Source organism: Strongylocentrotus purpuratus, unplaced genomic scaffold, assembly GCF_000002235.5.
Source record: "Strongylocentrotus purpuratus isolate Spur 01 unplaced genomic scaffold, Spur_5.0 spur5_scaffold_8, whole genome shotgun sequence".
Taxonomy (NCBI): domain Eukaryota; kingdom Metazoa; phylum Echinodermata; class Echinoidea; order Camarodonta; family Strongylocentrotidae; genus Strongylocentrotus; species Strongylocentrotus purpuratus.
The window spans coordinates 2764896-2836984 of NW_022145614.1; the positions used below are offsets into that span (position 1 = coordinate 2764896).

The window sequence follows — 72089 nt, forward strand, 5'->3', positions numbered from 1 at the left end:
ATAATGATGATATTCACATTTGTATAGTGCCTCATACACATGTACTACCAGGCACCATTTTACAAGTGCATACATGTCAATCCAACCACAGTAACGTTTTCATCCTCCTGCAGGGGTACCCAATAAGGCCTGGGTGGAGAGTGGCAAATGTAGACGAAAGCCTTGCTAAAAGACTTGAAAGGTGATCCACAGTCTGGTGACGTATCCACTGGATCACGGCACCTTATGATCAAAGCACTGGAATATTCATATATACATTAAAGCCACACTACACTACTTATAGCTACTTGCGCCCTCTTTTTCTTATGTTTATTGAGAGCTGATTTGATGATAACCACCTGCCAGTGACCTTGCAGGGAGGTCTAATCCCTCCATGCCAAACTAGTGCAGAGGGGCTTTAAATAACAATATGCAACTAATGACGTATTGATGTCTTCCCATCAAACTTTGCTAAAGTTTCGGCCCAGAAAGCGTAAGTGGTGTGCATCTGTAAAAAGCCTATGTTCCTAGTGGACAAGTCCGATTTGGCATCCTGATTCTTTTCAAAATAGACTCGAAAAAAATGTGATTAAGACACTTCCAAAAAGTCCTTGTTTGCTCATTTGGGACTGGTGTGGGCATACAGTTCTTTCATCTAAAAAACGCACAAAAACAGTGATTGAAGAAAAGAACAAACATCTTGTGACAGATGGCAAAACTACTATTATTCATGGTCTCATTGGCTGAAAATCAGACTCCAATAAATAAACATACACGAAATAGTAATATGCAGTTGTTATTCACAATAGGTTTAATTTTGTACAATATTAGATATATCATTTACACATGTAATAATAAATCATTGCTTTTTGTCATTTTTGCCTTCAATATATGTAATGATGTCTAAATAGGTTGATTCAATGCAATACATAAATATTCCTTGTTTTACATCTTATCTGTCTTTCTATGACAATTCAAAAGAAGCCCTGAACTGATGATTTTACATACTTTTACATGTTAGTGCTCTTCAGCAACAAATTTTCAAACAATATAATTCCTTTTTGCAAAAGCATTGGGAAGCTGATCTACTATAAATATTCCATCACAAAATGATTAATAGAAGTCATATAATGACTGATGACAGGAATCAAATCTGAGTTATTGACTTCTTCACAAGTCACTTTCATCTCATTGATTTTAGCCTATTCAAGATTAATTTAACCCATGTATTTTTGAAATTATAATTAAATTCAGTTTGATTTCATAAATTTTTGTTTCCTGGGTGCTGCTCAAAAGAAAAATGTACAAGACCTTTTCTCATGCCTATACTACAATAAACCTGTATAAAAAGTTGATAAATGCAAGAACTTTGAAATGTAACTTGGTTAATCACATTCTTTCCTCTGATTTCAATATATAATGAAAATGACCTACCGGTAAGCTGCTGAATGCATAATATTTTGACAACGTGGCTATGAAATAGGCTGCCACAGGCATCAACGATACAAAGAAAAAACAAGAGTAAACTTTTATTTTGTGTATACTATAATAAGTATATATCTACATGTATGATTCTGTGCAAGTCAATAAAATCATCAGTTCAGTGCTTCAACAATTGATATACATGTACAATACAAGTTCAAATACAAGCGCGCAAATATAACAGTGTATAAATTCAGGAACATTTAATAATACAAACTCATGATTACTTCAATATATATTTCTTTGTTTGCTATGCTACAAGCACAATGTGTACTGAAATACTTGGTCACAAGCCCAGGTACTGTGTACTGAAAGAAACCAGTTTATTCTTCCATTCCAAATAACAGAACATTACCTTAATACCTAAATTCACCAATAAAATGAATTAAAGACCTTTCTGCTCCAAAGCTAATAGAACCATACAAGTCCAGTCCACAATAGTGACAATACATCTTCCATACAAAAATGTCATCCCATCATTGCTCTTTAAATTAAACTCATTTCAAAAGAATGTATATCTGGCGCACAGCATGACTTAACTTTAAAAAGTGTAAATATATAAACCATCTATATATCCAAATGTTGCTTATGCTGTTAATATTTGCTTGCACAAAGCTTTCAAGTATGGTATACGTTTTCAAAATGTTATCCAAACATTACAACAAATTGATTTGCTCCTTTAAATCATACAATGAGCTAACAAAGTCTACATGTCTTCCAAAATTCTTTCAAAATTGTCTGAGCTTTGTAGCATTATGTTGCGACTGATTACAGACACCATCCAAAATCATCACTCCTAACGGCAGCACATCATGATACTCCTAATAATAGGTACCGGTAAATAGAACTTGATCCTGATTTGGGCTTGACAGGTAAGCTTTGAAGTGCAACTAAACATTCAGAGCGACACTGGTGTGCTTGGGAAAACAAACCATGAACTATTTTGATACTTTCAATGTCATGCATTACAGTCAGAACAAGACAAACATAAACATAGAATTCTTGTTAAGGTAGGACACAATGAGTGATTTCAAGTTGGGTGTTAATGTTAGTGTTGGTGTTTAGAGCAGTCAAGAGCTCTTAAATCGAGCGAAAAATTTGCTGATGAAATCGAGAGCCCGATACCGATATCAAAATTGATAGCTTAACAACAGCTGTGACGTCACCACATACTTGATTTCATGACGATGATTAAAAAATAGTACATCAAAACTAAAGATATCATGAAAAGTACAGAATAAATTTACACCTATTTCTCTGGTCTAAGAATATATGAATTACCTGTTTTACATATTTCTATTCGATCGTTAGACAATAAATTGGCGTCGTTCGTGCGTTGACTGTGTGCGGGTATAACACTAACACCGAACTGGAAATCAACATTTGCTTAATCCCTAGGGGCTAGTGTTAGTGAATGGGACATTGTACGTAAAATATTAACACCAGCCACAAAGGTCGGTTCAGCAGACGACAATTTTGCAAAATCGATAACACTAGCTACCGGAAGTTGACGATATTCAGAGGTCAAAGCCTTATCACCAGCTGATTTCCATTTCAGTGTTTACGCTGATGTTAGTGTTTCTTAAACACTAACACCAGCCTTAAACACTCAACTTGAAATCACTCATTGAATGGCAGACTGAAGCTTAGGTACCCTTTGATTTAGACGTAGAACTGATTGGCAGTATGTTAATCACTATTACAGCTTCAGAATCATAACTGAGAGCTGAAAGAATTTAGAAAAAAACATATTGCAAGTACATCAATTCGAAAATACAGTTATCATCACCAAACAAATTTTTAAATTAAATGTTTTGGTGTGTGGTTAAAACTTGCCATACGATTGACTACAGTGAGTGACATACATCTCTTGAAATCTCACTGACGTTGTATTACATAGACATTTGGAACACATGTGCGGAAAATCATGAACCAAAAATCCCTATGTATCATCAAAAACACTGAAACATGATAAGAAACGAAGCTTGTTCACAATAAAAACAACATAATTGAATTAATATGAGAACTTAATGATAGTCATAATTGGCATAAATCAGTTCACCAAACTGGTAAGGCAAATAAGATACACCACTATACATTGCTACATACACGTTTGACCTAGCATTTACTGTCCAATCTGAGGGTAACATGTATGTATGTTCATTTAGTGAACAATGGATTTCAAAATTGCCATGACTCACAAGAATAAACTTCAGAAGCTTCATAAATATAAGCTTTTACCTAATATTTCAGCTCAAAAGAAGGATGGATTGATTTTTTTAGCTTTGATTTTTCAAGACTGATTTCACTTGAAATATCATTTTCCGACAAAATAAACTACTGTATAACTAGTAAATTTCTCCCGTATTGTAAATGACAGCCAATATCGCAGCACAATACTGTCATGAATTGCACAATATCAGTGTTGTTTCAAATACGATTCACTTAATTTACGGCAGCCATCTTTGCTAATTAAACTGATCCAATCACAAAATTTTAGAACATGTTATGCCTGTGAAAGATTTTAGTTTCACAAAATTAGAAGTTCAATCCATTATCATATCTGAAATGAGACTGAAGATGGCATTCAATACATGATGTCTGTATCTTCTAAATGCACCTACAGGTATCTTAAGAAATTCGGCTGGATATGACATTTCGTGCCTCAGTAGGTAAACACTGTTGTATCGAAAGCTCAAAAAGAAACATAATTTTATGCCCAAAGGATGATTTTACAATAAAAGCAAAGAAATCAAAGAGGATTGGTAATTAAGCACTCATTGTTCGAAGACACATGAGCGGTATGGCTAATGAAGGGTGTCTCTGTAGAAGGTACATTAAACAGTGAACAATAATGGACAGGAGGATCTCCTATGGCCAACCAAATTCATTGCCAATACTGAAAAGAGACCATGAAATGTCCGTCTGTGAGTATAGGCTACCCGACGCATGCATGTATATCTGACTCTACAATCTGCATACATGAGACACTTGTATTCAGTATATCGAATCGTTAAAATTGATACGACAGGTTATGAGATTTGTAATATATGAAACAGATTTGCCTCTTGTCCACAAGCTTTAAAAGAAACCTTATACCGTAATAATAATAATTTTGTAAAACCAGGGAAGCCTCATCAGCATCAATGCTATTCTTCTTGAGGGCAATGCCATTAGAATCACCCTCATAATTACCAGATACCCAATTTACACCTGGGTGGAGAGCGGCATATGTGGACTAATACCTTACCTTACCTTAATAATGTTGACAAAATAAACAATTACATTTTTCTTGGCTGATGAAGACTGAACATTTTCTCAGAGACTATGACATGACTTGTTGTTACTATCATGGCGGTAAGCATGGAGAGAGTTTCTGTGGCAGGATGAGGCTCTTTGTCTTAGCCAGGTCTGATTGGGATAGCAGATGCCCTGATAATAATAATAATAATGATAATTATAATAATAGACATTTCTATAGTGCCGTCTATCTAGAATTTCTATTCCAAGGTGCATTTATTATTACCCCCGCTTTAGCCTAGCTGCCATTACAGCGCTCCTGCATTTCAAGGAATTAATTCCTGCCAGGTACCCATTTACATCACCTGGGTTGAGTGTGGCAAATGTAGATCAATGTCTTGCCAAAGGACATTAGTGCCGCGGCGAGACTTGATGCTGATGGGATGACCGCGGACCTTGTGATCGACAGTTCGGCGACGTATCCACTCGACCACCACATCTGATGAGCTTAGCTTGGTGGTGGTGATGTGACAGTGAGTAAACACGGTGAGAGTTTCTGTTGCAGGATGAGGGGCTTTGTCTTAACAAGATCTAACGGGATAGCAGATACCCTGATGAGCTTAGCTGGGTGATGTGACAGTGAGTAAACATGGTGAGAGTTTCTGTTGCAGGATGAGGGGCTTTGTCTCAGCCAGGTCTAACGGACAGCAGAAACCCTGATGAGCTTAGCTTGGTGGTGGTGACGTGACAGTGAGTAAACACGGTGAGAGTTTCTGTTGCAGGATGAGGGGCTTTGTCTTAGCAAGGTCTAACGGGATAGCAGATACCCTGATGAGCTTAGCTGGGTGACGTGACAGTGAGTAAACACGGTGAGAGTTTCTGTTGCAGGATGAGGGGTTTTGTCTTGGCGAGGACAGACGTGATCGCAGATACCCTGATACTACTGAGATCATAAACCCCAGGCTGACTGCAGCAGGAGAGTAGACCTAGCTTACATTCCTGCCTGGAGTCCAGGGTGAGATGACGACTGGCTTGACTCACCCAGCTGAAACCACTGCTGGTTGGAGGTGACGTGACTCGTGATCCAGTCTGGTCTGACGTACTGTGGATTCAAATAAATATGGAATTTTTACCATAACTGCAAGTTCACGTACAACACTTGTGCTTGTTACATTAATGACAGCATTATTTTTAGAGCTTGATAATTACATTATGATACAAATTTCATTCATTCATTTTGGTATATTGGGACAAAATTCCTTGATAAAACTGTCCGGAGACTGATATAAACAAAGATTACAAAGTTGAAATGAATATGATAATAATAATAATTTTTTAAAGTCCACTCCAAATATAAGTTGAACCGAAAATAGAAATTCTTTTTGCCCAATTGATCGTGAGCCCGGCAGCCATGGAGCAGCGCCAGATTGACGTTGCTTTTTCCTTCATTGTTGAAAATTCAGCATTATAAATGTACAATTAATAAAAATTGCAAATCAAAATGGATCCTAATGGAATACGAGAACACTTGCTTCTGTGCAATATATTATCAATAAATTGATACTAATAAAATGACATAAAATGGTTTAATCTTCATACATTTCGATGCATTGCTCTAGTGATGATAATAATCTATTCTTACCTATCGTTCTCAATGGCTGATGAGGTCTCTATCAAGACATCCAATGAAGAATCGGTGCAGTTACATAGCAACAGTTTGATTGACAGTGAACATATCCTGCATAAACAGAAGGGGAAAAAAAAAAATATCCGTCTATACAAAGTGGAAATTGGAAAAAAAACTTAATATTGCTAAATATGAATGATTTGGATGACAGCCCATAATGTTCTCTTCACTCGGTTAGCCTCTGGGTAGAATTTAAAATCTAAAATTGAACATGGCTCCTACATATGTTAGATGTGTATAAAATACATACCCACCCGGTACTGTTCATTTCTGTCAAGAATGAAATTTACTAAAAAGTAACTAAAATAAAAACTTGAATATATATATATATATAGCTATTAACCTACTGATATAAACCATCAATTTGAGATAAATACTAGTACAAAGAACATTGCATGAGGTTCATAAGGTTCATGCACAGATCCTTTAAAGTCATTACCCATACAGTACCACATATAGAGAATGAGAGTAGTATCTTCACCTATTCTTGTTGAAGTCATTCTGCACAGCTTCTGTGTATTGTAAGCTGTATTTGAGGAGTGAAGCCATGACTTCTTGACTTGGAAGGAGTGGTTCAAGACTGACCGGTTCTTTGATGAACTTCACCTGCTTCTGCTCAATAGGAAGCTGTATGTATCAGAAAGACAGGAATATCAAATCATGAAATTTTACTTTTAGTTCTCCAATATGGTCAAAATGACTCAACCAAAAGTTTTGAACCATATTTCCTTTTAAAATTTAATTACAGTCTAAAATTTCAATTAAATTAGCAAAGAAGATGAACCAGGGACCCCAGTCAGTTTTACTCACTGGGCCTGAAAAGAAGCCAGAACCTGTTAAAGCCCTGTATGTGCTGTACAATATAAAGCCTGAAAAAGCCCGGAATGGGAAGTTGTCAGGGCCTGAAATCAGGCAAAAGCCATAAGACTGGCATCTCTGATGAACACTTTAACTTCAATAAATGTTTAAATATGTTCAAATAACTTTTCTTTTCTTGGGACATATACTGTTTTGTTCCCCCTGATTTATTTTAATTTTTTCCTACAAATTTGTAATATAATATAACAAAGACTGTGAAAGATTGACAATCAAAGTACAAAGCTGCTTTAATAGCAAATAACAACAAAGTCCTGAAATTCAAATGAGTTCAAAGTGCTTCAATACACATTTGATTAGACACTGATTTAGTGACATTAACATAGAATCTACATACAATTAATGAGGGCCTGCAAAGTCCAATGCACGGCACTCCATAAATTCAAATTGGCATATATCTCAAACTCATCTTAACATAGCTTTAAATCAAATACTATATACAGTACTTTTAGTAGCACTGCAGAGATGCCAACCTCTTGACACACAAAAAAACTGACAGTATATCCTTCTTTTTTAATTTTATTTGAAAGATGAAAAATCTTATTTCAGGAGGTGATATTGTATTATTGTATTTCACTCTTATTATCAAACTAAGTACGATAAAATCGTACTGGTTGGCATCTCTGGCACTGCATATTAATAGTTCATGCAAATGATGCATCAAATTACATTATTGAACTACAAAGCAAATCAAATTCCATGTTGAAGTATAAAGGTAAACATGTTTGACATACCTTTCTGACAGGATGTGAGAGTGTGTCTGTGTTGAGTTGATCAATAGTGAGATGACTCTGGCCATACAATACATGATCATCACCATCTTCATCTACTACGAAGGCCTGGAACAATAAGAAACAACACATCAGAAAAATAATGCTTGATTAAGGGTGGTTCTTCATACACAAGTTATTCAAGTCTACAATAAAAATGTGTACGGACTGAATGAAATTAGACCCCTCTTTTTATCTTCAAGACTTTCATCTTTCCAAAAGCACCCTAATTTCTTCATTTATGTAGAAAATTACACATTAAGCAATATGAACTTTAAAATTGGGTAATATGAAATTTCCATTAAAAAAAAGTTAAATGCAGAAATTGTTATCGTTTATGTTTTTATGGGGGGGGGGGGGGGTCATCATTTCGTTTACCCTACCTTCTCTACTCTAGAGAATTTATGTTGATTTTAAATTTCACTATATACATGTACATGATTACAATATATGTCTATAGGTATTGAATGCAAGTCTGATCTGAAAACCCTGATAATCATGGAGTTCCAAAAGACTTTTCCATATAAAGTACTCCCCCCGCCCCTCCAAAAAAAAAAACATAAAGCAAAAAAAAAGAAAAAAAAAAAGAGAAGATTAATCACTACACTGCCTATGTTCCTACCTTCCATAGCACCAGTAATGCCATATCAGCCATATTGCACTCCAGCAACATATTCTCTCTTGGTGCTGGCCCCCTGGAAAACATCCAACTCTCTGTGCTACCGCTACCTATACTCCCTGGTGTGGTTGCCGGTGAGAAGGGATTATCTCCTATCAAACCAGTCTTGATTTGCCTACCCTTCAGCTTAGATCTAAGATAGAAATCTGCACTTGGCATCGAGTTACTGGGTGCCTGGATAACAGAAGAACAATGGAAACAGTAGCAATGAATATAATTGTACTTATTAATCAAATAAACATATATAGACATTGCAAGGGAAGCAATGCCCACGATTGAACCAAAGACAATCAAAACTTCAACAAATGTTTTCTTGGAAGAAATGATTTTCAGTTGAGATTCAATTATTTGCAGTATGAACTCTTTGTAAATCTTAACAACTAAAAAATTACTAAATATTTGTTTTATGTTAATGGTACACATACAACTGAGTTGAGATTCAATTATTTGCAGTATGAACTCTTTGTAAATCTTAACAACTAAAAAATTACTAAATATTTGTTTTATGTTAATGGTACACATACAACTGGCTAATATCAATCATGTGTAGTTTTGCTATGAATCATTTAGTATGTATTGTCATTTGTTGTTTACATGTCAATAAAGGATATCAAAACAAAACAAATGATCAAGACTATGATTCTACACAATACCCAACAGACACTTGTGACAAAAAGACATTGATATAATCTGGATACATTATCATCTTCTTCTTCTTTACGTGCCATGTCCTGAGACGTTGGCGACCATGGAATGCCACAAATCTCTGTCCCATATTCTATGAAGTAATTCATTCTCCCCAAGATCAATTTCACTTTCAGAAATCCCACTCCTTCAGCTACTCATCCACAGTACATTATTACTGTTGGTGACATTCCATACTTGTCTTGTCTTACCTTGTCTTTCCCAAACAGCACACTGGAGAAAGTAAAGGCTGATCTATTTGGATCATCTACAAAGCAACAAACAATCAATTTGTGTTAATTTCATATGCACACCAACATGAAACAGGTGCATATTTTAAAGCACTTTCCTTCCTCGATTCTTTTTCTTGACTCTGCATATCCAAAAGTGACTTTCAAGAAATATCATATTCATGACATCAAATTGAAGAGTATACCCTCATATCTTACACAGGTAGGTTGGGCAAAATGTCTCACAACCTCACTAACATCACATGAAAAGAATATGATCATTACAAATGATATTTTATATACATATTCCAGAATAATGAAATGAAGTGTTGGTAAAGCTTTAGACATACCTAACTGTTTGCCCTTGAAGCACAGCTTTTGAGACTCTCCACTCCCGATCCTTTGCTCTGTAATCATAATTACAAAACCATTCTTTAACAAAAAAAAACATTCATAGATAATGAACCATTACTCTATCCTATGAAACAATCTAACAAAGGAACAATAAATAAGCCTACTTATTTTGAATCTTAGAATTTCAACTTTTTTTTTTCAATATCAAACTCTTACTGGTATCCACTTATTTCAATATAAGCTTCCTGAAATTCTTAAGATCCTTAGTCTATTTTCATATCAAAGGCTATTTCATAGGTGACATTTTACTATATTTCACAAATCTATTAACTGTAGCATATAACTAGGTAATGAGAAATAACTAATTCACCTTATTTAAATCAATTAGAGCCCCCCCCCCCCTTCCTTTGATTCATGATTAAATCAAACAACAATCCTCTAAACTATTTTAACATGTGGTCCTCAGGGATGCCAGTTAAAATTGATAAGAGGGCCTGAATATCACCTAGAATGAGCTATTTTGTACACAAAAAAGCCTACACTATGGTCTGAAAATAACTTGCCAGGGCCTGAACTCGGGCTACTGCCTGAAAACTGGCATCACTGGGTCTTTCAATCCAAGACAGCCTTTATAAGTGATGATTGATTATATGCTTCATCAACTGATGTGAACTGACCTGCATCTGGTGTTACTAGAGGAGAGAGACACCATCTGTGGCTGACCCCTGTCACATGTTGCAAGCTGATCTCGGTAATGCTGGAATCATGCACCTGTACAACCAACAAGACAACTCAACTTAAAGCCCCACTGCACTACTTATAGCTACTAGTGCCCTCTATATAGCAAATAATGCCTAATCGGTGCCTGTTGGTCCCCATGACCCTCTTTTTCTTATGTTAATTGAGAGCTGATTTGATGAGATAACCACATGTCAGTGACCTGCAGTGAGGTCTAATCCCCTCTGGCCAAACTAGTGCAGACAGGCTTTAAAGCTAATCTTGAGCTCTGGTATGGGAACAGTATTTTGAAAGAAAATTGCTATGATTTATTCTGGATTGTTTATTCTGCAGTAGATCGGTTGCTTGAACCAGTGAAATAAAAATAAACTCACAAAAATGTAATTGGCATCATCTTCGATAAAAAACACAACTCCCATTTGCACATAGTGACCTTTGTTAAGCACATGGAAAACCATTTAAAACCAATTGGTCATCAGTCATTTTAACAGGATTTCCCTCTCCGCATATTCCTCTCATATCTAAAATAAACAACAGTAATCCCAAAAGTGTAATTACTTGTATCTTTTTAGCATAAATCTTGATAATTTGCGATTTCTTACTTGGTTGAGGTTCTCTACTGTGAGTGAGACGATGAGGTTGACACTGTTATCATCCTGCATGTTCACTTTCCTGCTATCAACAGCTTGAGCTCTATCTGCTCTAGCTGATATAGATACTGAGTTACTGGTAAGTATGGTGGCTGTGTGCTGTAATGATCTATGCCTAAAGAGAGCAAAAAAAGAAAAAGAAAGACACTCAGAGAGGGAGTATTTGATTAAACAAAATCAATATTGTGGTACTGTAAACGACAAGTCTTGATTGCTTTACTAGGTAGCAAAGCAAAATCTAGTGGTATATAAACCCATTGCTTTATTTTAAAAAAATGCTTTCACCTTCCTTTTTCCTGTATCTTGGACCTTTCTATGTGGGCATGCATGCACCCCTGATTAAAACTCTGTTGCATGCCTGCCTTAGTTAAATAGACCCCAGTCAAGTGAAAGTCAAATGCTAACAGGCAAGATACGATCACTGGTGGGTGTATGTGCTTGTGTGTAGTTCATTTCATGAATGAATACACATGAATATATGTCGCACTGCACACATGGCAATGATACGCCAAACCTATTCTCACCTAATCTTCATGTTTTCCTCTGTGGTTTCATAGTAGAAGAGCATCCTGATATTATGAAGACCACTATCACATGGACCTCTGATCCACAATGGCACTGACAACGAGGCTCCTGGAACAAGCCTCCCCTCTGGCAAGACAATCTCAGTCACATTATTCACATTGCACTGGCCCGCCTCAATCTCATGAATCACACACTCCCCTGAATCCAACAATGGAACAGTCCTGCCTCCCGATTGGCTGAGGCTACTAGAGTCACTACTGCTGCTGGTCAGTGATTGGCTGGAAGAAGAGTTTGAAGGGAACCCATGAAAGTGGCCTCCGAAAGAGAAGATCTCGGGTCTGTCTGAGATGGTGTGTAGTTTGTGTAGCGGGCATGTTCCTTTATTAGTGATCTCTACACTGATTTGACTGATCTCTCCACATAATATATTTGTTGGCATTGAAGAGAAAGTGACCTTGAAAAACAAATAGAAAAGACAAGAATCAAATCCTACTTTCAAATAAATGGGATTTAGAATATAATTCCATCTTCTGTTCTGAACTAGCTAGTTGGTATAAAAAAAAAATCCCCTTCAGGTAAATGAATGATAGGTTCTCCCATAATCATTTTTATGACCTTTTATGACCTCTTGCTTCATGCCCAATAAGCGAGTTCGTAAATAGCTCTGGAACGCATGACCCCAAAATATCCACAGATCTTTTACACGATGGATACGTCCCACATGTGCATTTTAGAATAATCACTGTCAAAGGGATGGAGATGCCTCATGAATAGCTTTTGTTTGCCTCTTGAGAAGAATACTTCCACCTGTGTATCAGATAAATGTACTTTTGGTGCATAAATGAATACTGATTACATAACTTTCATGAGCACGATCCGAGTATTCCTCTCAATGGTTTAACAATTTGGGTACGAATGACCTTTATCTGCCCATGGGCAAATCCTAATTACGAACTTGCTTATTATAATCCTTATGAAAGTAACACCAAACACCAACTTCGGAAACACTTTATAACTTCATCCATGACATTATCAACACCAATTCATGCCTTCATACATTGTAAATGGGAACCAGGTGCTTCCTATATCATTATGAAAGCAAATTAGCTTTAATACAGGAATAAGATTTTGTGTGAGTACCTACCTCTAGTAGTGGCATAGGAGGTGCTATGATGGGATCTAGTCTTCTATCAGGACCATACAACACTCCGCATCTCTCATCTTTGGTGATATTCATCCTAGGACCCTGGATATCTAGATCCTGCATGCCTTGAACCTGAGCAGCGCTTGACCCTAACGAGACGGGCCTCTTGACCCCTGACCTGCCATCGAGTACCTCCTGATTGGTGGAGGGTTCTGTGCTCTGATTGGTGGAGGGCTGGGCTGATAGGCTGTAGGCTAGGCCTGTTATGTGAAGTTCTCCTGTCTGAAGTGGTGTCAGGCCTAAGTAAAGCTGGAGTAATGAGAAAGGATACATTAAACCCCTCTAAAGTTTTGGGAGCCCCACAAATTTTGATGGCAAGATATTGCTTAAATTATATCATAATGTGAAAGAGGATGTCATTTAAGACGCATTTCTGCAAGGATTTTCAAAAAAATGTATTTGAAGTCAAATATTGATGACAGAATACAAAATTTAGGTTTTCTGCGTACAACAGAAAACCCAAATTATGTATTCTTTTAGCAATATTCGTCTTCAAACACATTTGTTTTTAAAATCCTTGCAGGAATGCGTCTTAAATGACATTCTCTTTCACATTATGATGCAATTAAAATGAAATTTTTGGTGAATTTGGGGCTCCCAACACTTTAGAGGGGCTTTAAGTATGACATGATGTACTTATGATCTGCAAGTCTACCTAAAACCTGTTCTCCACTTTTGTTGGTAAAAGGTCCTTTTATTTACATTCAGCTAAGATGTAAGAGAAAATGCCATGAGTGAACTAAAAAGAATCATGTCTGCTCAAGTCATATTTGTTTCTTCACCAAACCAACTCATATAATAATCATAACTTTAGTTCAGACTTGATATTACACTACAAGGAGGCCATTTGAAATCCTACAACAACTCTGACAAACATTGAGGACAGTATATAGAGCAAAACAAAAATAGATATATTTTCAAGACTTACCAGCTTGTAGTCATTTGCTGCCAAGATAACTTCTGGAATGCATTCAACCTTTACTACATTTTCCACAATTCCGATCTTTACAATGACAAGGAGAAGGAAAAAGATTACAGAGAATTCATTACTTACAATGTCTATAATCAAATCATATCAGCTGTATGTAAGGAAGAAAACAAGTATACAAGGCATTTCTACAGATGATGTAGTTTCATTAAAAAAATGAATTTCTCCTGTAAAGATTTCAAATAATCAACATGTTCGCAAAATTTTGATGACAATTATCTCAGTGATCGGTGAAAACTATTAAATAATCATGCAAACAACACTTTGATAAAACAGTAGAAGATTGATCAATATCTTTTGATCTTTCAAACCTTTGCAACATTTTAAATCTCATCTGTACTAGTTTGGCCAGGGGGGGATTAGACCTCCCTGCAAGGTCACTGACATGTGGTTATCTCATCAAATCAGCTCTCAATTTACATAAGAAAAAGATGATCATGGGGGACCAACATGCACTGATTAGGCATTGTTTGCTATATAGAGGGCGCAAGTAGCTATAAGTAGTGCAGTGGTGCTTAAGGAAAATAAACTCACCCCGTTTTCTCTGACATCAGCTTCATTGGAAAGGATTGTTGGTTGCTGTTCAGGATTCTCTTGATTACCGCCCTCATAGTTCACCGGTAGAAACTTCCACAGGAGCGTAATGTTGGTGAGGATGATGGGTACTTTGAGAGGGTTCTCCAAGACTAGTTCAATTGTGATTGGTTCTAAGGAATAAACAGATGGAATAAAGTAAAAGGATCGTAACCAAATCTATCCCATTCAAATGTCCGGAGCAGTCACATTTTCCAATGCACAAGATTTAAGAAAGTAGATCGCACAACCTAAGATAATGACTATCATATTCTGTCAATCAAATTTTCACTGTCATCAGTGATATCATCATAGAAAAGTCTTTTGTAGTAGAAAACTTGGTCTTTGTCTTTTATGAATAAGATGCTTACTGTAAAAACAGGTCGGTATGATAATGAAAGGTCTAGAGAAGTCCAGAATATCAGAGTTATGGATAACATTCTGTAGAATTGTCATTGCAACTTTAATAAATACCTATTCTTTCCAAGGTTTTTAGTGCATTTCAAAAATACCAATCACTTTTTGGTTTTATTCATTATTTTCAGTTTCATATGGATTAAAGATCCGTAAGAAAATTAATTTACGCAAATAGTCTACATCATATCCATGCCAGTCATTCAGATTTATTAGATGGTAATAATTTCAGATAATCCTTCATTTATGTTAGAACCCCACATTACTTTATGGTCAAATATCACTCAGCCTAAGGTTGGCGCTTACCTCCTTCTACACCGAGAGGGCTTGTTGAGTTGTCTGTTCCACTGTGAAGCAGCTGAGGATGGTAATGAAACCATGAGGGTAGTGACTTCTGTTTGTTTGCTACCATGGCAACTGCCTCCTCCATATTGCACCACACCCCCATCTCAGCTCGGTCACAGATATGACCAAAGGTCACCGATGTAGCTGATATCCTTGCATCTTGTTGTTCTATAAAAGAAGAAATTAAATTTATTCATCTTTTTTGAAGTAAATGATATTTAAAAATTATCGTGTTTATCCAAAACAAGATATAATGCTTTCTAATATCAATATCATATTAAATGTTATACAGGATAGTGATAACCCAAACAAGCCAAATAATACTGAAATGGAATTGAAGAATAGTGGTTTGAGAGAATCAGCATGAGACTGCACAAACCAAAGGTAGCTTTGTTGAGTCATGTACTTGCAATGAAATAACGTTGCCAAAATGTTGAACTTCTCTGTCAGACATTAATAAATAATAATAATATTTAATTTTTATATAGCGCTTAATACAAATGTCTCTAAGCGCTTTACAAATATACTATTACCCCGGTCATTGGATTCAGTGCTTGCCCGCACCCACTCACAAAGCATCAGAGAGAGAGTGAATACACAAGCATCAGAAAATGATAAAGAAACATAAATACACCCCAAAAAAAGTATTTTCTGAGATGTGAATCTGTTTCATCTGGGGTAAATGTCATCAAAAGATATGCAGAAAATATTAACTACCACTGAAGTTACAAAAAAAATGGTCCAAAATAAGTAGGATACATGATTTTTCAAATCTTGGGGGAAATTCAATTTTAGGCCTTGCATCTACATGTATATTACCTATACCTGTAGAATGTATTGCGTGCCTACCTGTGTCCTGTTCTCTTTTAGGAGAGGCAAGAAGGATCCTAGTGGCTGATTTCTTGATGAATGGAAGAGGAAGCTGAGGTAATGTCGCCAAGCTCTGACCGTCCTGGGATTGCGTTGTTAGCAGTTGCTGTTTAATAGGAGGGGAAATATGTTCATAATATTACCATATCATCAAACAAAAATCTTCCTCTTTATACAAGGGAAAGGAGGGATGGAGGGTGGAATCAAAATTCTTTTTGCTCCATCAATTTTGCACAAAAAATATTGGCAGAGATGAACAACATCATAAAATTGCCCCAAAACAGCACAAATGTGTCAAAAATAACAAAAATTGCTTCTTTTACAGACTTTTAAGTAATCATAAGAACCACTCATCCATCGTTCTTGTTTTTATTAAGACCATGCTTAACAAAAGCAGCTGTAAAGTTTGTCTCTGCAAGAGAAAAGGGATTGTGGTTTCAGGCAAACAGGAGCAAATTTTCTATACCCAAAGAGCATCTGTCATTTTTTCTAAAGACTGTGCTTTGAAGAAAAAAGCTTGGATATTTACCTACTCAATATGACATGTCTTCTTCATAAAACATGTCTCTGAGAGTCTTACAGCCTTTTCAAACACAGCTAAAATTCATTGTATCTAGAGATGATTAGTATAAACATGTTTAACTCAACAGTTTTAAACACCTTTAAAGAAAATTTTCAGTGTGAACATCGTTTATACGATGTTCGGATAGATACAAAGTCGCGATTCATACGCCCCTCAAAGCAGGCTGCAGATACATAGTTCGTATCTAGAGAGCTTGACATTTTGTGTGTGAACGGTTTAAATGTGTTTAAACTGGATGGAGCGTGTGCTTTGTTTGATATGACCTGACCTTCAATGCGCAATGGCACTACTGCGCATTTTAAAAGCAGAAGTTAATCACGAAACGATTAACGATCGCACCGGCATTTCTGTGTGTGAATGATGTCGTATGTACAGCTGATTAGTTTAAAGCCCTTTAAACTAATAATGTTTATAGAATTTTAGCTGTGTGTGAAAAGGCTGATAATTTAACAAACTGTTATAATGGTATCCAAAGGAGATATCTAATAAAGTCGGATAAACAAGTTATCCAATAAAGTCTACTACTACTGCTGCTGAAGCCTTGTTTAGAATCTTACCTTATAGATGCAGAGGTATTCTTTGAGGAAAGCAACCTGCTGAACGGCTGGTTGTCTGCTATCTTTGGTCAACAGGTGTTTGAATGCTGCTGTAGCGTTCTCTAGCTGCTTCAGGTTGAAGGATTGACGTCCCACTGTCAAGTTGATATGGTCCTGTCAATCAGTAAGAATTAACATTATATCAAATTAATTTAAAAACAAGTATAGGTCTACACTGGTAAAATAATATTTATCAATCATCAAATTAATTATCATTCAAATGTCCCAATTTACTGCACCAAACACAGAAGATTACAATGTATGCCTATCTGGTATTATAATTCAATGTGATTCATATACACCGCTTTATACACAATATAGATTGCATAAAATTCAATTAAAATCATTAAAATATTTCCTACAATTCTCCTCCACTCTTTGCTTGTGGCGACTTTGTATCAAGAAGCGACGGCTAGCATATATTCAAAAGCAGCCATGTAATGGAGAGAGGTAATGATGCAGCAGCATTCAATATTCAATGCAAAACCACAGCCACAAGACACTGCCATCATACTGTCTGGCATTCAAATCATTCAAGGAGCTGGTGTGTGTACGTATAACAAAAAAATACTGGTACTACAGTCTACTTGGCCATTTTACTTCAATAAGGGAATTTTCTTGAATACGAATTCTAGTTTTGTGGATTGTGCATACTTGGCTGTCTCTTGGTTATGTGTGTGTGTGTGTGTGTAATTGGGTTTTTACAGACGTGTATCAATCAGATATGATTATTTACGTCTGGGACCGACCTTTAACGTCACCATCCGAAAGACGTACATGATAAATCAACTTTTTTTGTCTATCTGACCCTGCTTCCAGAATTATGAGTGATAGTATTGCACTTACCTCAGCTAAAGCCCAGCCCTTGCCTTTGTAGACCTGCAGTGCTTGGCAATATGCCCTCAGAGCATGCTTCCTCTGCAGACAAGATAACACACAAAATAACTAATTTCATAGGTGCAACAAACTGTACAATATAACAAGTCTTCTCTTTTTTCTTTTAAAGTTGACATTACAATATAACAACAGAATCAGTAAAAACAACAATCATTAAGAATTTTAATTATGTCTCACTGGTTATGTAACAAAGTGAAACTGGACTCTATCAAATCTTAGATCCTTGGATCTTTATTCCTATGGATTTTTGAAATTTTAGATTGCACAGACAATGAATGATATATATTTCATATAAAGACAATTTTCAAGTCTTAATTCAACACAAAATAACTCATATGTAATCTGTATATCTGTAGCATACAGGAAATCTCAGAATAATAAGGAACATTTCCTAAAACTTTAAAAGAAAATTGAATCAAAAAATGTGGCTAAAGATCTCCCTTCAGCAGTACATAAATAGTCTACAACATTTATTCGGTTGATATAGATGAAACTGAATTATAAAAATACCTTTTAATAAATAAAATTTAAAATCTAATTGAGGATATTCTGAAGCATATAATGGTTGATGGTTACCCACCTGGCCTGCTTTGCTGAATCTATGTCCAGCTAGAATCATATGGAATGCATACTTGCGCACCATAGGACGAGGTGAGTTGATGAAGCAATGAGCAGCCTGCTCTAGGAAAAGAGCACTCCTTAAATCAGAATCCTGACATGAAACAGAGAGGGAACATAACATTATTAGAGATTGGATGCACTCAATAAAATGGTTTCATTCTAGCTCATACATTAATCTGGCTGTTCAGGAGAATATTATATGATTTCAGCCATAGTTCAATAATACAATAATAAGCAATGTTTATAAAATCATTCTTCAGTGGTGTTGTCCGGTATGACCCGATACCTTCGATGAATGAGTTGAATTATATAACCTTGAAAAATACTACATGTATTTGAACTTGTGAAAACGTATGGGGAAAATGAAAACATTTTGTTTCTTCTTTTTTCAATTGGATATTATCAGATGAAGGTTCCTTACCTCTCCTGTGAGTCTGATGAACTCAAGAGCTGCTTCAGAAAACATCCGTCTTGCTTTTTGGATCTCAGTTCCTATCAAAACAGCTCTTGTTGCTAGCTGTGGTTGTCTACATAACAGATCAAGAATCGGGTGAAGCTTGCATATATTAAAGTACGTCTTAGCACATCCGTTTCACGCAGGCAACAGGTTAACTTTCTCACAAATTCAATGGGGTAAATATACTTTGAGAAAGGGTTAGAGAATAATGAATATTGCATTTTTTGCTGCCAAACTTGTGATTGATGATTAAAATAGAACACCCACTTCTTCAAAACAAGTAAAATTTGAAAGATCACGCCAAGTGAGGAGTACTCAATACATGATCGAACTTTAGAAAAAAAGATCAAGCAGTATTCATTGCAAAAACGTCTTGTTTACATTAATCATGCAACTGGATTAGTCTGATCAAGTGCAATATATTCCAGACTGTACCCACCTCTTGAGTTACTTGCGCGTAATCTGTCATTTCTAACTAGTAATTCATTTGCATGGCACCAAGAGTGAATGCGCGAGAGAGAAGCCAACGGCCCGGAGGTGCTACGTATAACATAGTAGTACACAATATATTTAAAGAACTCACAAAAGTAGACTTACTTGCATGAATTGAGATATGTAGTGACTGCATTCTCCATGTAATGACTAGGGTAGGACTTCTGTATGTGGCCCAGCATGTACGCTGATATTGCTGCAAATTCCTATTTAATAAAAACAACAGCATTAGCTCAAGTACAGAACACTTCGGCTACACAAATCATATGAAACCATCTAGGCCCTGTTTCATAAAACTCGATATCAATAGCAAGTTACAAGCCACTGTTATAAGCTACTGAAACCATGGCATCTGATTGGCTGAGAGCAGATTTGTCATAGAAATTTAGCATTTGTTATTGGTAACAAGTTTTATGAAACGGGCCCCAGGTTTACGCATCCTTGTAAATATATCTAAAACAGCGGTTCAGAGACCGACATGAGAAAAGGCTCTAAAGTTGTAAACCAACACCAACGATGTGGTTTTGTGCAAGGATGCTTGCTCATCCAATGTAAAACTAGATGAGGAATAGCACAACATTATTATCGGCTTGTAGTATCAAGGAGACAACAGTTCACATGATGACTGCTTGATTTATGAAAGTAGAAAAGGCTTAAACGCGGACCAACAAAAACAACTCCTAGTATCACATGAGATTTTAATATTACTGGCACTACAAGGAGGCTATCACTCGGTCCTGTCAAAAAGATACAAAAGCAGATAACATTTAATTGTAAACAGGCATAGTTGAAGTACCTATAAGCTTTGCCATTTTGGTAAGGCGATTGTAACATGAGAAGAGCATCTCAGTAAAAGCATGTAGGCCTTCTAATTAACTTGATGCATAGGTATTATCTACTTTTAAAAATAAATTTCAGCAAATGAACATGGAAATTGCTTTTAATGTCATTGGCTAAATCAGGGAAATGCAAAACAATACTTGTACCACCCTGCCTAAACAATGTGAAGGTATCAGACAGACAGGTGAATGTATCTTACCAATGAGCCTGCATAGTGCATCCATGCCTGGTCGTTACCAAAGTCCCCCTTAGCTGTATGATAAGAGGTATAAGCCATCTCATACATCTGTACCATGAACGCTAGGTCTGCTCTACGTCTCATCTGGATCTCTGGTGATTCCCGCAGATACCTAATAAATATCAAAGGGTGATAATTTCATGTGTAAAACAAGAGGGAACATAAGACTAAGAAGGCATAAAATGTTGATTCAAATCATCTTTATTTTCTATTATCAAGGAGATTTTATGTTCTTGATGTGGAATTTATAAAAAGTCTAGAATATTAAATTTTCACTCTGGAATATATTTTATTTTAAGGCTACAAATGGCTCTCCATATTTTTCAAGTCCAACTTAGAGTTAAGTTCGACTTAGAATCTTTGTGAAACATCCCCTGGACATCTACTTTAAATAGATTCCATTTAGTTTCTTACCAATACCACCAAAAACAATCTACTGTATATTAACTACAATACAGTGAAATCAATAGACAAGATGACAGTATGAATCTAGCAAGGAAGGGTCACAGAAGACGAGATGATTGCTTACTTTGGTGATAAGTCTGTAACAGGTGCTGATAAGACCTTCTCATTCTGCTTGTTACCCATGAATAACTTCTTGGTTACGTTGAACAAAGACCGCTGGATCCCTTTTCTTGAAGCAAGCTGTAAAAAAGAAATAAGGAGATAAATACAAGTATAAGTCTTCAGCTATTGCTCAGAGTGCAAAAGACATCCATAACAGTAAATTTGTACTTGGTCTTACATGTATGTGTTACAATAGAGTGGTGAAGTGTAAGTCATCAAAAATCTATTTTTAGAATTTCTCAATTTTTTCTTCATTTTCCGAAAGAGCATCAAAAACAATTTCCAAATGTCGAAAATCATTTGAATATATTAAGTATTGGCTGGGATATGACCATCTGAATAAATAAATGTCACAGCTTCAGTTTTCTATACATAATTGCAATAGAATGCTTTGCCAGATGATATTACATAGGGCTTAGCAAGCAACATTAGAATACTAATAAATATGAGGAAAGTTTATGACTGCACTAAGAAACAAAAGACGGACTGATGGATAGTAAGTAAGTGGTAAAAAACCTTTAATTAGTTATTCACTGCAATTGCTATAGTCATGATCAATTCAAGATTATTAATCATTAGACCAAGTTTGAGAGGAGATCTTACCTGTTCTGTTAGTGTGCGGATCATGCGTTCTATGTAAGGCAGCAACCCCTCACCACAAACTCATGCATGAATATCCTCAACCTATCATGATCACTCAACGTTAGATACGCCCCATGGGTGGTGGATCCCCCTCCCGTACCCTTCCCCGCACTGGACATCTGACCGGTAGACTTGGACGGGATCGAGTTACTCCCGTTAGCATTATTGGTGATGAGAGGATCCGTCATGATGTCTGTGAGGGGGTCTGACTGGGTTGGTGTCAGGGGGTCTGTCTGGGTGGCGCTTAGGGGATCTGATGGGGTCTTGACCTCTGTAAGGGGATGGGAGTTGACCTCATTGGAGGGCGAGGTTTCCACTTGGACCATTACAATATCCTCAGGTGAAGGGTCATTAGGACCATCTAGGAGGGAAAAAGAACTCATCAAACATCACAGCTCAATGCACGACTCCTTACAAGGCCAATTTTGAATGGCAAATCTTTTTTTTTTAATGAATTGTTGACTTAGATGATCCTCTTATCATCTTTACTTTCTGAAATATCTGAAATACATTGTTACTGTTTGACATACATAATATACTTAAAGATATGTTATATAAAACCTTGCTAAAATGTGAGATAGAAACAAAACAACCAAATTGCTCCTATATTCATTTCAGAATTTCAGCTTACATCAAGGAGTATGCGATACTTTTAAGAAATATTTTTAAACTCCTAAGTATGTATCTCTTGGATTTTATAAAACTTTGAATAATCCCGTTCAAAGGGTTTGAATCCTACTTGGGGAAGAATACTTTCTTCTTTGTAATTTCACCTGCATGTAGACACTAACCTTCTGAACTGTTAGGTGTGAGTACCATATTAAGATTGTTACTAGCAGTACCCTCAGAGACCTGATCAGGAAACATAGCTGGGTCATTGGCTGGTACTACATCCACTTCAACAGGCTCCTGAAAGATAAGATAAGCAGAGTAATGCTTATTCAATACCAACTTATCCTCCAAAATAGGAAGCAACTATTTCATGTAGAGGCTATTCTTGCATTAATTGCCAATTGAAAGTACATAAGTAGTTTAACTGTCTCCTTGCGATTTAAAAGGATTAACAACAAAAATAGTGCCTTTAATAAGTGCCTACTAATATCATGCTCAATATATACCAGGTACGTTACACATTATTAGAACTCAACAATGTAGCTCAAACATAAATTGATAATCCAATAAAGCAATTTGACACAGAAAGTGAGGTTTCCCACTGGCTCATTTCATTTTAAAGTTGTTTAAACTGTTTTTGGAAAAATAATTCATACGATGTGACTATTTTCTGTGATGGAATTCATATTTCATATTGTAAAAGAAACCAAAGGCCTTACTAGGAGAAAGTTTATCTGTATTAGGAACTTTCTACTTCTATAACTGGAAGATATATAAGTAATGAGCCTCAAACCATAATGCAAGCCTTGACTCACCTGTTGGTTGACTTTATTAAGATACTGACTCCATGGATCAGGCATTGAATTCTGTTCTGCTGTCACTGATGCTGTGTCTACAGTAGTCATTGCTCTAGAATTGATCCTTAGAAGATGACATGCATGACTGCCATACGTAGACTTCATGCTTTGGTATATTGCATCAGCTCTGGACCAAAATTAAAAATGGGAAAATGAGGAAATAAACATATCAATCCCTAGCAGGACAAACGCATTTTATCATGTCAATCTGTTAGGAAGCATACTCATCAGACTTCTTTTCCCAATACTTTCTACCAAAGTTGATAAATAATATAAGAGCATTTAAAAAGTTGCTATTTAATACCCCAGTCACATCACCAACTGACTCCAAACTATCTGTCTCTAGACCATTCAAGAAACACTCGAGTGTTTCAGGACCCTCAAATGGGGGTTCGAAAAAGATGATTCTCCCGCGTTTTCTTCAGGTGTATTTATAGATTTATGTTTGAGAAATGCAACAAGGAATTTTGTGTTACACTTTTGCACCCAACATTTCAAACAGTGCAAGCGGCTTACGAGACACCTAAGTCGAGTCTGCACCCGGCACCGCGGTCTAATGACCGAAGAAATAAACATACTCATCAACAACCGATCCAAGATATGCTGCGCCATCACTAAAAAAAAAAAGCAGTGTTCAAGAGATGCTAAGAGGATTTTTGTTTTACACTTTTGCACCTAACATTTCAAACAGTGCAAGCGTCTTCTTTTCTCCGGATCTCAAAAGCAGCAATATTAGATAGTGCCTAGTTGTAGTGTTATCTCTATTACCTCACTTTATACCTTCTGACTAGTTTTCGTATATTATTTTTTTATTAGTATTGTGCCATGATGCTGGATTGTTAATGGTAATGTAAATGTTAATGTTAATGTATTGACTGGATGTTTCTATGCTTATGTATTTTGAACTACGATAATGTGGGTGATAAGTATATAATAATTATAGTTTCTATGATATGATATTGATAACTATTATCTGAGAATCGCCATTTTTTGTTAAGCACTTAGAAACATATTGTAAAGCGCTCTAGAAATACATTCTATCAGTAGTTTTATTATCATCAATGCGCTTGGAATTTGTTGCAAGAATTATGTACGGACATTGTCGGTTTAATTTTTATTAATCGCAAAAAGAAAAACCAGGAAGGCGTGGCGGTAAAGGAAAGAAGGTTAGAGACTTTTTCAGCATCAATTCCTCAACCTCTACTCAATCTTATCTTAAGTTGTGCACTGCGAATGTTCGCTCAGTCGGCATCTGTGCATGATTTCGTCTGTGAAAGTAAGGCTGACTTATATGCTATGACCAAGTCTTGGTTGACGGACAATGCCTCTGCCATTCAGGACATTGTTTTGTTTATCGCCCTCGCACTGCTCATCTAGTGGCGGAACAGTTCTTCTCTTCAAGGACACATTACTTGTGTTCATCAGGTCATAGGTCATTTGAGTTTGCTTGTTACCGCATATCTTTCAGATCTTTTCAACTTAAATTAATCAATATAATCAGACCACCATATTCTGATGCTAATCCTGTATCGATGTCCGTTTTCTTTTCTGAGTTTAACGTGTTTATCCAGGAACACTTTTATGTAATATACCTGTAATAATATCTGGTGACTTCAATATTCATGTTGATATTGATAATCAAGAGTCAAAGTCTTTTATGGGTCTAGTTGAGTACTTTCTTGTACTCAGCAAAAGGACCCCTCTGGGTAACCATAACAACTTTAACACACCAGACCAAGCTTATTCCAACAATATCACAACAGACTTGAAACCATCACAGCCCAATGGCGGAGAAAGAAGTCTTGATTAGGACATGGAAATGAAGAGACTACAATGGCTGGCAAATAGGAAATACATTCCTTCAGTCCATGTCCACAAAGAACTGTAATCAGACACACAGCAGAGAGAGATTGACATTGATTCAGTAATAGCAGGTAAAAACTGCTCCAAGAACAAGGTAAAATTTGTATACATGTGTGCATCGAGAACAGGGAAACAGTTTCCATGTGTGCACCAAGACAAGGAAAAAGTTCACAAGTTCACTAAGAATAGGGAAATGGTATCAAATGGTTTATTGGTGCACCATTAGAAACTGTTTCCCGTTCATGGTGCACCAATAACAGGGAAAAGGTTTCCATGTGTGCACCAAGAACGAGGAAAAAATTACATATGTCACCATGAACGGGGAAATGGTTACTATGGGTGCACCAAGAACGAGGAAAACATTTTTATGGGTTAACCGAGAACGAGGAAACGGTCTCCATGTGTGCACCAAGAACGGAAAAATCGTTTCCTCGGGTGCACCATGAACAGGGAAATGCTTTCCATGGGTGCACCATGAACAACGAAATTGTTCCCATGAGCGAGGAAAATGTTTCCATGGTTGCACAGAGAACGGGGTAAAGGTTTCCATGGGTGCACAACGTCTAAACATTGTCTAACCGGGACTTCTGTTAGTTGTTTGTCATGCCGCAAAATAACTAACAGAAATTCAAATGGAAGGTCATCATGGTCGTTGATAAACTGTTGCCATTCACACTAAGTTAGAGAGTAAACATAACTATAAAAAGAATAAACTAATCATTGGGCGTTTTCAAAAATTAAAAAATATTTTTCTATTGTCAGTCTAGTGTGTCAATATCGCCAGAGTGACCATTAGCTTCAATCTTACCTACAATCTTTTGATACAATATTTGATTAAGTAAGAACAACACTACTTTTAACTCACTTCTCTTCTTCTCCTTCTGAGTTATCATGGAGCAGTACATAGTATTTAAAGATGTTAGGACAGAGCCACTTTGGATGGGTAGCAGAGGATGTGTGCTGAAGATGATGCTGCTGTTGAGATAACTTGGCAAACTGATCCATAGGGTCTGCATGACCTGTCGATACTACAAGCATACCTATGATCACTTGGTTAAGGAAATGTCAAAAATCATCATTTCTCTTGAAAGATAATAACAGTGAGAAAAGCTATATTTATATTCCTCACATACAATGTACATCAATCCCAGGGCTGGTCAAGTAGTATCATCATCTCAGCTTAGCCCTGCTGCTGAAAGTACTCAAAGAATAACTTTCTTTAAATACCAAACCTGGGTGGAGACTGGAGAGTGTTAACATGTAGATGTGGTACTTTGGGTTCAATGTGAATATTTAGTAAAATTTGCAAGCTTTCCTTTGATTCAAACATAATTGCACATACTTGTAGTAAAACTATATCTGTGCATAGTGCCTCATATCAAAGCATTAAAATAAAAGTGAAAGCTATAGTCCCTATTTATTAGGAAAACATCTCATGGCATTTTCCATAAATCAGAATAGAGAGGTTCCACTTTAGCTGGAATTCAGATGCAGAATTGGCTCTTTACCAAAATTTCTGTACAAACATCACATGAGACCTAATATGGATATCCTGCCACATTAATCACAGTATCTATGTGCCATAATCATACTGACGATAATTAAAGGATACAAGCCACAAAATGTCTGATGAATTCATGGTCACTAGTTGCCATGTTCTGCAAAAAACTCTCCCTGTAGGCTTCATACCATGGAGTAGAGGCTGTGGAAGAAAGGTATTACAGAATATTTTGAGAGTGAGTTTAATGATTTCACATTTCACATGCAGAAATAATACAGAAAACAAAATATACATAAAAGACATATTGTTTCATAATGTTAAAAAAATAATTATATTAATTGACAAGGTAATCATCACATTTGTTTGATAACTAATATCATTTAAAGGAAACCCAGACAAACGTACAAACTGTGAAATGTTATTATTATTATATTATTTTACATTTGCACAGAAAGGGATACTCTGACCTCAAAGCTTAAAACTCCTGTGGTATTTTAGTTAATATTTCTTACGTCTTGTCCAAATTCATATTGATTGCTTTTAATAGTCTACAATTCACATGATGTAGTCGCACCACTTACCAAATCTTCACCATAAAATTTGAACAAGTTAATGATCTACTGCAAATTATGCAAACTACTATCTTTCTCATGACTCTTGACTATTTTCAACCTTTAGCTGTAAAGGTGTTTAGCATCAAGTACATCTAGACATTCACTTGCAGAATAAAGAAATATTTGGCAAATTTTACAGGGACGATAAAACTTACCACTAATTTGCAGATCATAGGAACCTACAGTCAACACGTTTGCTCTGCCTTCTGTTGTTTGGACCTGTGAATTCTGGACAGCATCGTGGGATAGCTTACGATGAATACCAGCTGATGGAGGTTGTGTATTCATCTCATTCACAATCAGCCTTAGATTATGAATAGAGTGAGCTTGGCCTGCTGGGTCTCTAATATGAGCTGTAAGAGCAAAGAAAGAAAGACAAGCAGTCATAACAGAGGTCAAAGATTTTGCAATGATAATCACTCTTCATCAAATTTTCGCACCGATATTGCATTTTTGGCAGCAGAAATGAATTAAAGGGACTTGGTAACATTGTTCAGATGAGAGAAAGTGGTGCTCAGGTAGAGACTTCAATGCTAGATGTACAATTAAAGATAATATGAAAAATTGTGTGAAAACGGACCATTAATAAATGATACAAATTGGGGAAAACTAATCTGATCAATTCCTTAATTCTCCCAACTATATTATTACAATTTAATTACATTTTAGGTGAATGTAAATCTTCACAAAGCAATAAATTGGCTCTAAGTACCGTTCTAGACATTTAAGTGTTGAAAGATTTTTAATAGCCCGTTTTATGTCTTTCTTTCATGGAAAAATGGTTAGGAGAATTTACGTTTGATCACTGTTAGAGGGTTTTGCACAAGGGCGCCTTCAAAGAAAACCATAGATATCTTTGTGGTTTGAGAATTTTTTTCAGGATTTTTTGCATGTCAGAGGGTAAGTACTGTAGAAGGAATATAATAAGTAACATTTTATACAAAAATTACACAATTTTTTTCATCAACCTTCAACAATGTTACCGTCTTATCGAGTCACTTTAAGGCTGTTAGGATGATTTTGGTGACTTTTCCGCGAGTTCTGTTTGTGTAAAGGGTTGATTTGCATATGTCTTGGCTGTGTAATTTTGAATAGGTCTATAATATGTTAATTTGTGTACGAATCATGGAGGTGTAGGATTGGGGGGGGGGGGGGGGGGTGTACAGGCCACTGTCGAGTGTATTCTCGTACTGATGTAGGTGATGTGCAGGTGTATATACAATACATGTGCAGTGTCTCAAGAAAAGGTCTATAAGGAACTACATGTATGTGCAGCTAAACAGATATCAGACACAAAACAAAAGTAAAGCTGTCATGTTGATATTAGATTGTCTGAAAAAATAAGCATAGAATTGCACTAAACATCATAGAGGTTTTTCTTTACCTTTAAAATATTGTTCAACAAAAGATTGCAAATATGCACTTTAGCAGTAGGGGCGTTGGTCCGAGAATGAGCATAAACAAGGATATCCTTGTAAATGCAGACAAAATGCGTCCTAAAACATAAGGATCGTCCGCGAACATTTTTCGCCGACAGTTTTTTTTTCTTGCGCTCTGCGGGTTTCGGGTTCCCGAACTGCGCGCTGGCGATGCGAATAGCGGATTCCACGTAATAAAATACACCCCAAAATGCAGACAATCCTTATTTTTGCGGACACATTTGTCTGCATTTACGAAGACGACCCTTGTTTGTGCGGACGATCCTTATTCTCGGACCAGCGCCCCTACTCTACCGATATCATTAGGAAGATACGAGTGCTAGTGATCTGGACACGAGCACCAACTACAGTTTATTGAAAGAAAACATGATCCACAGAATATGAAATAACTCAAATTACAGTCATTAAGACATTAGTTTAGACTCTACTGCATCATTCAGATTAGGTTCATAATTTTTAAACAAAGTTTTATTCATTTCTAGTTTTAACATTTATTTTGTTTAGGCCTAACCAGGCAAATTAAGAGTTTACATCAATACCTTCTGAAGTAAGTCGGCAAAATGGCCTGACCATTTCCACAAAAGACAAGTTATTCTTTTGAGCAAGAACTTCTGCATCATGACTGCATGCAACTGCCACAGTTGGTCCAAAAGTGTTCTGAATAAACTCCCTGGCACTCTGCGAGCACTGAGCCATTCTCATTAGTTGGTTCTCGACCAAGATCCAGAGACAAATATTATTAATAACACTGCTTCTCGTCTAGTATTATCGTTATTTAAATATACAAGTTAAACAAGCAATATGTGCTCTTCTACTAAACGCAACATGTCATCACAAATCCCATCTAGTTTTCTCCAATAACAGTCTAATCCAGTCCTTCCCGGCTAATAATTTTTTATTTCTCCACAGGATCGTATGATGAGGCAGTCGCCATTATTTTGCACTAGCATACGCCACACTTCGCTACGTCAATGGGTGAGGATAGGACTTACTACACAGATGAATGTAAAATAGGGTACAAGCGAAATGTGTAACTGTGTAAGGTAAAAACACTAGACGGCGCCCGTGCTAAAATGTAAGTGGGTGTGTACTATGTTATGTAAGTAGACCCTAGATCACAAGTCAATTATCAAATGTAAGTTCAACGAAACGACGAATAGGCCTATTTTTCTCTGTAAAATCACCACGCAAAGTGTTGGAAAAAGTTAAAGGGGTAAAAATAGATTTATTTATAAATTCCTTCCGCCGGTTGAAAAATACCCAATAGCCGTTTAGAGAGGGTTGGAGTCTAGCCCCCCTGTCCCCCCCCCCCCCTCATCGGTCCTCCCTTTGAAGAAAAGAAATTGAGAAAAGAAAAAACTCTTCAGGCCCCCTAAAATATTTCTTGAAAACCAGTAAATTTAAGCGAGTCATGATGAGACTATGCCCACACACACCCAAACACTGAAAGACCGTCAATACTACTGGGCCAGAAGGGGTTAGACCACACAGCGAGGTCACTGACAGGTGGCTATCTAATTAACTCAGCTCTCAACTAACATAAGAAAAAGAGGATCATGGGGGACCAACAGGCACCGATTGGGGAAGTTTTCTATATAGGGAGCAACTTAGCTACAAGTAGGACAGTGGAGCTTTAAAGGTAATGCAAATTTTGGGGAAATTTTGAAAATTGAATGGATAGTAATTCTTTAAAATGATTATATATATTTGGATGCCCCTGTCGATGTATCATAAGCACTAGAAACTTTAGTTCCTAAAACACTTCTGCTAGAAATTTGAATAATACAAATTACCGGTGCTCCCGCCGGTAAATTTCAAATATTTCAAATAGCGAATAAGGCCATTTCATGGTAGCTGCGATCATGAAAATGTCAGATTATGCAGTTTTGAAATATAATTTTCAAACGGGAAGAGCAAATCGGTCGCTAGTAGTCAGGAAACATTTTTTTAAAGCTAAAGTAATATCAGTGTTGAGAGGGAGCTAGAAAGAGTTTAATACTTAGACTCGATTCCAACCGCAACAACGATCATTGAATACTCGCATATGCCTCCAATATGTTCATTTGAACCAAATTCATGACCCCATACCAAAACTTTATATTACCTTTAAAGGAATAGGGAAATGTGAGGATTAGATCGCACCCCTATACCGGTTGGAGCCCTAAATTCAATTCTAAACAGTATAAATCATGAAACTTTCGGCATGTAACATAAATGAGAATAAAGAACAACTGTTCAGCTTTAATATGGTGCGGGTTGTTATTCAGTTAAGAATGTCATATAAGCGATTGTTTTAAACTGCTTCAAAGAAATAATTTGAGATTAGCAAACTGGTCGAGAAAACAGTACAAACTTTATTTGCGATTTTTTTTTTTTTTTTTAAATGTGAAAATATAATTTTGATTATGTGAATATTTTTTATCTGTAAATTTGTAACTTTAGTTGTAACCTTGTATGTAAATGTAAAAGTTAACTTGCAAATCTATTTAGACCTATGGGAAAATTATTTTGTTAGTTTGTATACAATGTTAATTATTTACAATTTTCTTTATGAGAGAAATGAATACAAACCGGATTAGAGCTCCGCTATAGATCAGTTGAGCTTGAGACCCAGACAAAAAAAAAAATGGGCCTCTCTTAATAATTATAAATGAGAAACAAAGAGCAACCCCGCACGTGGGGGGGGGGGGGGTACGTACTACGATTTGGTTTTGACGGGGGGTGCCTCTGAAGCCTCGAAACCCCTACCATTTTTAAAGATCATTTTGGCGGATTCTCGAAGTAAAGCCCATTTTTCGGGGTATTTTTTTTTTTTTATCAAAATGGGACCCGATGTTTAGGGATATTTGTGAAAACTGTACCCATTAGTCTAAGAGTGGCACACAGGTCGGCACACCCCCACATGTGAGTATCCCCCCCCCCCCCACCCGGAGAGCATTCAAATATACGCTCTTACTCACAGGCACGTACGCAGCGGGGGGGGGGGGGGGGGGGGTTGATAACGTGTGTGATTTTTGAAGACCCCCCCCCCCCCTCATTTTTAAAATTGAAACAAAAATTTAAAAAATGTGCTCTTACTCCCCCCCCCTCTCCCCCCCCCCCCCCCCCCCCCCCCCTCCCCCCCTCCCCCACCTCCCGCTTATTCAGCGGCTGGCTGAGGCGTTGAGAAATTTTCGCCATTACCGTCACACCAGACGTGCAAAATGTTCTTTTTCCTTTTGGATTGGACTTTGGACCTGCGTTATTGGTTGATTGTTTTCTCCCTATTGGTCGCTAGACAGATAGTGTATACAACGCGTTTAATATAGTGAGGGGCTGGGGGGCATAGATTTAAAAGATTAGGGTGTCTAAAGATAGTGATAAAACTCATGACTTAGTGTTCATCTTTATTGAATTTGGAAGAGAATTTCATTTAGTACATTATGACATAAGTAGTATCTGTGTACAAGTGTACAAGGTATATAGAAAGAGAGAAATTACTTCATAAGACTTAGTAGAGACAAACAAATACGACCATGTAATTGATATCTAATTATAGGTGTATGTATTGTGTACCAATGTTTATATTTTTTCCTGGAAGAAATTTATTCCTTGTAATGCTAGAGCGCCGTATGGCAGCCGCGCTAAAGCCAGGGTAATAATCAGGAGCGCCAGGAGGGTCAAATCTGACTGACATGAGCGCTATACAAGAACCCACTATTATTATTATTATTGTTGTTCGTGTCTGATGATAATCCGCCCTTGGGGATTATTTGTATCAATATATTAAGACTTGAAACTTTAAACCTCAATATAGTGTCAAATCAGGACTGCGCGGGACACGCCCCCTGGCCCCCACCAATTATAGCAGTGTACCAACTCAGGCTATAGCTATTTCAGTAGGTCTACTCAAGATTCTATATTTTTTCTTATTCTCACAGATTTTCTAATGTATGATCCCCCCCCCCCCCCCCCCTGAGAGCCAAAGAATTATAGATCCGCAACTCGATAGTTCATGACCGCGATAAAATAAGATAGAAGAAAGGAGATATGACCGGGATTGGAGTTGGGGTTGGGGTTGGGGGGGGGGGGGTTGTATACATAAGGAATAGGAATGTCATCTCTCTCTCTCTCTATCTCTCTCTCTCTCTCTCTCTCTCTCTCTCCCCCCTCTCTCTCTCCCTCTCTCTCTGTCTCTCTCTTCCTCTCTCTCTCTCTCTCTCTCTCTCTCTCTCTCTCCCCTCTCTCTCTCTCTCTCCCCCCTTTCTCTCTCTCTCCATCTCTCCGTATATGTCTTCTAATTATTTCTTGTTCTTGTTCTCCTTATTATTATTATCATTATTATTATCATCATTATTATTACCATCAGCATCATCATCATCACCATCATCATCATCATCATTACTATCATCATCATCATCATTACCATCATCATCATTATTATTACCATCAGCATCATCATCATCATCATCATCACTAGTATCATCATCATCATCATCATCATCAAATTGTTTTCGTCTCATTATTATTACTAGTAGTAGTAGCACCTGTTCCACCTTGGAGTGCAAATGATAGCTTGTAATTCCATGACCACAGGTGGCGCTCTAGGAATTGTGGGGGCCACAATGCCTCCCACTTTTTAAAGAACGCTCAAAATGCCTCTTTTTACATTGGAAAAGGCTCCATTTGACTTCAGATAAATGCCCCTTTTTCTTTCTAGTAGGTGATCTTCCATTTTCTTAAAAGTGCGCCCTACCATCTCTGATTAGTGCCCTCTTTACCTCTGGTTATTGCCCCTATTCAAATCTGAAGGACGCCCATTTTACTTTGTCATGTGCCTTTTTTCCTTTCCTTTGTAATTGAGAATTGTTCCCTCCCTGTTGATAAGTGCCCTTTTTATTTGTGCACGTGCCTCCTGTTACTTTCTAATGCGTGCCCCCTTTCCTTCTGATAAGTACCACTTTTAATTTTTAATGAGAGCCCCTTCCCCTTCTCATAAATGCTCCTTTGTACTTTTAACATAATTATACCCCTATTAAAATCTGATAGGTGCTTCTTTTCCTTTAACAAATGCCCCTTTTCATTTCTTGTGAGTGCCCCTTCTAAGGTGCGAGAAGTGCCCCTTTTCACCTCTGATAATTGCCCTTTCTTTTACTTTTACTCACGCCCCTTTACCTTTCTTATAATTGTCTTTTACCCCTCTAATAAGTGCCACCTTTTTCTTTCTCCATAACATGTTCCCCTAATTTAAAGCGACTAGGAGCAATTTTTATTTAATTCCTCCCAAAGCTTGCTCACTACACTTGCTCGCATCTAGCCTATATTTGAAACAAGTTTGTAACTTATTAAATTATTTTCAGTTTTGTTATGATAATTTCTGACAAGTTTCCATTTACCTTCTGACAAGTTCACCCTTTTCCTTTGTTAAGAGCCTGTTCTCTTTTTCGTAAATGCCCCTCTTCGCCTCTAATAAATGGCCCCATTAAAATCTTATAGGCGCCCCTTTTATTTTGACAAATACCCCTTTTTCATTCTCTATGTGCCTCTTTTTTCATCTCTGGGGTGAGAGCCCCTTTCAGGTGCAACAAGTACCCAATTTTTACTTCTGATTATTGCCCTTTTTACTATGACATTATGCTCCTTTCTTTTCTAATAATTTTTCTTTCCCCTTTTAAAAAGTACCTCGTTTTCCTGTTCTCCATAACATGTGCCCCTAATGTAAAGCGACCAAGAGCAACTCTTTACAACTTCTCCAAAAGCTCGTTCGCATTTATAGATGATATAATTAATCATTCTTCCATGATGATTTGTGCTTAAAAATCCACTAAGATTAAGATTTTCTCTCTATAAGATGTATTTTTTTTTTGCAATGCGACCTCACTGTTAAAATTGCTCGCTCACAATCTGAAACAATAAGACTCAGACAACAACTTTTGGCATGTGATATATATGCCTATGTATACTAACAAGCAAGTTTTCAGCTTTAAAATGGTGTAAGTCATCATTATTTTAGTTGATATGTCACACTTAAAAACAATATGTTGTCCATTTCCTATACTATATATGCTGGTTTGAGCCTCAGCTTCAATAGGAAACAGTAAGAATTAGACAGAACGTTCGGTACGTGACACATACGAGAGTATAAAGAACAACTTTCAGCTTTAATACGATTAAAAAAAAACGGAATGTGTTATATTTGAGAATGAAGAGCAACTATCGACTTTTTAAATAATGTAGGTCATTATCTAGTAATGATGTGATACCCTCCTATTCAGGCGCGAATCTATGATTTTCCAATGGGGGGGGGGGGGGGGGGGGGGCGGAAATTTGAGAAAATCGCGCAGACCATTATTTCAACTCAACGTACCGATACAGAATTTTCAACTTCGGGAGCTGCTTCGAGGGCGATCGTATGCAATTTTGTTTTTGCTCAACACCCCCCCCCCCCCCTTGAGCATAACAAAGATAAAATTGTGGTCAACGTATTTTTTAACACGTTTTTTTTTCGAGGGGTGGGGGCCCGGGCACCCCCCGAAGCATTCAGATTTTCGTGACAATCACCATGATCACAGTGCAGTGTGTGTGTTTGAGTGAGGGTCGTGGAAGGACAACAACAGAGAGAGATAGATAGAATCTAGACCTATGCGAATTTTTCATTGGGAAGGAGGAGTAGAGGAGGAAGGAGGATACTTTGGATGGACAGTCTGCAGAAATTGTTAGAAGAGAGAGGAGTGAAAAAACTGGGAGTGGTGCTAATAGAGAAGGCTACATGATGTAGGAGGAGGCGAGGGTTGTGGAACAGCATGATCACCAATGGTCCAAAGTCAATCGATATGGGCTTTATGGCACTTAGTCTTAGAGAGAGTGCCTAGTGGACTCCTCTACAAAGCACTTTTTTTTTTTTTTTTTTTAATTAATTTGTTACTGGAGTGAAATTGCTTTGCTTACCTTTCACATAGTCCTAATGCCAATGAGCTAACATATAATTTATATTACGAAAATACTAACCTCTGACAAGACTAGTAGTAGGGAGGCCAATGCCCGGGCGTAAGGCTTCTACACCTACGATTTGTGCGCTCGTCGCCCACTTCAAAAAATTAGCAAAGGGAAAAAAATGATGTAAAAATAAAAATTGAAGAAAATATGAAAAGAAAATACAATTATACATTTCACAACATACCTATAATCACGGATCTGTAACAGTCTTTCACCATTTGTTGACAATCTTGCAGATTTTGACGTTTTTTAATCCAATAATTGTGGTTGCAGACGACCTTGACGCACTCGCACCACCGACTAAGAAAATCCTAGAGGGCGTAGAGGTTTGCTCACTAAAAACCTTCTCATTGGCAGAAGGTAGACCCTAAAAATATGGGATCCGTTTTGAGTAAAGAACTTTTGATAGAGATCAACATTTCAGATGTTCACAATTGCCACTTCTAACAACTAGAAAATATAAAGAAAAAAGATTGTATCTTTTTAAATACAGATTTTTACAAACTGAACATTCGAAAGCAGATAGAGTACGATGTTTCTGTCAATCTTGCGTTGGTTTGAGCCCTATAGCTACATCCATCTCAAAATGAGAAGGAAAACAGTGAACAGTGACGTCATTGTTCGCGCCAAAAATAAAGGGTATTGCGACATAATCTGAGCTCCGGTCAGATCGTGCGCAAAGGCGTAGTCTTATTTATAGACCCTAGTACCTTATTCTCACAGCACTAGATACGAGTGTCGTGCAGTAATGTATGAGAAGTGTTAAAAAAGATATTTCAGTAAAAAAAAAAGTCTACGTGAGCAGTCTATACTCCAATTGAGAATTGAAATGAAAGCCATGATTTGAATGTGTGTGTTGTATGATACATGGTTAGTGAGTGTGTATGTTACGTATAGCGAAAGGGAGAGAGAGAGAGAGAGAGAGAAATATTAGTACACGTACGTTGCATGCATGGATGTGCGCTATGATTGTGTTCGCTGCAAGATGGATTTTAATTGGACCTCGTAACTTCTCGATCGTTGATAATAAGGAATACTCATGAGGAAATCAAATTATTGGAATACACATCTAAGGTAAATATCAATGAATTATATATATTTCTTTCCTTTTTTGAACCATCGTCTTCGCCTCGTAGTAGTAGAAGATGTAATCGTTCGCACATTGATGGCTGGACTTCAGCCTGCATCGGGGCTTGCCTGTGTCGGTGGAGGGATCAACTTAAGAAGAAGGTGTGTACGTGTGCGACCGATTCAAGGCTAGCCGCTGTTGAGTGATTGCACTTTCGCGCGAAGTTTTAAACTTCATCATGAACTTTGTCCCTCGGGCCTGTCTAATTATGAACGTAACTTTGCGACATGAAATATAATTGTTTCAAGGCTCTTACGTACGGAAAGGCGTAGAAGGAAATGGCTACAAACCAGCTGGATATCTCCTATTTGATGGAACCTATGGAGTCGGCAGATGGGTGGATTTTCTTAGTGAAAGTAAATGCTTTCTTTTAATCTTAGTTTTAGTATAAACAAATTAGTAATTAAAAAGTTAGATTTGGGCATTGGCCTCCCTACTAGTAGAGGTCATGATGAATTGGCCGCAAACGCGTGCAATGTACGCAAAAAAAACTTTTTGCGTTGCAAATTGTTACTTCACAACAATAGCAATTGGTGTAAAAAGGCGCATGTACATGTAGGGAGTTTGCTAAATTCAGCGAACTCTGAGCGTGTGCCAAAATGTACTAAACTAATCGCTGTTATTGTTATCGTGAACTCAGCATCGAGGTTTTGAATACAAAAACAGATATCCACTGAAATAATATGTTTAAAAATTACAGAACAAGGGACATGTTTATATAATCTATCTACTTCCAATGTTTGCAAAGCCAGACACATTCCTGTACTGTACAAACTAGAGAGTCTCTACCCTTGATAACGTCTTTTTTTTTTTCAATCACTCTTGTGTTCTACTGACCATTGCATTCATGTGCAGTGCAATACAGATACAGAGATGCCCTATATGAAGCCTTTTTTTTTACCATCATGGTTCCTTTTTTTGTTTTTGGCAGCTCTGCCTTTCTTGTTCTAAAATGAGATTACAATGTTGATTCTATACTGTATGTTTTATTTTGCCATGCCAAAGTACATGTAGATCACATGTCGGTTCATGTTATCATTATTGTGATGTATTTACAATGTATCACCTCCCCCTCTGTTTTTCCTGTGTTCCCCTCTCTTGGTTCCTCTTTAAATTCTCTCTGCCCCCCCCCCATCTCTCTCTCTCTCTCTTTATCCCTATCTCTCTATCTACTTACATGTACTATCTATCTATATATCTCTCTCTCTCTCTCTCCCCCTCTACCCCCTCTCTCCCCTCTCTGTCTCTATCTCTCTCTCTGTCTCTCTCTGTCTCTCTCTGTCTCTCTCTGTCTCTGTTTCTGTCTGTCTCTCTCTCTCTCTGTTTATCTTCTCACCTTCACACTGCATGCCTCCATTTCTCTATCTTACTCTCCTTTTCTCTCTATCACAGGAAACAAGTGACGAATTAAGGAGACGCTTGGATTAAGTTGGATTACCTCTTTTGACAATCAGTGAGAGAGAGAGATAGAGGAACAAAAGTCATTAACCAGATTGTGATTAGGACTTCATTTTCTGAGGAAAAAAGAGGTCAACAAACATGGAGTATTATTTTTACATGTGAGTATTACAATTTGCTCTGAATATTGGTTTGACTTTCTGTGTGCAATAATGTGGTTTCCAAGGCCTTTCTATCTTTCTGCAATTTAAATGTTCTCTATTTTCTGAACCGGTGAACCCTAACCACCATTTTGTTTGTATTTTTTGCCATATATATATTTAGCTCCTTCCTGAACAAATGGCCACTGTCTCATATCACACAAAGATTGTTCATCTATGATTGCACAAGGAAATATGAAGCATCTTTTATCAGAAGTAATTTCATTTTTAAAAGTTGTGTAGAAATGTTTACAGTATTGATTAAGAGTTAAAAAAAAAACATCATTTTTGTTCAGGAAATCAATCTGTAGTTCCTTATTTACAAATATGTCGGATGCTGGCATCATCATAAAAAATACAAATGACTGTGCACACAAGTACCTGACATATGGGAGATAGAAATGTATATAGAAAATAATTCTTGTCTGGTTGTAAAATAAAATGATAACGGGTGCTGCTAGGAAGAGAGAGTCATTTGAGGGAAGCAGCTTAAAAATATGGTCTTATAATACTTACATAGTAAAAACATATCCTTACAGGCCCAAAAAGCCAGGATAGAAATTGTTCTGTTAAATTAACTTAATTCTGCATTGTTCGAAATGGCGGATTGCGTACAATAATCTATGTGTGTAGTTTGTTATGACTATAATCGGAGTATATTAATACTCTTTGAATACTTGTAGATACCCTAAAGGGCATTGCTGCATAACTGAATTTATAATTACTGTTAGAGCTATAAAATCAAGATTGCTGGTTATGGCTGTAGATGAAATAACGTTTGTACATTGTATTTTTTCGGGATTAATTAAAACGTTTTATGGCAATCTTAGGGAGTGCATGTACATAGTTGGTTTGGGAATTAACTCTTTCACTGCCTCACTACTGGGCAATGACATCAATGGTACTTATACAACTTTCATGTAAATTTAAAAAAAAAAAAAAAAATTATAATCTCATTGAAATTTTAAAATAAAGAAATCTATTGATACACTGACTCTTTGTAGTGATAACCAATAAAAACATTAGATAATGTCTATGCTTTTCTCTCTTTTCATTTTTGATGGAAGAAATATCTGAAAGACAAAAACTCCTGTACAGTATGTTACATGTAAACAGGATATAATTTCACAGAATCTTACTATTTGTACATGTATGTCTGTGTACAAATACCCAAACACAGTGCACATAAAATATGGACTTTCTATTCATTACATTAATACATTGTACAAGGACACTACATGTTTAATTGTATAGTATACATGTGAGGTGTGAAAGTAGATGTGAAGTGTGTGGTCAGGAGATAGAGAAGCAAATACCAGGATAGTGATGTCTGGAATGGGTCCAATAGGATATGATTAAATTTCCTCTTCAAGATATTCAACCTGGTAATAGGTAATTTGAACCTCCATTTGTAAGACTAATAGGGAAACCTCTCTCTACTTCTTGCTTTAACTCAAACCTGTATGTACATGTCAGATTTGTTCATGTAGAACTTACAATGTACACAACACCTGTCCATGATAAACTTTTTGTGTAAATATAGGGTATACATGTGCATAGTTGTGTGATGTGTGCATGCATGAGTTAGTATGACCATGGACTTTAGTTGTCAACTAGTAAGTCCATGGTATGACATTATTAAAGGAAGAAAATACATCTGTGCAAACGGTCTATTTGCTAATTGTCTGCAATGATTTTCACATTTTTGTTAGAGCAATACACACATGTACATGTACAGGGTATGTACATGTAATCACTGCTAAGGAAAATTTTGTTGTCAAGAAATTGGCAGTGTTTTCTTGGCTGGTACAGGTTGCATACTATTATGTACATGTATAGTTTCTCCTGAAAATGATTTTTAATCTTATACAAAATATGAATTCATCCTTGAACATTAAAGGGATGATTTAAGAAGAAAAAAAAATGTTAATACATGTAGATGTCAATTAAAGCATGTGTACTTTAAATGTTGTGCGATCAGTTTTGTTTTAAAATGTCTGAACTGTTTAATGCAACATGTCAAAAAGAGGCAGAACCACAGAATTCACTAAACATATTATTTAATATCTCATTTTTCAAGAAAAATTAAAGTTAAGCAAAATGAACGGCTTTTGCTAAGATCTATAAACAGAACTTGTGGTGATTCTGTATTCAAAGGTTTATAGTTTGTACCAAATATTCATTGGAAATTTAAAACAGGTTGAGGTACATGTACTATACATATATAAAATAAATGGAAATAACTATTTCATTGTCTCTCTTTATAGATTGGTTGTAGTAGCCCTATTCCTAAAGCTTGGTCTCTACTTCTGCTGGTATCACATGCGACGTCGAGCTGCACTAGCTAGGGAGGTTCACATTGTAATGCCAGACGGAACCACAAGACGAGCCGTGGTAACGGGACGCTCATCACGGGGTAGAAGCAGACGAGAGGACAGACAGGTGGGTCATCTTTAAAGATGCGATTGCATTGTGAAAGAAACGTTGTGGAATTGATCAGAAAAGGTTCATCATCTAGCATATAAGTATTGGTGTGTACTGCAAGGTTCTGGAATCATCAAAATGATAAGAAATTTGGCCCAGTCTTGATAAAGTTACAAGTATTGTACACAGAAAGATGTATATGGGACTACCCCCACACACGACACATGTGTTATATCTACATGTATCAGGTCCAAATAGATATAATAATTTACCAAATATATCAATTAGTAGGCGGTTTCTTGGCAAAATTTGTATCATCACATATTAGTAAAGATTTTTTTTTTCTTCACATGATTGGTAATAAGAGCTTCCATTTTAATGTTTGAGAGGGGCGCATTTCCAAAACTGGTCTTTACCTTAAATCAAAGTTCAATGTTATTCCATGAGAAAATATAAATCCATGTATTTGTCATTCGTGGAAGACTTGTGGGAGTCTCAGCAGAAAAAGTATTATCATTATTATTATTATTATTGTAATTTTTTTTTTTTTTTTTTTTGGGGGGGGGGATGGGGATTAGGGTTGTCAAGATTGTATTTATTTGATTTTCCCTAGAGCCATTATTATGACTTGTATAACTTTTCCCAGCTACATGGTATGTTTGTTATTTGATGTGTTGAGAATCAATGGAGTGACAGATGTTAGTTATGACATGTATTCTGGAAAGATTGCAGAGTCTATATGTGTACATGTAGTGAAGTAAAATGGAATGTGTGTACATGTACATGGACAGGGTGTTATAGCCCCAAAATAAAATTTGTGGTATGAAGTCGGGGAAAAAAAGGTTTTAAAATTACTACAAAGTACATGGAGCAGACATCACCTCCTCCCCTTGCCAAAGGAAAAAAAGTTTTAAAATGATTATGAGTGCGCAATGACAGATATGATGGAACTTACATGTTAAACATACTGTAGCATATCCTACACATTGTTACCTGTGTAGACTGAGCTATGGTGAATCACTTAAAATAATGTTGTTACATCCCATCTACAAAAGAGGATCAATGACTTGCAGTGTAATTGTTATTATGATGAATATTTCACATGATGCTCCGACTACGGAAGTATTACAAAGAGGTCCAGTTAAATAAATGACACACAATCTAATTATATGTGACACCGATCTACCATTCCTACACAGTTGTGGGCTTAGTGTAGGTTTCGCATCTTGTTATAGATAAATCCAGATGAGAAAGGTTTCATTACAGATTTCCTGTTGAAAAGAGGGTTTTCTGCTGATTTTATGTACATGTATGTACTTTACATAATGATGAAGGGGAGCAATTTTAGTGATGCAATTTTTCCCAGGTTAGAAAGGAACCGATACACTGCCATGTATATTCCTAGATAAACAAATCAACTTTTGAGGTTGAGGCAAGCTGGTGTAAAATATTTTTTCAGGAAAACCTTCTACATAGTCAAAACAAAAATCAAGTCATTAATTGAAATATAATCTTAACATGTAACTCTAGGTGGGATCACAAGAAGCAAAAGAGAACATAATTTTCTTCGACTACTGTACACAGACGTGTCCCACCCCCCCTCCCCCACCCCCTCTTCCCCTATCACTTCTATGTATATGTACATGCTGTAATCTCCTGTCAGGACCTGCCCCAAACTATAAGAGAATGAAACTAGATTGTTCGAGCTTTTATATTTGATATAGTAAAAGTCATACAGCCATTGGCAATTATATGCACATGGACATAATATTGCACTGATATATGACAGTATTGAAATGCCCCCCTCCCCCCATCCCATCCAACCACTCCCCTAATACACCCAAATCCAACTACATTGTATATCACACCCCTACCACATCACACGCCCATTCCTCTTGTCACCAAAATTAATAAATCCTACATCAATTTTGTCCAGCGATAATGACAAATCAGATTTTACAGTACCAATTTACATGTACCTAGTCCATTATTATTAATAATAATAATAATAATGATACTCAGTTTTTATATAGCGCTTATTACAATCACTAAGCGCTTCCAAACTTGGAGATCATTGTCACAATACATAGCGCCTCTTTGTTTTAAATCTGGTCTCATAACATACTGTACAAAGGATTTCTCACTAGTGCATGACGTCATTCTCTAATTAGCTGGTGCATGGCAGCTAGGCTGTGTTTCTGTGGATAAATCTCATGTTGTCAGTGTTTATGACTCAACGTCATAGATATAATAAACAGAAGACACCTGCCTAGTAAAGATGAAGTCAGATTACTCCACACAAAAGATATCCATGTAGGGTCTTCATTCCAGGGTCTATTGTATTGTGTAGAAGGCCATAGAGGGTCTATTTTGTGAGCAACATACAGCAAGTAATATATTTTCAATTTTGTGCAGAACAAATATTAGATTGCTTCTTTTGATACCTGTAGAAAGGATCAGATCAAACATCAAACCAATACCCGAACAAAGAATGGAATTCCTCATATCCACTGAGAACCTTCTTTCAATTGTAGGCTTATTATACTGGCTATTCAATGTCTGAGCTACGATGTTCATATTATTTGATCTTTCAGAAATATTGGCTTCATGTACACAACTACACACACTCTACAAATACACATGTAATGTAGTGATGGACAAAGGGAAAATATTCCTCTGAGTGATAGGGAATATTGCATTGATTATTGAAGTTATTGAAGACATTGATTTGAATCTTACTGTACATGTACTGTACATTCAATTCAATCACAGTGTATGATAAAGATTTCATTTCTTTTCTGCTTGTTTGAAGAAGAAGCTCTTTGTTGAAGAAAGCTCTTCCTGACAGATAAATGTCATATATCTTCTTTAAGAGAAGGATAGCTCTCGCTAAATTTGCATTTTCAAAGCTAGGCAAAATTCTGACAAATCGAACAATGAGTATGAGGACCAGAATAAGAGTATTGAATTGTTACATATATACCCAGTACTTATGTATGGCAGTGAAACGTGGACTTTAGCCTCTGATACTAAAAAGCGTTTGGAAAGTTGCGAAATGTGGTTTTTAAGAAGAATGATGAAAATCCCCTGGACTGACAGAGTTAGTAATGAGGAAGTTCTTACACGAGCTGGAGTGCAAAGGAAAATGATACGTGAGATGTTGATTAGGCAGTTGAAGTTCATGGGTCACATTACACGTAAAGAAGGCCTAGAGAATCTTGCTTTGACAGGGAAAATTGTGGGAAGAAGGAGTAGGGGAAGAAGGAGGATACTGTGGATGGACAGTCTGCAGAAATTGTTGGAATAGAGAGGAGTGAAAGAACTGGGAGTGGTGCTAATACAGAAGGCTAGGAACTGAGGGTTGTGGAACAGCATGATCGCCAAAGTCAAACGATATGGCACTTAGAGAGAGAGAGAGAGAGATCTTCTTTAAATACCAGAGGTCTCCCACAACTTCAACCACTTTTTACACTATTCAAAATATTTTGTTTTGCAGATAATATTAAATTTCCCTTTTGAAAAAAGTGTTTAAAAAAACATACCGGTACCCATATATGGAAACATAAATATACATGTACATGTAGGTCCTTCTTGAATTTTGAATGTAATCTTTTATGGAGAATGAAGAATCACAGCATTAAACAAAAAAATTGTCTGAAACAGAGAGTAGTTTGCAAAAAAAACCACAACTGCATTTTTTTGTAGGTAATTTTCCTGTATTGTGGTTGCCAATTCGTTTTGTTCTATTTTCTCTTCAAGACTTTGAACTTTATAGTGTTTTTATTCTTCATCAGATTCTTTCCAAAACCTTTCTTGGTCAATTTTTTTATATTTTTAATCAACTAACCAGTACCAGCCAGGATTGACTTGGTAGTTGAGAATTGCATTAAAGGGATCGTTTAACAATGTTAAATCTGAGATACATGGCCCTATGTGTTATCAGTGTCTGTGATATGGTGTAATATTGAAGCCCTAAAAAAATTGCGCTTCAAAATGATCAAGAAGTGCCTCAAAAAAGTAAAAATCTTTGAGTGACCGGTTTTATCATACTCGTTTTCCCCAATAGACTGTAGTGTTATGAAAACCGTCAGGCGAACGGTTTTCAAAATTTGTAATTCCAATCATAAATATCTTGATAATCAGACAGGCGATCGTTTTGTAAAAGTCATGGGGTTCCTGACTGACCTAAAGGTTTATAATTATCATTGCATCATGAGCTAAATCCAGAATTTTATTTCAGAATCTGAGACAAAGTTACCGGATCCTTTAAGCCTTTTCCCTTATAAGTCACGAGCAAGTACTGTACATGTAACTAGAAATAATGTTGTGAATGTGCACTATAAACATGAAAAGACATTCCACATGCATGTGTACAGGCATAGAAGGATGTAGCTCATTCAAGTTTACAATCACCAGGTTTCTATTTACGTCTCTCTCACTTCATCTTCTCACCTAAATCATTTTTGGCAGTGATTCTATCAGCCCTAAATCCGAGTCTGTCCTCAGGGGCAGCTTATTATGGATCTCAATTTAATTGAAGTCCTTACACTTCATTTTGACATTAGAGGGCAAGTATTATTGCCCTCAGGAAATATTCAATTGTGCATGAGGACTCACAAGAGCACCAAGTTAAAGAGAGAATCCAGAAAATTGAAATAATTAAATTTCCGATACAGCACATTATTAAACATGCACATGTACCTTCCCTCCTCCCCCTCCTCCCCCTTCCCCTCCCTTTCCTCCTCCCCCTCCTCCTCCCCCTCCTCCTCCCCCTCCCCCACTAAAGTATAGAGTATATGATGTATAACTTATATATATTCATTTACGACATGGTCAATAAATATTTTCATACTTTTTATTATAATAAAGTCAATTCAGAAGCACTGTAGGCTTTCATGTACATGTACCGTTACACATGAAGTATATGTCTATTGTTTTACATGCACAAAGCTTAATGAATGTAGATTTGGTTCCAAGCTTCAAAGTCTGGCTTAAATCCACGGACAAAAAATGTCACTAAATGCTCTTTTATGAAAGTGATACTGATTATTTAAGTAGTAATCTGAGTATTTTGAGTATTCTTGCGATGCATAATGACATGTAAATGTCTTTGAATGTGTCAAGGTGTGTCCCGGCCCATTCATTCTTGTACTCTCCTTGTGTGTGTCTTACCAATCGCAATAGGGAGGTTATAATTATTAACGATCATGAGGACAGACAACAGCTGCACCGTTTAGATTACGCCTTGATTACTTTCCCTCCAAATTTAATTGTGGGTACACCCCAACAGTTTCCTAGGCATGTGAAGATTCTCATGCCACAGATATAGAGCAGATTCTACTATACTTCTCATTGTAGTTTCTTGGCACACACATAATTTACATGCAAAATTGCAAATACCTTTTTTTAGAGTGTTTGTTGTTAAAATCAATGACAATATGCATAAATTAACATTTTACTATAACCTGAGATGTTATAGGTTTGCCCCAGCTACTATCTATTCACAAATGTATGTCAATGTATTACAGTTTGATACCTTGTACATGTTATCTTGTATTGCAATTCTGAGTTGTGTATTTCTGACGGTGATTAACTGATTATAAAATTTGTCCCCTTCAGTGTAGATGTGATTTACTGTAATTAATTATTAGTCAACATTGAGGTATTTGTCTGAGGTATGATCATAGATCCATACATGCCCAACAACAACAACAACAACAATAACATCAGCAAACAGAATGTTCAGACAAATTTACAATATAAACCTGAGGATCACATTAATTATAAAGAAATGGTTGTACAAAGTTATCCCGACGATAGTATTAAATATGAAGAGTGCAACTAATAGGGGGAGAAAATGGGGTTGTGAAGACATGATACAATACTTCCCTTTCTTAGATTTTATTTTCAGGATGTGTCATTTACTCCAAGTCCAAAATAGTTTCTGCTAATTTACCATTCTTGGCAAGCGGCCATTCATTTAGTGGCCACCCAGTTTGGTAAGGAAGTTATATTGTCAGGAGATTCTCAACCTTCAGGAAAGCTTGGCTCACGAAAAGCTTGGCTCACGAAATGAATCCCATAAGTGGACAGCACGTTCAAACACAAGATCCAAATTTTATGCAAACATGTTCGTGTTGAAGCTCGATCTCAATTTATTTGATATACATGTACTACCGGTACATTTTTTAGTAGTCCTATATCCTGGTGTGGAATTTTTTAATGTAAAGAAATTGTGTGTAATATGGGAACGAATACATGTATGCATGCAGTGCTATAATGTTGTACAACATGTGCTTTACTAGTTCATGAAGATGATATATAAATGGTAAGGTTTAATAACCTGCCACTCCAAACACATTGGATATGAGACAGAGATCCTAAGACAGCTGCATCCTGACTCAATCTTACCACGCACCTACTAGTCTGGCATCCAGGACAAATCAATTTCCTATAGATTCTCAATAAAACTATATCAGTTTGAGAGACGTACTGTACACTGTACAGATACATGTACATGAACATGATTGTTTCATTTTGGCAAGGGAAAATATAATGGTTGTTGATATACATTTATGGCAGATCTATGTTTCCTTCCTACTAAACGCATGTGTAACTTACATGTAATTATGGGAGGGTCTAGCACATGTTGATACCCTCCCCTATTGTTTTCTTTCCCTAAGATGTGACAGCCAAACTTTTATTAAATCAACTGTTGCAAAGTTTACTCTGTATTAATATTGCATCCTCTCATTCCTCTGTGAGTCACATTGGAAAACTGCCAGGAGTCATTCCTAAAACCAGAGTCCAATGTAATAATCACAAATCAAATGAAAGTGGGAGAATGTTCATGTGAAATATGGATCACTTTGGGATTCAGATTAGCAGCAATGCACGCCCACTAAATGTTACCCAGATTTGCAATGTTGTTGATGATGTACAGTAGTTTTTCCAGTGTTTTTAAACCCTCTATTTACATTTAGGTATTGTCTGAAAAGGTGCAAGTCATTGTATTATTGATTTCAAAATATTGCAAGTAACGATAGATGATGTTTGCTTTAAAACAATTTGTTAGCATTATGTCTGTATGTATAACAATGCACAAACCAGGAGTAAGTAAACGTCTGCAGTTGCTACATAAATATATATTAGGCCTGTTACTTGTACATGTATGAAAGCTTCTCATCATTAAAAGTATAAAATAACTCATACTTAATGCATCTTTCTTGTTCTATTCTTGCTCTAGATCCTAGCCCATGCAGACACACTCCAGCACAGTGAGAACCAAGGCTTTGAGGAGAGACCTGCCTACCCCCACGTCATGACCGGAGACGCTCCAGTAGGGGCTTTCCCTGAACCTCCTCCATACGCAGGTATAATAGGAGGCATGGGACAAAGCACTGAATGGAAGCTACCCAAATATGAGGATCTACCTCCACCATATGTGAACCCAACCCCTACTGAAACAGGTATGTTTATATAAACAGTGATGGGGCCGGCCAACACCAATCTGGGTCTCAAATCTATGGTTTCTTATGAAATGAATGTAATCTTAGGTTTTTCTTCTAATTCCTTGTCTCGGGACCCCTGGACCCCGTAACAAAAAGCTCAGCGATTGATCGAACAATTGATTTTTGAGAATGATTGCATTGATCAATATCTGCAATCAACGGCTAAGCTTTATGTTATGGGGCCCTGGTCTTGACTTCAACACTGGATTATAATGAAGAAAAAAAAATAAGTAGAAGTTAAGGAGATTAGATATGAAAGATGAATTTTATACATTGTAGATGAATTAATAGAAAAAAGATGTATAATTAATATTTTATGCAAGAGCTAGAAATAAAATAGTAGTAATAGTAATGATGTTCATTTTTGTGTAGTAATTTTCATATTATAATTTCAAAAATTCTTATGGACTTCCACAGTGGTCAGAGAGTAAAAGATTAACACATATACCGTATAGTAATATAGGAATATAGACAGACAGAAAAGACAAAGGCAGATGGACAGACATACATGGATCTATACTCTAGATCCAATGTTGGTAATACCGTAACTTGTTTAAGCCTACCCTTGAAATACAACACAAGTCATGTTCATATTTACATGAGCAGATTCGGTTGAATATTGTTCGTTCAGTCAGAATTGCAGGTTTCTAATCCTGTTATGTTTTCCTTCTCTGTCCTGTTCCTTCCTCAGGTCGCAGTGCCTCAGAGATTACCACAGTGCCTATGCCATCATCACCATCAGCACCACCACCATCATCGATGCCGGTAACAGATACCACTCAATCCTGTTACCCTCCCCCTCCTGCCCCATCATCCCCTCCACCACCCCACTATACAATATCAGCCACGCCAACCTTAGATGAACAACGAGCGCAACAAACCACAGACCACACATCCTTACGATCACCAGCAGAGTTTCAGAACTCATGAATAGGTTGCTGAACATTACTCTTATCTTTCCTTCTTTTCTTTTTTGTCATGGTGTGTAATTTTATAGTCTTTTTGTTGATCATTTTCATGAAGAAATTTGGGTCAGGGATTCAAATTGAAGTTCAGTACATCACATCCCTCAAAGTTAGCAGTGTAAAGCTGTATCATGAGGGCCACACCTGTACAGTTAATGGGTGAAAACTCCTGTTGCCTCTGGTAGGCAAATAGACACAGGATTTCTTTTGTTGAAAAGCCAGCATGATATTATGTTATGTCTGCTAGATACTCATTCATGCACAAGCCATTGTTCAGTACATTGTTTGTGCGTGTGTTTGGAATAAAGGTAACTGGGGGGTTCTTGCTCATGTCGGGAGAAATCATGTTGTTTGAAGAAAAAATATATACAGAACAGGATCACTGAACCATCGCAGCCATGTTATTCCTCAGCCAGATAATGCCCTGCAAATTTTTAAACAGAGATACATGCTGATGTCTGGAAATGATTTATATTACTGAGGTCCATAAATGGGTGTATTACAATCTCAGTATTACATTCTTTGTATTTGCATAGTGTTGTTGATCACATGGAGCCATACAGTATGTTGAGATTATTGGTATTGAATCTTTGTAGGAATTTGGTAGTCAAATTGGCAAGGTTGTGGTCATGTTTGTTTAATAATAATAATAATAATGAATGTTATTTGTATAGTGCATATCACTAACACAAAGAAAGTCCCTATGCGCTTGTTTGTATGAGATCATTCAGACTAGCTACATTTCTGCTTCCTTATCTGAACAAATTTAAAGTAAGATTTGTGTGCAGTCAAAGCTGCTGAAATCAACTGCTTTTCTTTCATTATCTTTCTCAGTCAGACCTGCCTTTAACAGTGACCACGTGTATATAAAAACCTCATTTCTTGTTTCTTTTTAATTGGTCTTTCTACACTCATGTAAATGCATAAATCTGAATGTATAATGGCTGTAAAAAATTTCTTTTACGTAATATGTAGCTTAAGCATGTGAAATTTGTTTATAAAAGACTTGTTTTTTGTTTGCCTGTACTCATAGCCAAGTACTTATCTCTCTATTTGTTTTACCGGTAAGCGATGTTTAGTAACACTTTTCTATTGTCTCAATCTGTTACTGTGTTTTTCATAACTTTCCTACATGTCTCAAGTGATGTCACATTTAAATGCCATTGGCATTGCACAATGCAATACCGGCTCACCAAATGTGAGTTAATCAAAAACAACATGTCATTTCAAGAACATTTGAAGAACACTGTACACACAGTCAACTATTTGCATTTCAGAACAGATGGTCGGTGCATCATAACAAGTTCATGGTAAACATCTCTAAGTGGAAACAGTCACAAATCAGAAAACATGTATTGACCAGGAATGATGATCATGGTTTGCTTGATTTCCTTCAGTTTAATGATGTTATTTTTGCCTTAAACTGAAGAGAAAAGAATAAGTGCAACAAGTGAATATTTATAGTAATATATAATGACATGTTATCAAAAGGTGTGTGTTTCTAATCTATCATGGTTTTAATTCTAATTTATGTGAAGATTGAGAATATTGCATTTGATTATAGCCTTGTTCTTGAGGTAAAGTCACGATTTGTGAGAAATGATATGAACAAAGATTTCCTCAGCATTATCAAACAAATATTTCTAAGTCATCCCTTCGCTTCCGCCTACTTAATACATCTCAACATAAATTTGTAGTTTATAAATTTTCAGGCAAAGTCTGTGTCAAACAAGGAAATCTTTATTTAGACACTATATCATCATCTTATTTTCAAATTGTTGCACCTTGCTTTCTTCTTCACAGATTTGTCTTTAGATTTTACTAACATATTTTAAAATTGCATTGTTTCTTTAAAATGGTTTACATTTAGTTTGGGGATGTTATATTGAAACTTGTACATTATTTCATCGGAATTCTTTTATTTTCTTAGTCTTTGTGCATTTCCTTTTCTTTTCTGATCTTTGTATCAATACTAATTGATGATTCTTCAATTATGATATCCTGTGTTTAAATTTAATAAGTTCATAGTTTTATATATTTTTTAAAGATGAAGTGTAATTTTTGTAAACATGTTTGTAAATATGGAAATAATGTGCCACTTGTGGCAATAAATATACATGTAATTGATGTATGTCTATGTATTAATTGAAATGCTATGTCCTTTAACTCATTTTCAGTATATTCCACATGGTATATGAATGGTTTGCTCCCACAGGCATTTGGGGGAAATACCAGTATACTTCTATTCTCTGCCATTTCATGTATATTTTTCCTTTTCAATTCCATTCACAATGTCCATGAATACATGTGGGGTATGTTGGTTGCTTATGGAAGCTTGACATTGCATTAGTGAAAGAAAATGAACTGTGTACTAAAAGTCACTGTACTTTTACTCAAAAGTTTGAAAGGGTAGTAGGCTTATATATTTCAATGTTGATGCCAGACAAAATGCAGGTACATCATATTAATGATTCCTGGTTTGTGCCAACAAACTTATGAAAGTTAAAACCTTCATAACTCAATAATGAATGCTCATTTTTTTAACCACCAGTATAAATTTCTATGACCTTCATACATAATACATGTAGGTGTATCACGGCCTTAAGTGTTTGACACTAATATGTGTAATATGCAAGTCTTTACATTGTATGTATTGCTATTCACATAAATCGCATAACTGTCCATGACAAGTAATGTACAGAGAAAAAAAGAACCTTAAATTATTGCTTTGACATATCGTGCAAATCCAAACTGCTTGCATTCTACAATGTCTTGTCAGTTTACTCAATATATCTAAGTATACCAAGTGAATAATAATGCTCTTGGAGTAATGAAAAAATCTTCTCATTAAAATGTTGTTTTGCTGTCCAGAACAAGAAGAATACATTATATTGATTGTTCCTGCAATTTGAATTCAGTTGTGTTTTCAAGCCAGGTTTCATTTATAGAGACATATGACATTTCTTTAGCCTCTTGTCATTTATGTACAATGTACAAAACAAAGTCCATTACATTGAGGATCTACTCACAAAGATGATTTAAACTCCAAACAATAGTCCAAAAAGATCAAAAAACAATTGTTTGGGGGGGGGGGTGTGGTTTTTTCCCCCTTAAATAAGGATGTAGACCAAGATTTGTTAATTTAAAGAGAGAAGAAAAACAGAGTAAGGGCTAGAGCAGATTTGTTGAGCATTTTTCCCTCAGAGTTTGATTGTTTTTTTCATTGTAAATTTGCCCAGCTGTGGCCATCCATATTACATTTAAAACATTTAAAACATTGGACAAGTGGGATTAAACAACCATTGTGTTTCTGCCTACGGTATATGTACATTCCAGTAGGTATGACATTCTTCATGAGTAACAGAGTCTTCAAGATCAATTAATGTTTTATGTCGAGCAGGCTGTGGTTGTCTGGGTACCGAGTAGTCTATTCTTAGGCAATAATAGACAACATGACGACACAGGAAATGTGATTAGCGTCACCCATTCGTAGATCATACATCACCTACATAGCAGAATGCATCGGGGTAGTGCCATGTAGACGCAAGATTAAGGGTTTGGGAAGGGGCTAGATTAGCCTGTATGGTTTGATATTATAATGTTATAATATTTTATTATTTTGAATACAAATGAGCGCCATACATGTATGTGCACAGTCTTCCCATCATGGTGTGTATACACTATGATATACATTTACTTTGTGTTTTAAAAGCCTGTGTAATCTAGCTAATCATATATAGGCTATTGCAAGCTTGTATATGTGGAGCCCCACAGAATACCCCCCCCCCCCTATTTTTTTGTGTATCTTTGACTTATTATGTATGACACGAGTATATTTCTAGCCCCCACAGTCCCTCCTCTTAGTTGATTAGGTACCCCCTCCTGCGAGAGTGGCCTCACCCACAACTAACCTAAACACACCAGCTGGGATACCAGGAGTGGCTTCTCACTTTGTTTTTGCCATGCATCCTATAGTCAACACCTTTCTTATTTTGTCTTCCTTTAATAGGTAAGAAAGAATCTTATATTATTCAATTGTGTTATATTCTTGTTGTTCATAATATGTGTATTTCTAAACTATTAGCTTCACTATTCACATATCTTGTATTACTGTGTAAAAAGAGATATTAATGATCTTTGCCAATGACTTGTTGGATTATATGACATGTGGACTATGAGAGGAAATATGAGAAATGCCATGTGGGGAGAGATAATGTCATTGATGAACATAGTAATCACTTGTAGAAATGATAGGAAAGTATTATCGTGTGTGTGAGATTGATGATTATGTTGTTTGATTTAGACAACATTTTAAGTAAGTTTTGAGAAGAGAATATACTTTATTACTGTCAGTATATTTGTCTTTTGCTCGATATTCATGTGTATATATATATTCTTAGCCAAGGACATGTGCCATTTACTATGCATTATGCCAAAGCACATTGTTATATATTCTAGTTCGAGTTAGATACAGTTTGAATAGCGAAATGAGTTGTTCAAGTCCAGATTATCTTTAACTTTCAGTATTATGGTATGAGTGAGTGTGGACGCACCATGTGTACAATACTAGTGTGTTATTAGGATATGGCAGTACGTTCAATGTGAACACAACTTCTTATCAGAGTTCTTAATCCCCTCTCCCCCCAAGCTTGACCATCCACTGCAATGCATTACACGCACACAGTGTAGATAGAGTATATGCTATACCCAAATGCTATGTTGAGAAGTGTTAGAGATAGAATGTGTTTGTTTTTGACCCATGCTGGAAATGGTATCTTAGGCGGGAATGAAAGTTTGGTAGAGTCAGCAAAATGAGAAGACAAAGGATTTGAGTTGGGGAATACACTTGTTGAGAAACACATGGTCAAATTGTCTAATAGTTAGCTAGTGATGGATGGGTTGATGAAATATTGTAGTGGAAGACTTGCATAATCACTGTCTGGAATTCATTGTATTATATTGTTAGGAATGATAATTCAGGTTAAATGTTATTTGGAATTACTCTCTCTCTCTCTCTCTCTCTCTCTCTCTCTCTATATATATATATTATATATATATCTCCCTCTCTCCCCCCCCCCCTCTCTCTTTATATTCTCTCCCTCTCTTTCTCTCTCTCTCTCTCTCTCTCTCTCTCTGTATGGTTCACCTTTTTCTTTCACTCTCACTTTGCTTTGTAGATAACCATGAAATGAATATATGTATTTAGTAAAACTATTGGTTGTTGTTTAGAATTAGAATATGAACTGTATGTGAAGATGAGATTATACAGTAAGAGGAATTCGTAATATTGGTTGTAAGTTTGTTAGAGCTATTAGTACAGACTGCAGACTAAGACTATTTGCCAGTTCTGTGAATATTGTAAGGAGTTTAGGATATAAGTTGTTGAAGATGTATCTTTTCAAGTTCAGTAATCTCGCTGAAAAAGATAGTATTAGATCAAAGTGATGCAGATGACTATTGGAAAATACATGAGCTATAGTTAAGGAAGAGTTATAAGTTTATTCAGTATTAATGTGAAGTCCTGAGACAAGAAGTAACTTGTGAATTTAGGGATTAGTGAAGGCTGAGAGTAGAATTGCATTCTAAGGGTCTATGTGTACAGTGGATCCTCAGTCTTGGAGCGTAAAGAGTAGGAAGCTTATTAGACAGTAGTAGAGGGATGATTATGCCAACATTCTTGTATTATGTCTATATATGTGATTTCTTGAAAGAGACGCTAAGTGAAGAGTTACATGATTAGAAGCTAAAGTAGATTAACTGATACCGCAATGTTATAGACATTTGATAAGGGTTAAGTTATTTATTAGTAGCCAAGTTATGATTATGAGATCGATGAAGAGTTGCGCTTTTAAATAAAGCATGGAAGTAAGGATAGTTTCGTTTAGAGATAGTAAAGTAATGAAACTAACTAGATGATGTTCTTAGTGATATAGTAAGAGAACACTGAGAGCTAATGAATTCAATGTATGCGAACAGGTAGATTTATTTGTGTTTAATACTTGAAGAGTATTGTTATGCCATTTGATCGTATATATGTTATTGTAAGAAAAGACTGTTAATGTAGAAGATTAAGTAATAAAGACTTTGTTTTTGCCATGCATCCTAGTCAACACCTTTCTTATTTTGTCTTCCTTTAATAGGTATGCCCCCTCCCTCGGGGTGTGGGCGCTACAAATTTGGCGACCTTGCCAGGACGGCCATCGTCAAAGAGACACGAGGACGATGTGCTGTCCTATGACACGAACAGTTGGATAAACGAAGAAGCAGTGATGTAACGATAAGAAGGACCAGAAGTCAGAGAGCCGGAGGAGACCATCCCTGATTGGAAATGAGGTTGGCTCAGCATCAGAGAAAAATGGGACGAGCTACAGAGAAGAGAAAAGGCTACCGTGCAGTACGCAGCAGGGTGCTACAGCAAGGGGATAGGGCCCTGGTGCGAAGTCGGGCCCCTCCAGGTGGCCAAGGAAAGCTTCACCCTTACTGGGAGGAAATAGATGGCGGAGCAGTGAGTGGGGTCAAGGATGTCCAGGGGTTCTCCAAGCCGCCATCCACAACAGCCCAGCCCCAGCACCTTTCCAGTACCGGTATGACCCACCATTCTAACCCTCATCAAATGCCTCTACAGATGCAGACGCCGATAACCCACGAGCAACCAACCCACTACTAACAGCAGATGACAGAAGACCAGCTGAAATTTTCCTAGCGAGCGAGTCCATCATTGAGGAATGCCTCAAACTGATTTTTTTTAATTTTTACATTAGATGCATCGTTATATAGAATCATGTGTGCTAGCTGTTTAATAAACCAGAAATACGAGTAACGCGAAGTAGTAAGATGAAGCAAGTTGTAAATCGTTTCATGAATTGTGGTGTAATATAAGGAAACAAGCGATGACACTCGATAGTGATCAATTGATCTTTGTGATAAAGTCTTCGGAATGAGTCTCGAGCTTTCCAAGAAACCTTCACCGTATGCCAGGCGCGCCCGTAGAATGGGTTAATGTTTCGCAAAGTTTATTTGTATGGAAGAAAAAGCCACGTAATTCTGATACGATATTATGATATGTAATTCTGAGACTTCAAGTACCTATTAGGTTTCGCTATAACAAGTTGCAACAAGTGTATATGAACTCGATGTACTACATGTATTTCGCAGAGGAATTGGAGCTCGATGATCTGGGATTGGGAACGTAGCAAGGACATGGACTATAATAATCATGGACTTTGGTGATAAGTCTCACCTCCCTGATCTGTCCTAAGTTCATGACGACATTGAACGAGAACTAAATGAACGTTAGAAATGTTATACTATAATAATGAATTGTTATAAATGTTTAAAAGTTGAAATGTCCAGGAGACATTTATTTTTGGAGGGGAAGGTGTGGAGCCCCACAGAATACCCCCCCCCCCCTATTTTTTTGTGTATCTTTGACTTATTATGTATGACACGAGTATATTTCTAGCCCCCACAGTCCCTCCTCTTAGTTGATTAGGTACCCCCTCCTGCGAGAGTGGCCTCACCCACAACTAACCTAAACACACCAGCTGGGATACCAGGAGTGGCTTCTCACTTTGTTTTTGCCATGCATCCTATAGTCAACACCTTTCTTATTTTGTCTTCCTTTAATAGGTAAGAAAGAATCTTATATTATTCAATTGTGTTATATTCTTGTTGTTCATAATATGTGTATTTCTAAACTATTAGCTTCACTATTCACATATCTTGTATTACTGTGTAAAAAGAGATATTAATGATCTTTGCCAATGACTTGTTGGATTATATGACATGTGGACTATGAGAGGAAATATGAGAAATGCCATGTGGGGAGAGATAATGTCATTGATGAACATAGTAATCACTTGTAGAAATGATAGGAAAGTATTATCGTGTGTGTGAGATTGATGATTATGTTGTTTGATTTAGACAACATTTTAAGTAAGTTTTGAGAAGAGAATATACTTTATTACTGTCAGTATATTTGTCTTTTGCTCGATATTCATGTGTATATATATATTCTTAGCCAAGGACATGTGCCATTTACTATGCATTATGCCAAAGCACATTGTTATATATTCTAGTTCGAGTTAGATACAGTTTGAATAGCGAAATGAGTTGTTCAAGTCCAGATTATCTTTAACTTTCAGTATTATGGTATGAGTGAGTGTGGACGCACCATGTGTACAATACTAGTGTGTTATTAGGATATGGCAGTACGTTCAATGTGAACACAACTTCTTATCAGAGTTCTTAATCCCCTCTCCCCCCAAGCTTGACCATCCACTGCAATGCATTACACGCACACAGTGTAGATAGAGTATATGCTATACCCAAATGCTATGTTGAGAAGTGTTAGAGATAGAATGTGTTTGTTTTTGACCCATGCTGGAAATGGTATCTTAGGCGGGAATGAAAGTTTGGTAGAGTCAGCAAAATGAGAAGACAAAGGATTTGAGTTGGGGAATACACTTGTTGAGAAACACATGGTCAAATTGTCTAATAGTTAGCTAGTGATGGATGGGTTGATGAAATATTGTAGTGGAAGACTTGCATAATCACTGTCTGGAATTCATTGTATTATATTGTTAGGAATGATAATTCAGGTTAAATGTTATTTGGAATTACTCTCTCTCTCTCTCTCTCTCTCTCTCTCTCTCTCTATATATATATATATATATATCTCCCTCTCTCCCCCCCCCCCTCTCTCTTTATATTCTCTCCCTCTCTTTCTCTCTCTCTCTCTCTCTCTCTCTCTCTGTATGGTTCACCCTTTTTCTTTCACTCTCACTTTGCTTTGTAGATAACCATGAAATGAATATATGTATTTAGTAAAACTATTGGTTGTTGTTTAGAATTAGAATATGAACTGTATGTGAAGATGAGATTATACAGTAAGAGGAATTCGTAATATTGGTTGTAAGTTTGTTAGAGCTATTAGTACAGACTGCAGACTAAGACTATTTGCCAGTTCTGTGAATATTGTAAGGAGTTTAGGATATAAGTTGTTGAAGATGTATCTTTTCAAGTTCAGTAATCTCGCTGAAAAAGATAGTATTAGATCAAAGTGATGCAGATGACTATTGGAAAATACATGAGCTATAGTTAAGGAAGAGTTATAAGTTTATTCAGTATTAATGTGAAGTCCTGAGACAAGAAGTAACTTGTGAATTTAGGGATTAGTGAAGGCTGAGAGTAGAATTGCATTCTAAGGGTCTATGTGTACAGTGGATCCTCAGTCTTGGAGCGTAAAGAGTAGGAAGCTTATTAGACAGTAGTAGAGGGATGATTATGCCAACATTCTTGTATTATGTCTATATATGTGATTTCTTGAAAGAGACGCTAAGTGAAGAGTTACATGATTAGAAGCTAAAGTAGATTAACTGATACCGCAATGTTATAGACATTTGATAAGGGTTAAGTTATTTATTAGTAGCCAAGTTATGATTATGAGATCGATGAAGAGTTGCGCTTTTAAATAAAGCATGGAAGTAAGGATAGTTTCGTTTAGAGATAGTAAAGTAATGAAACTAACTAGATGATGTTCTTAGTGATATAGTAAGAGAACACTGAGAGCTAATGAATTCAATGTATGCGAACAGGTAGATTTATTTGTGTTTAATACTTGAAGAGTATTGTTATGCCATTTGATCGTATATATGTTATTGTAAGAAAAGACTGTTAATGTAGAAGATTAAGTAATAAAGACTTTGTTTTTGCCATGCATCCTAGTCAACACCTTTCTTATTTTGTCTTCCTTTAATAGGTATGCCCCCTCCCTCGGGGTGTGGGCGCTACATATACATGAAGCATTGTAACCAGTATTGACCAACAATTTGAAGAAAATGGCCTGAAACATCAAGCCCTCTTAGAAACAAACATTTTTTACAAACTGGCTGCTAAACATTCTGATAAGTGACATAATTCTCAGATGTCAGGAGTGTAATTAGTATATGTTTTTCATATTTTAAAGCATAAATCAAAGAGTTCAGATTTTCACATTTACTATAGTCTTGCGTACATGTATGTGTCAATATATTTGATATAATTTATATCTATTGGTTCTATGGTCAAATGCACCTTTACCACATGGCAGCTTTATGGCTCATGATTAACAAAATTGGACCATGTACAAGATATTTCACATGTAATGGCAACATGGTGTACATAATTTTGTCTCCAATATTATTATATTAATTTTGTTGGTGCTTGGCATGGTGAATTGACTGAATTTTAACGGTAAACACAAATCTGAAGGCGATCAGGACTTTACCCCTTCACATTTGACACCATGCTGTAGGAACTGTATATTCCTGTAAGATCCATGACTTCAAGATTGAAGTGTACTTTGTACCTGCCCGGTCAGCATTATGATAATTAGCTTCATTCCATGTTAAAACAGCCACGTCCACGCATTGCTCATTCCTAGAAAATGATTTTTTTTTCTGATAGAGTGAACCACATCAGAAGTGGTCATACACGGCACCAAACAATTAAATGTGTTGCAGTTTCCGATATTTTATTACTTATTTGAATATGACAGCACTTTGATTTTGAAGGTGCACTGAACTGTGTGGTGTCTTCATTTGCACTCACTACAAGAGTTCAATATTTGACTGTGATTTTCACATTTCTACCACCTTAAATTGGATAAGAAGAGGGCAACTCCAACACATTTTTCCTTCTACACTTATCTTTGTATGTAATGTCAAGTCAATGTTATACATGCTATTACGCATGTAAATGTCTCCATTGTGATCAAAGCAATTTTTTGAGACAAATGAATTTTGTCTCTTTAGTGCTTTCCATGGTATTTACCACATTAAAAACTCACATGCACTGATAAACAGTGCTGTGTATTATAGCACAAACTAACATTTTGTTTTCATTTTTTTGTTTATAATGTTCGCCCAAGACAAGTGCAAGATTTTGAATAGAGAGAGATGGGGAGGGAGAGAGAGAGAGAGAGAGAGAGAGAGAGAGAGAGGGGGAGAGGGGGGGAGAGGGAGAGAGAAAGGGAGAGAGGGAGGGGGAGGAGAGAGAGAGAGAGAGGGGGAAGAGAGAGAGAGGGAGAGGGAGAGAGAAAGAGAGAGGGGGAGGGAGAGAGGGGGAGAGAGAGAGAGAGAAAGGGGGGGAGAGAGGGGGAAGAGAGAGAGGGAGAGAGGGAGGGGAGAGAGAGGAAGAGAGAGAGAGAGCGAGAGAGAGAGAGAGAGATAGAGAGAGGGTTGAGAGAGACAGAGACAGAGAGAGGGTTGAGAGAGAGAGAGAGAGAGGGGGAAAGAGGGAGGGAGAGATGCTAACCAATCTAGTTTACAGTACAAATATATTTACTCTGTTTTTCCTGCACAAACATGAAGTACATGTATACGCTATAAAACAACTAGGTCAGGTTCATAATACCCATTCATATTGTCGGGTTTCTTTGATAAAATTCTCCTTATGCAAGCTCAGTAGCTAAACAAAATGAATGTTTTAGCACATCTATGGCTGCACAGTAATAGCTTGCCTCTTGAGCCTTGTGAGCAGTGAGCTCCTTACAATGAAAGATCCTTGATGGAAAGATAATGACTGCAAGTAGATTGTATACTTATTCATTGTCATGGTAACCAAGTCCACTTGCTCCTTGCTGAAGTTGCTCATCAAGAATACTGCCTTTCAATCGCGATGTCATAATTATACAACCTCGTATATATATATATTTTTGGTCTTGGTTTTAATGGGGAGAAGAACACAATGGCAGTATAGAGCAACAAAGGATCTTGTATAACGAATACAGTGGTCAATTATGAAAGACTTGCTGCTTTATTGCTACACTGAGGAATATATCAATGCTACAAAATCCAACTGAATGGAGAAGTTTCACTCTTTTGTACATCTTTTTTTTTCTTATTTCAAGCAATTTCACACATTTACTACATGACACTTAACAAATGAACCCAACACATAATCTTTTTACATCTCTTGGAATAAATGCACACATGCACATTATTCTTTTATTGAAACATACTAAAAGTGGAAGACTAGTTTACATTGAATTGAAAAACATGTAGATTAAGTTGTTAAATTATTTAAAAAAAGCACACAAGGTAAGTTTAGAATCTATAAAAACAATTAGTATCTTTATACAAAATTTAGTATGATTGTGACTTTTCACAATGAACGGTATAACTTGTACATGTGAGTTGTTAGATATAATAGAGCAGCTATGTGATGAAGTTGTCATATAGGATTGCAAGGGAGTGAGTTGGATTTCAAAGTGAATAGACAAAAACTGTGTAGATAATACAAGAGTTTCAAATGGGATAACACTGCATTTAATGAACACATCTTCCTGGCCGTATGTTTTATGTTACACTTAGGCATTAAAAACTTGATTATAAAATTATTGTATATTTTGGTGTAGTTGCTGTTCCATTGCGTATTAAATCATTATTCAGAACTAAAACCACTTTTAAACACAAATCTGCAATACAAACAGAAGCAATATCTCGTTTTTTAAAATCTTTTCACTGACTGCAAAACATCACATAAACTCATTGACTCCAGTGAATGGGGTAATAAAACTGCAAGCAATTCGGTCAGTTACATTGTAACTGGTAAAGCGCTTGAAAAAGTTAGTATAAAATCATCATTAGTACTATATAGAATATATCATTGTTTTTTGTTACAGATTCTTATCGATGATATCAGTGAAGACAAAATTGCACAATTATTCATCAATGTCTTGTTATTCAAACTGAGCTGTATGCACAAATAAACACTGTAAGATAAAGTAGAATAAGCTCTTGTAAAAGAATGTTTTGGTGATACTCATGATCATTCTCAAGTAATTTGTGTCAGATCAGTAATGATGTTTTGGTGATACTCATGATCATTCTCAAGTAATTTGTGTCAGATCAGTAATTCTGTAATGACCTAACAGATGCACAGAAACACAAACACACATCCTCATCCTCACACACACACATGTACAACCACACCCCTACCCACTACTCAAGCACACCCACACACACACTAAAATATAACTTCAACCTGTAGCAATACAAATTCAATATTCCCCATGAATTCTAATATAAATATGTATATTGATATATCATAACAATTTAATTGATTTGTTAATGAAATTAATGCCCCCAAGACAAACAATCAAACACTTAACAGTATTATGAAAAAACAAATGTTTCCTTATCCTCTGCCACTTGTTTATCACAGTAATGACACTGTATATAAAAATTACTCCTACATATACTTACAAACTTAAATTCATTCAGCTGGGATCTAAATCATTTCTTCAATTTCCTTAAATCATGCAGCAACAAGGCAAGATTTGTAAATATGGTCTCATTACAACCACCTCAACTATTAAGTTGTTTAAATAGACATTTCAAGCATGTAGAACAAAATTGAATGTAAAGAGGCAGTAAAACTATACCTACCACCAATCGATTTGCCAAAATCTACTTTAAAATTCCATCTATTGCAATGCATCTCATATTACTATAAAATACAAATTAGTATATCGAATTGAGTACATCAAATTGAGTTTATCATTATTGAGTTATGATAATGAGTTTAGAATCATTAAATACATCTAATGAAAAAAGAATTATATTTCTTTCCACTAGAGCTGTCATGAGATGAGTATGTTTTATATATCGAGTTGCAGAATAATAGTCTGGACAGTGCAATAAAGACACAACCAGACATTAACATTTTCCATTGCTGCTGAATGAAATATTACACAATACAATGGGCTCTTTCTTTTTTAATTGGTTTTCAAATCGGACATTGTTTTCCAGTTGACTGGGCAAGGTTCTTATTATTTCTGTGGATTTATAAATAAGTTTCAGCTTATATTTCTGCATGACAATAATTTAATTACACAACAATAACTTCATTGAACTTAAATGAAAAAAGAAAAGAAAAATGGTATGAATGCATTTAAATACATGTATTCGCATTCTACATGTAGTACTGTATGATAAAAATCATAACAAATAATCCAGACATATCGCAGCAAAATTTTAGATCTTGTAATTGCTTTATGATGAGATGGATGTACAGGTACATGTTCAATGAAAGTTTTATACCATTAACTGAGGTCCTCTCATGTAGAAAAATATTCACAAGTCTTTCCCTAAATCCATGTCTAGACTACCAACCTACAAATCTGAAACAATATGGCTCTCCTTGTACACCTATAAGCCTCTATCATGAACAAACATGAAAAGCATGATGGTCGCTTCACCGAAAATGTGATGAAATATTTCAGAAAATCCTTTGAAGTTGTTGCTTATATATAGTAAGGAAGTCATTCCACCGCCAGTACCAATACACCCTGTGTCTAAATGACCCTTATAGGCAGTAACATCATGTGAGTAACCCTACGAGGGGGAGGGGGGGGGGGGGGGAGGGGGTATACATCATTCCTCTACCTCTAGCTGTAGACCCTGTGTGTCTAGCTTCACCTCATGAACAGTCACGTCTTGGGTGCCCTGTAAGAAGACAGATGAGATAAAGAAAAGTTAGCATACACTGTCCTATCTACAACAGTCGTGATCATCACCATTACTTCCTCCTTGTCATCCTTCTTTTTCTCCTCCCTCCTCTTTTTTGCCCTCCTCCTTCTTCTTTCCTTCTTCTTTCCTTCTTCATTTCCTTCTTCTTCTTTTCCTTCTTCTTCTTCTTTTTCTTCTTCTTTATATTTGTTATTAAATACCCTCATTTTCATTTCTAATGTCACTGTTTAAAAAAAAAAAATCGTGATTTTTTTCTTCCTACAATGATGAACATTCTTGTACTGATGATCTATGTAGTTCCCTGTACATCGTCACAATTATCTTAATCATGTGATCATCATCATAAGCAGAAGTATGGTCATCAGCACCATAAAAAAATTACTGTCATTATCAGAATATCCATCAATGTTTTTAATGCCATTATCCTTTACATCATCGTCTTCATTCTAATCCTTATCATTATCAGCAGCGGCAGCAGTCATCATCATCGACATCATCCACAGTTACAAATCACTTCCAACTTACCAGCTATGATCTCTCTGATCTTAGTTGACCGATTTGGTTTCTTGGTCAAGATCGACATACATGAAACCTTCTCCATAAACACCATCACCATCACCACCACCATCATCACCATCATCATCATCACCACCACTATCATCATCACCACCACTATCACTATCATCATGATCAGCAGCAGCAGCAGCAGCAATATCAACATGTACAAACACTTTCATCACTATCAACTTCAATACACCTAGTTATGGTATCTTACCTCGATACCAGCTATGATCTGTCTGATCTTGGTTGCCTGGTTTGGTTCCTTGGTCAAGACATGCATGAAACCTCCTCCATAAACACCATCCTCATCATCATCATCATCATCATCATCATCATCATCATCATCATCATCATCATCATCATCATCATCATCATCACCACCACTACCGTCATCACCACCACTGTCATCATCATCACCACCACTATCATCATCATCACCACTATCATCATCATCACCACCACCATAAATCATTACCACCACCATCATCATCAGCAGCAGCAGCATCATCATCCACACGAACAAACACTTCCATCGCTATCAACTTCAATCCACTTAATAATGGTATCTTACCTCAATACCAGCTATAATCTCTCTGATCTTGGTAGCCTGGTTTGCTTCCTTGGTCAAGACATACATGGAACCTCCTCCATAAACACCATCCTCATCATCATCATCATCATCATCATCATCATCATCATCATCATCATCATCATCACCACCACTACCGTCATCACCACCACTATCATCATCACCACCACTATCACTATCATCATGATCAGCAGCAGCAATATCAACATGTACAAACACTTTCCTCACTATCAACCTCAATACACCTAGTTATGGTATCTTACCTCGATACCAGCTATAATCTCTCTGATCTTGGTAGCCTGGTTTGCTTCCTTGGTCAAGACATACATGGAACCTCCTCCATAAACACCATCCTCATCATCATCATCATCATCATCATCATCATCATCATCATCATCATCACCACCACTACCGTCATCACCACCACTATCATCATCACCACCACTATCACTATCATCATGATCAGCAGCAGCAATATCAACATGTACAAACACTTTCCTCACTATCAACCTCAATACACCTAGTTATGGTATCTTACCTCGATACCAGCTATGATCTCTCTGATCTTAGTAGCCTGGTTTGCTTCCTTGGTCAAGACATACATGGAACCTCCTCCATAAACACCATCATCATGACAACCATTATCATCATCATCATCATCATCATCATCATCACCACCACTACCGTCATCACCACCACTACCGTCATCACCACCACTGTCATCATCATCATCACCAACACTATCATCATCATCACCACTATCATCATCATCACCACCACTATCATCATCACCACCAACATCATCATCATCACCAACATCATCATCATCACCACTATCATCATCAGCAGCAGCATCATCCACACGAACAAACACTTCCATCGCTATCAACTTCAATCCACCTAATTATGGTATCTTACCTCAATACCAGCTATGATCTCTCTGATATTGGTTGCCTGGTTTGGCTCCTTGGTCAAGACATACATGAACCCTCCTCCTCCAGCCCCGGCTAATACTTGACCATGAACGATTGGTTTAAGAGCAGCCATCATCTGAGAGACGATACGAGGCTCACTGCCTGGTGCCATTATCTTCTTCTGTGACCAGTAGGTATTCATACACTGGCCAACCTTCACAAAGTCTCCTGAAATATAACATTCCATTTGAAATTAGTTATTACATGCAAATGCTTGAAAGGACATTGTGAAAAAAATTATATGATATTCAAAATAAAGATTTGTGTGTGTGTGTGTGCATATTCAGGCAACAACCCACAAACAGTATTCGATAAACCTCAAATATCAATTGATTTTGGTCAGTAAATAGTAAGTTACATGCATTTATAATTCAAAAATATTGCATATTCTATACCTCTCTCAATATAAGTTGCAAACATCTTTTCAAATAATTCTATGTTCTTCTCATCCTTGTATGTAGTAGATTTCAAAAATGTATTTGGGTTTTTTTAAGTTGAGGGTTAAATTATCAATATCAAAGGGGGGGGGGGAGGGGTTATTGTATGTCACTTCGAAGGCACTGTTAAAGGTAATACAAAGTTTTGGTATGGGGTCATGAATTTGGTTCAAATGAACATATTGGAAGCATATGCGATCCTATAATATTCAGTGATCGTTCTCGCAGTTGAAATCGAGTCTAAAGTTATGAAATTGTAAAAAAACAAACTCTTTATGTTGTATAGCTTCCTCTCAAGGTCAAGATATTAATTAAGCTTCTTGACTAACACCGACCAATTACCTATTCCCGTTTGGAAATTATATACATTTATATCACAACTACATATTCTGAGACTTTCATGGTCGCAGCTACCATTGTAGAGCCGTAGGCGCTATTTGCAATTTATCAAAATTTACCAGGAGCACCAGTAAATTTTTATTTTCAATTTTTCTCAAAAACAGAAGTGTTTTAGGGGCTAAAATTTCTAGTGCTTATAATACATCTACAGAGGCATCCAAATATATCAAAATTATAAAGAATCACTATCCACCCAAGTTTAAAAATTTCCAGAAACTTTGTATTACCTTTAAGCTAAACATACTGTTGATCTCCAAGTATCCCATGAAATATTCAATTCCATTTCCCCTAATCATATATCTACCTCTCTGTATTGCCCTTGCACATTCTTCAGCATTGTCTATAAGCTGCTGACAGTTCTGTACAATGAGAGGCTGTCTGGCATACCAGTTACGAATCACATCCTGCAGGAGATTCCTGCATGGGTAGAGAAATGTTTAGGATCGGTCACTTTTAACAACTCATTTTAACATCTTATTGTAAGGTCTACATTTCATAGGAACACTTACACATTGCATCAGACAGAGTGACATCTATTGAATTTGAGATTGGCTTAGGTTTGATTTCTGGACAGTATTTCAATTCAAAATAATTAAATAACAACCCCAGCCCTACCCCCTTCCCCCCCCCCCCTCAAAAAAGAAGAACATAGAGCAAGAGAGGGAAGCTACTGGAGTCTTTTGGAGAAAATAATAATAATATTCAATGGTTTAGAGGTGCCTTTCTTTATTCTTTCATTTTCGAATACAAATGCGACGTAGAATCATACTGTCTTTATAATCTATCTGAAGTACGTTTGGAGCATTCTCCATTCTCAAGTACAGCTAGCTCTTTACCTTGCTAGTCGAGTCTTGCCAGTGTAGACCAGTATGAAATGTTGGTTGAAGTATTCTTGGTTCTCGTCACTGATGGGTACAGCAGAGATCTCAACCTTGCAAGGGAGACCAGGGCGGGTACGACCAATGTTAATCCGAGGTGTCAGCCCTGTGGAGAGGGGGAAGAAAGAGATTTTAAAAAGTTATGTAAGGAGGATAATAACAAAGAAAAAAGCAAAAAAATGAAGTAAGTTTTCTTCACAGTACCGTAAATCTCTGTGTATAAGACGCACTCCTATTTTTAAGACAAACAAAATCTTTTCCCTTCAATTTTTAGGAAGGTAGGTTAACTTCAAATTGTAGATCCTATTCTTTATTCGCATTATGTTATTTATGTTGAGACACAGAGACCATAAAAACCACTAAAAAGTACCATTTTGAGGACTCAAAATATCCTGTACCCGTCTATAAGACGCACCCCTGACTTTTGAATTTTTCCGGCGAAAAAAAAAAGGGTCTTATACACAGAGATCTACGGTATAAACAGGTACATAGTTAGGAGTAAATCAGACGATACTCTGCCTTTCTCAAGTGTGCTATTTAATCTACTTCACAAGGATACGTCATATACCATACGACTGGAACCAAGGAAATAAATGTTTACCTCCTACTTGATCTTGCCAGCCACCTCCGGTTGTTAACATCTGCTCAAGATGAAGAACCTGAAACATATTCAGAGCAGAAACAAATCACTAACACTATAATCCTGATTTCAGTCTGTCCTATTGACTTCATTATCATCATCAACATTACTAAAATCATCATTACCACCACCACCAGCATAATACCCATCACCAATATCATCATCATAAACACTATTGCCATCATCATTACCAACATCATCACCATCATCATTACCATTATCACTACCACCATCGTCATCTTCGCCACCATCATCACCATCATCATCATCATCATCATCATCACCCTCATCACCACCACCATCATCACCATCATCATCATCATCATCATCATCACCACCATCTCCATATCCATCACTAATATCATCATCATAAACACCATTACCATCATCACCATCATTATGATTACAAAATATAATCAAATATAGTCAAATAGTCCAAGCAAATATATACATAATGAATTATCTTACAGCATGAATCAGAGAATCTTGGTCATAAGTCTTTCCTGAAGCTCTCCATAAGGCAGCCATCACTCCACCAGCTAAGATGCTACTAGTACCAAGACCTATCCAGCAAGAGATGAGCAATTCATACAGTATAGTAAACCATTGTGAAGAAACTTCCAATCCTTCTACATATATATATAATGTTCATATATCATCTGTTCAGTGCAAGAAGGGAATTAACTCATAAACTTCAACACAGGGTTAATGTCCTTCTGGATCTGAACAGACGATATATTTATGTATTTACAATCTTAAAATCTTCAATTCTTTTCTGGTTAAAATTATGGAATTCTTTCAGTAATGAAGTAAAAAATGGTCCAGCGATTCATATTTTTAATTAAAAAATGAAATTGTTTATATTACAATCATATAGCCCTCATTGAATTATATCGCCCATTTATTATTTCCCTGTCCTAATGTCTTTTCCTTTTCTTTTTTTCTTTCTTTTTCTTCCTTTTTTTTAAAACTAGGTGATTCTCTACTTGCTGACTCAAAATATAATTTATTTGTAATGTTTTATATATAATATATAAAACAAAATTGTGAAAAAAATGCCCAGTGATATACACATCATATCATATCATATATATATATCATTTTGTTCTGCTTTCTTTCTTCTTTGTCAACTCATGTGTTTTTATGTCACTATAATCATTTGTATATCACGGCAAAGATATCATAAGACTACTAGACTAAACTCGAGGTGATAAAGTAATGGCTTTTTCATTCAAATGACATTCTTTATAATTCATTACAGTCTTCATCAATTTTCCTGATAATAAATTTGAACATACCTGAACCATGTGGTAAGTCTGCCCAGGTGTGTAGTACAAAACCTCCTCCGTATCTCTGCTCTAGCTGATCCTTCAGACTTTGAGTGCTTGGAAAGGTCACGACCTCTGCACAGACGAATGCTGCCTTCAATAATGCTCCTATAAACAATTCAAGAATAGCTAGCTCTATTATCTCAAGACTTATTTTGATATAAGGTCACAAAATGTAGTGGTGACAGATGAATTCACATTTCAAACCAAGTAAATGTTAGGGATGTTTACCCATAGGAGGAGAGTAGCACAAGTAAATCTATGTCTTACCTAATGACTTTTATGCCGGATTTGGATTAAAAACTAAAGCTCTTGATTGAAAGTAAAATGAATGGGCTATTATAGCATAACATCTCTACTCAAACTCCCTTATTAAGTACCTTTAATACAAATGATAGGATCAGGATGTCGAATTGGAGGTCCCCGGTTTGTATGACTATTTTGCATTCTCAGCATCCCATGTTGAAGAAATATCACCAAAGATTTCTCTTTGTCTACATGGATGAAGAATATTTACCAGGTGCTTGTGGGTTGGTGAAGTTTGCTAGGTCCTTGAGTTCTTCACAGACTATCTCTGTACCTCCCGACTCTTTAGCTAAGACCAGGACTAGCTTGGGTCTACACAACAAACAAATAAAAAAGACATCAGTTACATGTAGATAAAATCTGACAACTAGAGAAACAATGACTTGTTTCTTAATGTGATTATTTCATACTAAACCCTGGAACATGTCCTTTGGAGCCAGAATCATTTTTCTGGCTCAGTCCAAACAGATAATGTATACATGTATTTGGTCATTAACCTCTGAATTATCTATGGTGATTTTGTTGTGAATTGAGGGCATCATTATTATGTCTATAGATTGTTTCTGTTCGTTAAAGTGGACATTGTGAATTATGAATTTACTATAGTTTTTTAGGAAAGAATGTTGGCAATGCATTGCACTGATGTTATTAAGAGACACACATGTTTCTGAGCCAGGGCTGTTAACGACAGGAGCTTGCTCTAAAGGCTGTCTGTACTAGTTTGGCTAGGATGGATTAGACCACCCAGGGTGGTCACTGACAGGTGGCTATCTCATCAACTCAGCTCTCAATTAACATAAGAAAAAGAGGATCATGGGGGACCAATGGTCACCGATTAGGCATGGTTTTCTATATAGAGCAAGTAGCTAAAAGTAGTACAGTGGGGCTTTAATGCTTCTATAAGAGTGCGAGAATGAACCAAACAATAATTACAACAATACATCATGAAGTAGGAAAAGTAAATTAGATACAATTAACAAAAAACAAACTCTTTGTACGGTAAGTGCTTCCATACATAAAATCAAGTCAGACTTACTCAGGAATCCTTTTGACCTTTGCCCCGATCTTCGTTTCTCCATCTAAGAGGATGGCTGCATCCACCACGGCTCCTCCAAACTCATATGTGACCGGTGGTGTATCGGTCCAACCTCCAGATAGATCGATGCGTGAAGGGCACAGGGCCGTCACCCATTTATCCATCGCTGGTAGGTCACATGGACTCGTCTTGATAAACTGAAAGGTGACATGGTTGATATTGTTTTATTGATATTTGAAAATGAAAGGTGAGGTACTTGACTATTGGTATGAACTTGAAAACTAATTGCCTCACTGTAAAATGCTTACGTCCTGTCTTATTAAGAGTTATGATTGATCCAAATATATTATAACTTGAGTTTGACAACAATCACAAGTGATTGGAAGATTTGCAGCGATTCGGATCAATCATCATAATAAATGGCCCTGGTTTTGATAGAAAGTCTATGCATTCTTTTCAAATGTGGTTATACTTTGATGACAGTATTTCTTCCTATAACATGCATAAATAATTGATATAAAATCAAATCATACTACATATTTTTAGCACATTTATGACATATGTTTCATGTTCAGTATAATAAAATATTCTCTAAATATCTGTGATCAAGACTCCCCAGGCAACGAGTTTAGCAACAAAAATTATGGGTGTCTTGCCCCACTGGCAAGATAATTTGTTTTGTAAAATATTACAATATAGTCTAATCTACATTTTTATTG

At 36.5% G+C, this 72089-nt stretch overlaps 3 protein-coding genes across 3 annotated transcripts in view; 1 reads left to right on the forward strand and 2 right to left on the reverse strand.

Annotated features, from left to right (window-relative positions):
- Positions 1 to 5030: 5030 nt before the first annotated feature.
- On the reverse strand, positions 5031 to 30075 carry LOC580589 (trafficking protein particle complex subunit 8). The gene is given in 30 exon segments (XM_030975353.1): positions 5031 to 5803; positions 6344 to 6439; positions 6870 to 7015; positions 7999 to 8103; positions 8657 to 8887; positions 9610 to 9665; positions 9978 to 10034; positions 10659 to 10752; positions 11322 to 11484; positions 11894 to 12348; positions 13039 to 13347; positions 14027 to 14101; positions 14621 to 14793; positions 15380 to 15586; positions 16268 to 16394; positions 17429 to 17581; positions 18314 to 18385; positions 18945 to 19076; positions 19407 to 19512; positions 20040 to 20140; positions 20974 to 21124; positions 21542 to 21657; positions 22183 to 22229; positions 22232 to 22582; positions 23013 to 23130; positions 23649 to 23817; positions 26419 to 26593; positions 27166 to 27255; positions 27824 to 28021; positions 29647 to 30075. Coding segments are annotated over 30 exon segments (4701 nt in total). The 5' UTR covers positions 29810 to 30075; the 3' UTR covers positions 5031 to 5538.
- Positions 30076 to 38584: 8509 nt separating this feature from the next.
- Positions 38585 to 53427, forward strand: LOC100889268 (leucine-rich repeat extensin-like protein 3). The gene is made up of 4 exons (XM_011676754.2): positions 38585 to 38770; positions 41077 to 41251; positions 48480 to 48702; positions 49436 to 53427. The coding sequence occupies exons 1-4, from the start codon at positions 38751 to 38753 to the stop codon at positions 49672 to 49674; spliced, it is 657 nt and encodes a 218-aa protein (XP_011675056.1). The 5' UTR covers positions 38585 to 38750; the 3' UTR covers positions 49675 to 53427.
- An 8225-nt stretch (positions 53428 to 61652) lies between these two features.
- Positions 61653 to 72089, reverse strand: part of LOC100892878 (L-fucose kinase) — a 35627-nt gene continuing 25190 nt past the window's right edge. The window contains exons 16-24 of the mRNA XM_030975257.1: positions 71371 to 71567; positions 70546 to 70646; positions 69999 to 70136; positions 69169 to 69263; positions 68662 to 68719; positions 68019 to 68166; positions 67487 to 67599; positions 66291 to 66514; positions 61653 to 64198 (exon numbers count right to left, since the gene is read on the reverse strand). Coding sequence (XP_030831117.1) covers positions 64127 to 64198; positions 66291 to 66514; positions 67487 to 67599; positions 68019 to 68166; positions 68662 to 68719; positions 69169 to 69263; positions 69999 to 70136; positions 70546 to 70646; positions 71371 to 71567 — 1146 coding nt within the window. The 3' untranslated portion in view covers positions 61653 to 64126. The remainder of the gene's footprint in view (positions 64199 to 66290; positions 66515 to 67486; positions 67600 to 68018; positions 68167 to 68661; positions 68720 to 69168; positions 69264 to 69998; positions 70137 to 70545; positions 70647 to 71370; positions 71568 to 72089) is intronic.

Coding starts and splice junctions, on each gene's coding strand:
- LOC100889268 (XM_011676754.2), top strand. CDS start 38,751: ATGGAGTATTATTTTTACAT. Junction 38,771..41,076: donor ATGGAGTATTATTTTTACAT/GTGAGTATTACA, acceptor CTCTCTTTATAG/ATTGGTTGTAGTAGCCCTAT. Junction 48,703..49,435: donor CCCAACCCCTACTGAAACAG/GTATGTTTATAT, acceptor TTCCTTCCTCAG/GTCGCAGTGCCTCAGAGATT.